This window comes from Mirounga angustirostris, unplaced genomic scaffold (genome assembly GCF_029215605.1).
Source record: "Mirounga angustirostris isolate CCGP_5_RB_7025 unplaced genomic scaffold, mMirAng1.0.hap1 SCAF_4, whole genome shotgun sequence".
Lineage (NCBI taxonomy): Eukaryota > Metazoa > Chordata > Mammalia > Carnivora > Phocidae > Mirounga > Mirounga angustirostris.
Genome location: NW_026991712.1, coordinates 188,750,902 through 188,811,849, shown reverse-complemented (window position 1 = coordinate 188,811,849; position 60,948 = coordinate 188,750,902). Strand labels below are relative to the sequence as shown.

The 60,948-nt window shown below is 65.1% G+C and overlaps 3 protein-coding genes across 6 annotated transcripts; 1 reads left to right on the top strand and 2 right to left on the bottom strand.

The window, feature by feature from the left end:
- The first annotated feature begins 5,404 nt into the window (after window positions 1–5,404).
- On the top strand, window positions 5,405–31,108 carry PLCH2 (phospholipase C eta 2). Its single transcript, XM_045898874.3, has 22 exons — window positions 5,405–5,714; window positions 7,432–7,578; window positions 9,500–9,742; window positions 9,935–10,065; window positions 13,311–13,481; window positions 15,612–15,705; window positions 15,903–16,106; window positions 16,374–16,494; window positions 18,037–18,208; window positions 18,602–18,709; window positions 19,898–20,056; window positions 22,100–22,186; window positions 22,597–22,679; window positions 23,112–23,209; window positions 23,294–23,476; window positions 23,850–23,957; window positions 24,625–24,749; window positions 24,827–24,911; window positions 25,130–25,276; window positions 25,733–25,812; window positions 27,878–28,169; window positions 29,713–31,108. The coding sequence occupies exons 1-22, from the start codon at window positions 5,591–5,593 to the stop codon at window positions 30,957–30,959; spliced, it is 4,209 nt and encodes a 1,402-aa protein (XP_045754830.2). The 5' UTR covers window positions 5,405–5,590; the 3' UTR covers window positions 30,960–31,108.
- Window positions 31,109–33,339: 2,231 nt separating this feature from the next.
- PANK4 (pantothenate kinase 4 (inactive)) lies at window positions 33,340–48,312 on the bottom strand. 4 transcript variants are annotated; one of them, XM_045898872.3, is made up of 19 exons: window positions 48,151–48,312; window positions 44,255–44,337; window positions 43,687–43,901; window positions 42,984–43,167; window positions 42,606–42,698; window positions 42,127–42,280; window positions 41,855–42,036; window positions 41,231–41,312; window positions 40,654–40,754; window positions 38,505–38,660; window positions 37,765–37,877; window positions 37,430–37,517; window positions 36,594–36,745; window positions 35,629–35,684; window positions 35,452–35,501; window positions 34,947–35,051; window positions 34,525–34,625; window positions 34,348–34,416; window positions 33,340–33,818 (listed from the first exon to the last, which is right to left on the bottom strand). In XM_045898872.3, exons 1-19 carry the CDS (start codon window positions 48,272–48,274, stop codon window positions 33,605–33,607), a joined length of 2,322 nt encoding a protein of 773 aa, XP_045754828.1. In that variant the 5' UTR covers window positions 48,275–48,312; the 3' UTR covers window positions 33,340–33,604. The 4 variants fall into 4 exon arrangements, with proteins under 4 accessions (XP_045754828.1, XP_064446148.1, XP_064446147.1 ...); XM_064590078.1 differs by having other exon boundaries at window positions 42,984–43,190; window positions 48,151–48,266; XM_064590077.1 differs by lacking the exons at window positions 37,430–37,517; window positions 37,765–37,877.
- Window positions 48,313–50,458: 2,146 nt separating this feature from the next.
- Window positions 50,459–51,707, bottom strand: HES5 (hes family bHLH transcription factor 5). The gene is made up of 3 exons (XM_045899175.3): window positions 51,654–51,707; window positions 51,408–51,573; window positions 50,459–51,297 (listed from the first exon to the last, which is right to left on the bottom strand). Exons 1-3 carry the CDS (start codon window positions 51,705–51,707, stop codon window positions 51,020–51,022), a joined length of 498 nt encoding a protein of 165 aa, XP_045755131.2. The 3' UTR covers window positions 50,459–51,019.
- Window positions 51,708–60,948: the final 9,241 nt, after the last annotated feature.

Genomic DNA, 60,948 nt, shown 5'->3' with positions numbered 1-60,948 from the left:
CCCCCTCCCACCTCTGCCGAGCCAGTGCACGGGAGCTGAGGCCTGGGGCCTGGGATAGGATCCCCCAGAACACACGACCCAGGGCAGGATGCTGCGGACAGGCTATTCATAGAGTCCTCTCCCCACATGACTGTCTCATGTGATTAATGCCACCACCGTGGCTGAGCTGGGGGCTGCCAAGACGGGTGGGGGCAGAGCCGGGAGCCACTCCGGGAGAGACCCTCAGTGAGGCTGGTATGAGCAGGCCCTGGGCTCCACCGGGCAGGCAGAGGAAAGCAGGGTGTTGGGACCCCACTGTGCTGAAGACCCCGGGTTCTCACGGTGTTCAGCAGCCTTCGAGACAGTGTGGTGGCCCAGTGCTTGGGAAGGGGCTTCTCCAGTGGGAGGGCGCCAGGCACTGGGCACCATCTGGTCCACGGTGCCCACTGCTGCAGGAGCCTGGGCCGCCTGTGGACAGCTTGTCCATCACACCCGGTCAGGTGACTCTCAGAAAGTTCCCGCGGGCCTTCCCGCAGGCCTGGTCCCGGCAGGAGCTTTCGTCACCAGCTAGGAATGCGTCCAGCTACTGCTGTCCCCTGCCCAGAAGCACGAGCTCCCAGGGGCTTCTGTGGAAAGTGCAGGCCTGGGGCTGGTCACTTACCATGGGGGCCATCGGAGCACGTCCCCCTGCAGCATGCTTGCTGCCCTGGCTCCCTGGGTCTGAGTGCACGGGCCGGGAAAGGGTGGGGTAGGCCGGAAGCAGCCCAACGGGGCAGAGCAACGTCTGGCTGGTGTCCCCCCAAGACTCCCTCTGACCCTCCTTGCTTCTGAGCTGGGTGATGCCGTGGGGCCAGGCCCCCTGCCCACAAAACTGTCAGGCTCTTGCTGGAAGGCTGAGCTGCCTGCCCCACGGGGAGGGTGTCGCGTGAGGAAGCAGACACTTCCTGGCAGGTGGGGTGTCTAGCATGGACCTCCATCCTCTGCTTCTCCCCTGCCCCCAGCCCCTAGCCCTCATCCAGGTTTGTCTGGGGCCTGCCCTGGGCCTTGCCGACCTAGCTGACCATCCCCCAGGGTCCCCCGCCCTCACGCACACCCTCGGGCTGGCACTGGCTCCGTGCCCCTAGGCACTGGGCACGGTCACCCTGGAGTCCTGCCTGGGGGGTGGGGGGGCTTGAGGGAGCCGACTCACACTCCCTGATAAAATAAAAATAGTTGGGAGGAGGCGCCCAGACGCTCAGGGGGAGGGGGGCACGAGCTGCTTCTGAGACGTTTAAATAATCTCCGCCATATGTGTGTGGGCCTGTCCCTCCCTCCGGCAGCGCTGGCCAGGGGCCGGGCCGGTCCCCCGTGGGTGCGCGCGGGAGCCCAGTGCGGCAGCCGGGGCTCGCTGACCTCTTCCTCTTCTCCCCCCAAGCGCAGTCTGAGCGCCTACTGCATGCGGAACCCAGCCCAACGGAGAGCAGAGATGTAGCTTAGGGCGACAGACGGAGGGGGCTGAGGACCCCATGGAGGGCTGCGGAGGCTCGGGCGGGGGTCCGGCCACACGTCCTGTTGCTGCCCATTCTGAGTAATGTGGACACGAGAGGGGCTCGCTTGAAGAACCTTCAAAAAGGCAAAGAAGTGTTGGAGAGGAGAGGGGCTGGCCGGGGGGCTCAGGGAGGTGGGAGGCGTGTGCCCCACGCGCCGGCCTCTGTGTGCGTTTGCTCAGGGAGGGAGCAAGTGAGCAAGGGCCTGGGTCCGTGCCTGCACCCCCTTGGGGAAGGGGGCCTGCAGCACCTCCACGTTCTGCCCGTGTGTGCGTGTGCTCACGCAGGGAAGCCTGCGGGCGTCATTTGCGGGTTTTGTTGGAAGCGTAAATTGGACGAGGTGGATCTGCTGACCGCCCCTGGCCTCTTGCGGCCTCCCGTGTGAGGACAGGGTCAGTGTCCGTGGTTAAAGCGAAAGCCGGTGCTGCCCGGCTTCTGCCGGCAAGGACGCTGCCCCCTTGAGCAGCTGCGGCCGGGGTCCTAGAGCCACTGGAGGAAGAAAGGAGTGAGGGGCTGAGGGGATACTCTGACAGACGGGGAAACCGAGGCATGGACCCCAGGGGCCGCCCTCAGACTCTGCTTCCCGGCAGCTGCCCAGGGCGGGCGTCCGGCTCAGCGGTTCAGCCATGGGCTGTGACCTGGGGCGTCACTGTGGGCTGGAGCCCCCTGGGGGGGTGCCCTGCCTTCTCCTCCCTCTGTGCTGGGTACACCCCTGCGCCAGGCTCCTCGAGGGCTGCCCGTGGTGGCCAGGCCCTGGAGGGTGGGATGGCCGTGCCAGGCGCTGGCTCCTGTCACCTCCCAGGGTGGGCTTGGGGGCACAGCCTGGGCTCGCCCACATTTGGGTGTCCGATGGGGGCCGGTCCCAGATAGCACAGGAACAGAGCAGGACAGGATGGGTGGTCCTGCCCCAGAGGGCCCTGGCGGGCTGGGAACGTGCAGATCAGCCTGTGTGGTCTTATCAGGCAGCCACAAGGCAGCCGTGAGGATCCTGAAGGGAATAGCTCAGCTCCCAGGACCGAGAAACAGCAGAGGGGTGTGCGGGGCAGACCCGAGGGAGCCCTCCTGCCCCTTCTTGGCCAGGGCTGCCCAGGCCTGCACCTGTCAGACAGGTGTACGCTGGCTCAAGGGTCTGGAGGCCACATCTGCCGGCCCTGGGGGTGCTGGCAGCTGGGACTGACTGAGGGCGTGGACCATGGTTGGGCTCGGGCGCAGCCAGGGTGTAAGTCGGGCTGGGTGGTGGGGGGTGTACCAGGTGAAGGTGCAGTGAGTCCAGCCCAGGGCCCCTCTGTGGCCCCCTCGTTGGGGCAGCTGGGCTCTTGTCCCTCTGGGTGTGGGCCTGGGTCTGCTCCCGGGCAGCACTGCGGTGGGGGATTTCTCAGGTGACCCCAAGGGAGCAGTGGGAGCTGGCTTGGGGATCACATGTGGACTTGGGGGCTGGTGTGGCCCCCTGACCTGTGCTTGGTTCTCCTGGGTGCTGGTGTCCCTTCCCTTTGAGAGCCGGGGCTCAGCCTCCGTGGGGAGGGTAGGAAGGGAGGAGCCTCACCTCCTGGTTAGGCCATCGGGGTTCTGGGCCTGTCTTGGGTTCTAGCCCAGCCTGGCAGTCACCCAGGGCCTGGCCTTTTCACGTACCCGGCATGCTTAGCTGCACTGTGGGGTAACATGGGCACCCTCAGAGCTGGGAGCTCCCCCACAGTGTCCTAAGGCCCTGGAGCACCCTGGCCCTGCACAGGGGCCACAGATCTGTGTCCACCTGCTTCATGGAGTCTCGGGGCGGGGGGCGGTTACCAGGGCCTCCAGGCAGCAGAGGACCTTCGCTCAGAGCCCTGCATCAGGCTGGGTTAACAGGACCTTCCTCCGCCCCCCGGTCAGCAGAGGACCACGACCTGGGGTGGCTGAGGAGGACTAAGGGAGTCTGGGGTGCAGGGGCTGGGCCCACTCAGTCTGTGCCCCCAAGTGTGTCCCCTACCCAGACAGATTGGGGCGCCGGAGCCCCCCTGGCTGATGGCAGGAGACCACTGATCAGCTAGTGGCTGAGAGCCTAAGGGCATGACCTGAGGATGGTGGGTGTGGCTGGCTCAGGAAGCTTTTTGGGGGGCTGGGAGGTGAGAACAGCCCCAGAGTGGGGCCAGGCATGGGGGAGGAACGAGGAGCAGGTACGATCGGGTGTAACCTGGGTTTGAGGAGCTGTAGGCTTTGAGGCAGGAGGGAATGGCCCCATGTCGGGGAGGACAGCTGATGGAATGTGGCAGTGACACAGGGGGGAGTGGGGACCACCCTTGGACCCGTGGCCTGGCCCCCACTCTGGTCCTGATGCTCCCCGGGGGCTTATGGTCCCCCTGCCCCGCTCTGATGCCCCCCACTCCGCGCAGAAGCTGTCGGGCTCCGGCAGCCCCCACCTTCCCGAGGAGGCCCAGGACCCACTCCTTTTCCTGTTCCAGAAGCCAAGAGCTTCCTAATCTAATTCCACACAACACTCCTCCTGCAAGGGACCAAGTCAGCGCCGCTTTGGGAAAGGCTTTTAATTGGGTTCTGGCATTTGGCTTTGAGTCGATTATGTTGGATCTGGTCAGGTGGGGCCCTGGCTCTCTCTGGTCAGCCCAGGATGCCCATCGCTGTCTCCTCATGGCCTGTGGCCTCCCACCCTCTCCGACCTTGGACCAGGCTGCCTGTGACCAGCTCTGTGGCGCGGGTCCTGGCTCCTCTCCTCTGCGCTGGGGACAGAAGGGTGACCGTCCCTGTCTCAGCACAGCCCAGCGAGGCCCGGGGCTGTTCTTGTGGTGCTGGAGCAGAGGGCACAAGCAGGCTAGGGGCTCATGGGCCCAGTGGTGGGACCAGGCCCCAATCCTCACCGTAGCCAGTAGTGGTGGGGTTCTACCCCTTGGGGCTCGCACCACCCGTCTGCCAGGCTGGCCTGCCCCCCTTTCTGTTCTCTTTGCCTGGCTCTCCTGCCCCAGAGCTGCCCGGAGTGTGGTCGGCCACCCTGAGGACTGTCCTTGTCTGGGCCTTGTGTCCAGTCTGCAGATGGGCGAGCGGGTCTTCCCTGGGCCTGGCTCTCCTCCCTTAGGCCAGGTCCTTTATGAGGAGGCCCAGCCCAGCCCAGCCTCTGGGCAGGACTCGATGATTAATGCACCGAGGGCCGTGGGCCGCCACCGCCCAGAGAGGTCAGGCCTTGGGGCTGGTCCTTGGGAACCGAGGCTGCACAGCCAGGGGCCTGGAGCTGGGTGAGGGACCGTGACGCTAGGCCCAGGCCCAGGGACGCACACCCTCCCTCCATGCTGGGAGGTGCAGCAGAAAGGGGCCCAGCTTGGCTCTGGGTTCCAGCCCACAGAGGGCTGCTCCTGTCCCCCCTTCCCCCTCCCCCCCCCCCGGGGATGGCGGGAACCCCCTCTGAGCCTCTGGCAAGTGCAGGAGATGTGGGGTTAGTGGTAGGGGCTTCTCTCGGGGCTCAGGCCGGGAAGGAGAAGGGGCAGCAGCCTTTGAGTCCAGCATGGGGAGGATGGTGGGGCGATGGTGGCTGGTCCCATGAGGACGGTCACCCCAGGCCTTACCGAGGTGTTTGTTGGGTCCCCAGGGTGACCACCTCTGTCTTGGCTGTCACTGCTCAGCCAGGACATGGGGGCTGGTGGCCTGGGCCCTGGTCGACACTGCCCCCTGCCCAGTGCCCTCCTGGCCTCCAGCTGGGAGTTCCCTTGGCCTAAATCCTCTGGCCAGCTGGGCTGGACCCAGGCTGGATTAGCAAAAGGGATTGGGCCGAGCATGGGCGGGGCGGGCAGAGGCGCAGCGGCTCCCCTCAGACTCGGGGACGCTGCTTCTCTGGGGACCCGTTTGCGACCCTGGTGGGTGGGCAGGTTGGCCTGGGGGCCACGGAGGCCCGCGGCGGGGGGGGTCAGGCCACTGCCTGAGACTCCTGGCAGCAGGCCTGTGGGGGCCTCGAAGGGCTCTCAGGAGGAGGAAGAGGAAGCAGAAGAGAGAAGGGGGCACGGGAAGCCTCTGTGACGCCTGCCATCAGCTGACCTGTTGCTGAGGTGGGCTGGGGGACACTGGCCCGCCCCGGCCTCTGGGAGCCATCCCTGGCCGTCGTTAGCATGTCAGTTCCCTGGCCGTCTGCCTCCAGCCGGACCGGGGCAGCGGTGGCCTGCCTGGCGGAGGCCCTTCTCTGGGTCGGAGTGAGCGTGGCCGGGTCCCCACCATGGCAGCTTGGCCCACTAGGTAAGGGGGCAGCCCTGCCAGGCCGTGAGGGGCCAGGACAGGCCTAGTGCTCCTTGGCGGGAGCTCCGCCCAGCCCCACAGCCCCTGGGGCCAGGAGGGTGGGGTCTACTTCTGGGGGCTACTTCCTCCCAAGGAAACCTGTAACCTCCTGCCCCTTCCCTCTGGGGGTCATGGGACCCCAGCGGCACCTGCAGTCCACCTCTCTGACCACCCCTCCCCTGGCCCTGGGGCCTGGAGGCTGCACACCAGGCAGGCAGTGGGGAGGAGGGGGCGGGGGGACCAGGGTCGGGGAGGAGGGGGCGGGGGGACCAGGGTCAGGGAGGGGCTGGGGGCAGGACCCTGGCTGGGCACTCAGGTGGCTCTAAAGCTTTTGCTGAGGGGTCCCTGGCACTCGGGGGGCAATGCACCTTCAGCCCCGATGGGCTGGAGGCAGTGTGTGGGTGCAGGACATGACAGCCCTCAGAGGTGGGCAGAAGGCCCCTCTCCGGTGTGAGACGCCGGTGTGGGGGGTCGAGGCCTGCCCGGCTGTGACGGGAAGGTTGCGTGTCTGTTTTGGCAGGGCTAACCCATGGAAGGCCCCATTTGGGCTGTGTGCCCCCCGGGTCTCTGCTCCAGCTGAGAGATGGGGCCTGGTCCAGGTGCCGCCTTCTAGAACCTGTTCTGGGCCTCTGGGCCGCCCCTGTCCCGTGTCCTGCCTCATCCCTCTGCTCTGCTCCCTGCACACCAGCAGCCCCACCTGTGTGCTCACCTCCTGGTCCCCTGTGGAGCCCGGCCTCCCTGTGGGCCCTCCCCCTGCAGTGCAGGGTCAGGGATTGGCTTCCTCCAGGGAGTCCTCCCTGGCTGGGTTCCTCTGGCTGGCAGGTGTCTCCAGAGCACCACTCGAGGGTCCCTCATTGGGTGGGTCTCGTGGGGGTTAATTACTTGATCTTTAGCAGATGGCACCTTCTGAGTCCTGGGCTTCCTGTGACTAGGTGTGAGGGGGCTGGGGCAGGGGGCCACGACTGACCCCACCCCTGGGCCTCTCTCCAGCCCCAGGGGACTGCTGGCCTGGCTGGGAGCCCCCCTGGCCCCGGGACCTGGGAGACACGCAGGCTGCAGACAGGAGGCCAGTGGACAGAGGAGGGGAAGGGACTCTGGGGGAGGGGTCTGCGTTCTGGAGCTGAGGTTGGGTGCTGTACCCCCCGACCCTGTATGAGCCTTGGTCTCACAGGGCCCCGCTCTGGGCCTCCAGGGGTAGACTGCGCCGAGTCACCCTTGCCACATGGAGGAGGCAGGTGGCTTTCCTGAAGGCCACAGGAAGGGGGTGCAGGCTCTCAGGAGAGCCCCCCGCCTGCTGGCTGCCCGCAGGGCACCTGCCCTGGGCCTGGCACAGAGGCCGCACTGTGCAGCAGCCCCTGAGAGGGTGTCATAGACTTTGGGGGGCAGGTCATGGTGTCCCTGGGGCTGGCGGGGGTGGGTGGCAGGTGGCCAGAGCCAAGGAAAGCAAAGCCGCGGAGGACCTGGGTCCTGCCTGGGCCCGCACCTGGCCCAGGCCCGTGGGGGAGGGAGGCAGTGGCCGGGCTGGGCAGCCTGTCTCTCAGGTGGGGCCCGTGGGCCGGGAGGCGGGTGTGTGGGTGGTTTCTGCGCTCCTGAAGCACGTGGGGAGTAGGGGTAAGGATGGCCTGGCACTCACCGCACCCCTGTCCTGTGTCGTCTGTCTGCCATGTCCACGGACCAGTGGAGAGATGTATGAGCGCCATGCAGGCGGGGACTCAGATGGTGAAGCTCCGTGGCAGCTCCAGGAGCCTCGTCCGCTTCTACTTCCTGGACGAGCATCGCTCCTGCATCCGCTGGCGGCCCTCACGCAAGAATGAGAAGGCCAAGAGTGAGCGGGGAGACCCTAGGGGGCATGGGGGCAGGGGGGCCTGAGCAGCTGTGGGGCAGCTCGGGGAGCAGCAAGATCCTGAGCCCTGGAAGTCTCCAGGGGGCTTTGGGCCTGGCATATGGGTGACCTCTGGACGCCAGGGGTGAGGGCTCGGGGCCCCATGCCCTTCAGGGCCCTGGCCTTGTTCCTGCCTGGCAGAGCCCTCGAGGACTCCGGGGCCCGAGCGCCCTTTCCTGTGCTGGATCTGGGACGGGCTGAGGGGCCAAAGGACCGTCAGTCAAGCTGGGGGACAAGACTTCCCAGAAACAGAAAGGGGCCAGGCTTCAGTGCCCGGGGTTAGCTCAGGCAGCCTGGGGCATGGAGGCTGCAGGGCTGCCTGGAGCCGGGAGGGGTCCTGAGCTGGGAGGGTTTGTGCAGGGGGTGGAAGGGCGAGGTTGATCTCTGAGCAGGGCATGGCAGGGACCAGGCTGAGGGGCAGGAAGGGACACATTAGAGTCCTCACGGGCCAGGAGAGACCCAGGGGTGCCAGGAGCGGGCCTCAGCCTAGCAGTTGCCAAGGGCGCTGTCGCTGCCATGGGGCCTGGGAGAGAGGTGGGCTGCGGAGGCCCTTGGAGGGCATCCTGGAGGAGAGGGCTGGCACTACCCTCTGGGCCTGGGGAGGTGAAGCCGCTGTGCCCACTTGGGGTTCCTCTTTGTGCGCGGAACTGTCCCCTGTACTGGGTCTGAACGTGAGGTGGGCAGTCGCCTCACAGTAGGGCAACTTCTTGTCCAGCTGAGCACCGAAGAAGACAGAGAGGATGGAGAGAGAGGGGACAGGCAGATGGGGTCCCAGAGGCCCCTCGGTGGGGGGTAGTAGGGCAGAGACAAGCAGACCAGGATCGGGGTGGGGGGAGGCCGAATGCGCTGTTTAGAGCTGACTCTGGCCTTGGAGGATCCCCAGGAGGGAGGGATGGGGGCAGCTGTTCCCTCTCAGCCCCCCGGTCTGAGACCGCCCCCACCCCTGCCAGGCACATGCACGCACCCAGGGAGCTGGAGAAGGGAGGTGGGCAGCCCCCCTCCCCGGGTAGGTGGGCTGCATGCCTGGGAGCTCAGGGGTGGGGGCAGAGGACAGAGGGGTGAGCCCACCCCTCACTGCACAGGTGGGGCAGCCGCACCGTCTTTGCCTGGATAGGATGACCCCCAGAAGGGCACATTGCCCGCGGGGCTGAGCAGCAGGGGGTGGGCTGGTGGTAACGGGAGGCGGTGAGAGCTGGGTGGAGGCTGCAGTGCTGGGGGCCCAGCCCCGGGCGCCTGGCTCCCAGAGGGGACGCTGGCTACCTGTGCCCTGCACGCCGGGAGTCCCTGCCACATGTGCGGGAACAGACCCTAAAGACACCTTCCTGAGCTCATCGACTGGGCGTAATTCAGGTTTTGAACGGAGGCTCTGTGGCATCCAGTAATGAAATCCCTGGTGGAACCTGGGCTGGTGCCCGTGGAGCAGGACCCCACGGCACTGCTGGCCCCACCACCCGCTGAGGCCAGAGCTCACTAGGGAGGCAGCCCAGGATCAGGCCCGCATCAGAGCGGGATGCGAGCTGGCCGGAGCTTGTCTGGGCTCCCTCGCTCTGCAGCCCCAGCGGGCTCGGTATGGGGCCACGTGCCTGGGATTGCTAATGAGGGGGAGCCGCCCCCTCCCTCTGGCAGAGTGTGTGAGCCTTTTCACACCCAAAGGAAGTGAGGAGCAGACCTCAGGGTCAGAGCAGAGCAGGGGGGGTGGGCTCCCCAGCCTGAGCGCATTTGTGCTTTTGAGGGTCCCTCGAAATACCCCTTCCCCCGCTCTCCCCAGCCTCGGCTCTCCTGTCCCTTTGTGCTGAGCTGCTGCAGCGGGTGGGGTCCCCTGGGGGCCCGGGGTGGGCTGTGACCGGGGCCCGGCCCCCCGCAGTCTCCATCGACTCCATCCAGGAGGTGAGCGAAGGGCGGCAGTCCGAGATCTTCCAGCGCTACCCCGATGGCATTTTCGACCCCAACTGCTGCTTCAGCATCTACCATGGCAGCCACCGAGAGTCGCTGGACCTGGTCTCGCCCAGCGGGGACGAGGCGCGCACCTGGGTCACGGGCCTGCGCTACCTCATGGCGGGCATCAGCGACGAGGACAGCCTGGCCCGCCGCCAGCGCACGAGGGACCAATATCCTTGGTCTTGCGGGGCAGACCTCAGGGGCGAACTCTCCACCTGGCGGGTCACACATTTGGGGAAGGGGAGCAGGGAAAGGGTGCTTGGGCTGGGGTCTCCACTCCTCCCTGTCCGTGGCGGGGGGGTGGGCTGGGTGGGTGCGGCTGGCCCTGCTGGACCCGTGTTGGTCCCTAACTCGGCCCTAAAGTGGCTGAAGCAGACGTTTGACGAGGCCGACAAGAACGGGGACGGGAGCCTGAGCATTGGCGAGGTCCTGCAGCTGCTGCACAAGCTGAATGTGAACCTGCCCCGGCAGAGGGTGAAGCAGATGTTCAAGGTGAGGGGGGAGCAGGTAGCACCCTGAGCACAGGCTGTGGGGCCGCAGGTACATCTGAGGGGGGCAGTCCCGCTGCGGCGGCAGGAAGTCCCGGCGGGGCCTGCAGTAGGTTGGGGGCAGCTCACCCAGCACCCTGCATCGGCACAGGGGTGGTTGCTCAAATGCAGGGCACGGCGGCAACAGCCCCTGGGGGCCCTCCCTGTGCTGGTGGGCTAGGCACTCGGGGCAGGTGTCCGGTCACTGAGGGAAGCCACCCGAAGCAGACTGCACCCCCTTTACTCATCCTCCCCCGACTGCCCGGCCCCTGGCCCGTCCTGCAGGCAGCCTCCCGGTTCCAGCCAGCCTGGTGTTAGGGGTTATGAAAATGCATCTGTCAGCGGAGAGGCAGGCTTTATTGTCCGTAATTAGTTTCCTTCCGGAACCCATGCTGGGGCGGTGGGGAGAAAAGGAGGCCCCAGTGGATCCTGCTTTGTGGGGTTGATGGGCAGGCAAACCCAGCTCCTAGGCCGTAGCCTGAAAGATGACTCTCCCTCGCTCCCTCGCTCTCGCTCTCCTGGGAGCGCACACACGCAGCCCACTGCTCCCCCAGGCACGGCCCCGGGGGCTTCACCTGAACTGCCACACAGACAGGTGCTGACACACTGGCTACAGGAGGGGAACCTGCAGCTCAGGGCACAGGGGTCTGTGCGCGAATGAAGGGGCGAGTGGGATGCTCTCGGGCTGCTGGCCAAGGACTGGGGGACTCACAGGGCCCCTGCTGGAGGCCCCCAAGGGGACAGAGCCTGCCTGGGCAGTGAGGAGCACAGACGGCTCAGGCCTGCAGATCAGACCCCGACCTGTACCCTGCCGACCCTACCTCGGGGACAGCTCTGGGGCAAGAGGCTCTTCCAGAATGGTGAAGCTGGCGGGGGCCAGGCCACGGGCTGGCTTAGAACTCGGGGTCCAGCCTGGCCTCTGAGGTGGGAAGAGAGGAGCATACCCTCAGAGAACGGGGCACGAGTGCACGCAGGCTGCCAGGGCCTGAAGGTCCAGTGCAAAGTCCTGGCATGGAGATGCACCCACGCCGGGAGCCCTGGGGAGCCAGGACACTGGGCCTCTCCTCCAGTCTTCGGGCACAGGGGCTCCCCAGAGAGCCCTGCGACCCGCCCCTGGCTTGGCTGAGTCCCGGCTCTGACCAGATCTTCTTGAGGCAGTCCAGAGCAGCGGGGAGACCGTGCAGCCTGGGGCCTGCAGGGGGTAGGCTCTGGGCTGGCTCTGGAGGGAGGTGAGCAGCAGGGGTGGGGGGTCGATGCTGGCCTAGAGCCGTGGACCCCAGACCCAAGCAGCCATGTCCACGGTAGACCCCGAGTGCCTGGGCCTCCCCAGCCATCTTCATGTCCACCCTCCCAGCGCTCTGGAGCCCAGGGAAGGAAAGCTGACTCCCCGCCAGGCAGAGCAGCTCTGAACATTAGGGTCAGTTTGGTTGCCGAGAAATCTCAAGATTGTTTCCAGCACCTGGAAGTGCCTGATCAAAGGCGAGATCTGTGGGGGAAAAGAGTGCCTTGAACATAGTTTCGTGAAGTCTGAGATAACAGCGGAGTGCCGGCTGGGCCCAGCGTGGCCCTCGGACGCTCAGCAGAGTGGCTCCAGCCTGAGGGTGCCTTCACGGGCCGCAGTCACGGTCTGCACAAAGCGCGGCCGACGGATTGCTTCGGGAGGCACTTCTGGGGCTGTGCTTTTGGGGCTCATCCTCATAAAATGTTTTCATTCGCCCCGAGGGCTGGCAGCTGGACGGAGACCAGGCAGCCACCCCAGCCTGGACTCCTGGCTGTACCACCCCACGCAGAACTGGGTGGGAGGCCAAATCACCCCGTGGGCTGGACACTCAATGCGATGGGCATCTCCGCCCAGCTCCAGCCACGCCCTGGGGAGGGCTGCCCGCCTGCCCGTCCTGCCGACTTTCAGCCCCAGGGCTGCCTTCAAACCGAGCTCCAGACACACGTGGTCTTTGTCTGGCATCTTCTGGGCCCCAGCACACGTGGCTCTGGTCCTGTCCCAGCCTTGGCACAGATGCTGGGGTCCTGGAGTGAGGCTTGGGGGCCTTGCTGGGTGCCCATCTCAGTGCCAAGCTAGGAGCAGATGGTAGAGATCAGCCTTCCCAGAGCAGTTCTCTCACTGGGTAGAGGGACATGGGGGTGTCTGTGGTCCCCTGGTTCCCTGGTGATGTTCCTGGTTCAGAGGGGGCCTCAGGGACCTGGCACCTAGCCCCCAGTCACCCCAGACTGTGTCAGCCCACGAGGAAAGACTATCCCGATGGCGCGCAGAGCAGGGCATATTGCTGTGCATGGTGCTGATCTGATTCCACTCCTGCTGTGCCGTCAACCTCCAGGCAGGTCCTGCTCACCCCCAACCCACCCCCGAGCCCAGACCACTCGGGGTCTGGAACAGCATCTCCTGTGGGGCCTTTCTGGCCCATTCCCAGGGATCGCCACAGCCCCAGGGCACCTCAGGCTCCTCTGGGCAACCCGGCCTGCAGTTGCTGGGTCCCTTGTCCTCTGGGTCTGTCCCTGGCCTTGGTGTTTGGGGTTCCCAGGGTCTGACACTTCAGTAGATGCTCCCTGAGTGGTGGGTTCATGAAGGAGTCTGTGGTCTCACTGGGGTCCCAGCGGGTTCTTGCTGATGTTGTGTGAGCTGCCCTGTCTGCAAGAGAAAGACAGTGGCCAGGTCCTCTCCCTCTCTGTTGTGGAGACTGAAGCCAGGGCACCCTGTACCCTGGGGCCTTGAGCTAACCAATGGGCAGCCAAGTGTAATTACAGGCTCACAGCCCAGGCTGGGCATTAACTCCAAAGTGGGGTGTTTTCTCCCACAGTGAGGTGTTGACCCCCAAGGTGAGGTGTTGGCTCTAATGTGGGGTGTTGACTCCAGGATGGAGTATTGGCCCCCAGATGGGGTGTTGGTTCCCAGGGTAGGGTGTTGGTTCCAAGGTTGGGGTATTGATTCAGATGGGGCATTGACCCCCAGTGTGGAGTTTTGATTCCAGTGTGGGGTGTTGGTTCTCAGTGTGGGGTGACTGTGCCAGGTTTAGGTGTAAATTGACCTTGAAAGGCTGGGACTAGGGTAGGGGAGGTTGAGATCTGTGTTAAAGGGTCACTCAGTGGCTTCTTGGTGGGAGAGTCAGAGGGGAAGCCCAGCGAATTCACTGGGGAAATCATCCCAGGGAGCTATCAGGGTGGGACACTAGGGGTCACAGAGGTTTTGGCTTGCAGGAAGCAGACACAGATGACCACCAGGGGACACTGGGCTTTGAGGAGTTCTGTGCCTTCTATAAGATGATGTCCACCCGCCGGGACCTTTACCTGCTCATGCTGACCTACAGCGACCACAAGGACCACCTGGATGCCGCTGACCTGCAGCGCTTCCTGGAGGTGGAGCAGAAGGTGAGGGCATGGGCAGTAGGAGCGGGTCCTAGCCTAGGTGAGGCCACCTCGGGCTCCCAGGGCCCTTGAACTGGTTCAGTGTGGCTGAGAACCCTTCAATGTGGAAGGATGGGCCACAGCCTGGACCTGCTTTTGTTCCCATCATGGGCCATGCCAATGTATTTTGGGGTGTGTCCCATGGAGGCCCTGAGCTGGTGGGGAAGTTCTGTGGTTTCTCCTCTGTGGGCCTCTGAGCGGCTCAGCCCTGACCACAGACACCCCACGCTTCCTGAAGAGAGCCTGCACTTGACCACAACACCTTTAGTGTGGAGCACCTCATAGAATGGGGGTGCCACGTCCCAGACTTCCCACCTGTTCCCGCCACGGGTCTGGCCAGTTCGTACCCCTGAGCTCCAGGCCCACTGCCACCGCCATTCGTCCATTTGTCCAGCAGACGCCCATATGCCCCTGGGTGCCAGAGGGGCATGCCTACCCATTTCTCTTGACTCTAGTCCCTCCTGTTTATCCTAAGAGACTGAGTGCTCCCTGGGCTTTGCCCTGCAGACTGGGGGCCCAGGGTCCAGAGGCTCAGGGATGTGGCCCCTTCAACCTCAGCCCGGGCAAGGGCTGGGTGTTGCTTTCTGTGCTGGGTAGGAGGCTGGAAATCTGTAGCCGGAGAGGGGAAGGGCCAGTGTCCCCTGAGGAAAGAGCGCTCCTGTGATGAGGCCCAGGCAGCATGTGACTCCTACCCTTAGGGCTGGGGGGAGGCAACCATGAGGACCAGCTTCCAGACTTGTAACTTCCTGGAACCCTCAGGGACCCAGGTTTGGGCAGAGAGTGGGAGGGGCGGTCAGCCTTGAGGCTGGGTGGCTGGATCAGCAGGAGCAGCTGAGAGACCCAGGTTGGGTCTACGTGGCATTTGCCCACGGGCTCCCATCACTGCTGTTCTGGGTTGGCACCCTGCCCCACTCTGCCCTACGAGGCTGCCTCAAGCCCAGGGCATGACAGAGGGCTGCCCCTGGGCTGTTCTCCCAGAACCCCTTCCCCACTCACACAGTTGGCTGGGGTTCTGTCCTCGTGGCAGTCCTGCTCGTGGGAGCACTGCGATCCAGACGGGAGAGGCTGCCTCCAGCCTGGCGGGATCCTGATGTCCAGGGCGACTCACTCCCAGCCCAGCTACTGTGGGCAGCGTTGGAGTGAGGCTGTGGGTTCTCTGTTGCGGTTGCTGGTGTACATGGGGGTGGAGGGTGGGAAAGTGGTCCTGTCTGGGATGGGCAGTACCGACTCATTATTCCCTGCCCTTTGCCCTAAGCTTTCCAGAACTCTCCCTATATCTGGGGCTAAAACTGTCCACCAGGTGGGTGGTTTGAGCCCTGACCCAGGCCCTTGGACTCTGGACCTCCTGAAGTCCACACCTGCTCTGAGCTCTGACCCCATTTGCCCCCCTTTCCCCTCTATCACTGGTTACACATACCGCCCCCCTGCCCTGCCCCGCATTCCTCAGGACTTGCTAGAAGCCCTGCTGGTGGGCCTGCATCTGGGAACTGGGGGTTCCTGGCCTGAGCTGCACCACAGGGCCCTGGGAGATCACTCAGCCTCTTGTGCTTGGGGCCACTGAAGCGCAGGGCCGCCTTGGGCTCAGCTTTATTGTGCAGCTTTCCTGTGATAGATGTGGGGAGGCAGCAGGGGAAGGCAGGGAGAGGAGGTCCCCGGGTTCCTCCAAGGTGGGACTGGGTCCTGGTTCTCCTGCACCCCTGCACACACAGGACTCCCTGCCAGGACTGCCCTGGCCCATAGCTCTTGAGACCCCTAACAGAGTGGGGATGCGGGACGGCCCAGCTGATGGAACCCAAGACCCCTCCCCTGCTTCAAGGATCCGCAGTCGGTGACAGGTCTTCCAAAGCCATGTGATCCACCAGTAGTCTTTTGGCCACCGAGCCTGAGTCTTGTGACACTGGGGGTGGCCAGAGTGTCCCCCAGTCCGGGAAGCACACTGCAGGGGTCTGAGCCTCCCCCCACCATGGTTAGTCTTGACGTGACCATCAGAGGCTGGGTGGGAGGCAGTGGTGGTGGTGGAGGAGGGCCTGCCGCCTGAGGCTAGCCCAGGCCAGTGTCGGGCTAGCCTGGGCTTAAGCCCCTGCTCTGGCCTAGATGGCGGGTGTGACCCTTGAGAGCTGCCGGGACATCATCAAGCAGTTTGAGCCCTGCCCAGAAAACAAGAGTAAGGGGGTGCTGGGCATTGATGGTGAGTGAGGGCGTCACTGCGGTGCAGCTGTCCTGGCAGGCCAGTGGGGGGTGCTGGCGGGCAACCTGTGGGCCTGGACAGGTGGCCCGAGCGGGCAGCTTCCTGCTCCACGTGGCGCGGAGATGGGTGGTGCTGAGATGAGCCTTGTGATGGGGCCGGCGTGTGGGGGCTGAGCACCCACCGCACTCCCCACACAGGTTTCACCAACTATACTCGGAGTCCTGCCGGCGACATCTTCAACCCGGAGCACCATGGCGTGCACCAGGACATGACACGGCCGCTGAGCCACTATTTTATCACCTCGTCCCACAACACCTACCTCGTGGGCGACCAGCTCATGTCCCAGTCTCGGGTGGACATGTACGCCTGGGTCCTGCAGGCCGGCTGCCGTTGCGTGGAGGGTACGTGGTGGGGGCTCTAGGACACCACATCCCAGCAGCCTTGGGGCCCCGGGCCTGAGCTGCGGACGGGCGGCTCCTCTCAGGGACACCGCTGTGGCGACTCTGAGCAGGGTGTCTGCTCTCCTCCCAGGCAGGGGCTGTGACAGGCTCCTCCTGCTGTTAGTTGCCGGGCGGGAGGACCCCTTCGGTCAGTCCACGAGCTGTGGGTGGGTCTCTGGGCACGGGCAGCCAGGCTCTTGTGGCTGACTGAGGTCTGCCTGCCCACAGTGGACTGCTGGGACGGGCCTGACGGGGAGCCCATTGTGCACCATGGCTATACTCTGACCTCCAAGATCCTCTTCAAAGATGTCATCGAAACCATCAACAAATACGCCTTTGTCAAGAATGAGTGAGTGGCTGGGACTGGGGAGGGGGGCGGGGGTGGGTGGGGGAGGGGCTCAAATGGCTCTTCCTGCCCCTCCCCCCCATCCTTTTCCGGGAGGCGCGTTTGCAGAGGCCGAGGGGCTGGTTTTGGGGTCTCTTGTCGAGGCTGAGGGTCGGGGAAGGGAGTGGAGCCACAGGCCTGGGGAGAGGGAAGGCGGTGGGTGCAGGAGCTGATGGCGGCTGAGCTGTGGCTGGTGGGGTACCTGTGCCAACCTCCCCTGCCCACACACACTCGGCAGCCCCTGGTGCCAGCCGCCTGCAACACTGGTAGCTCTGGTACTAATTACCCCCCAGAAGCTACTCGATGTCCAAACTCAATTTGCTGCCACTCAGCTGTAGCTACAGACACTGGTGAGCAAAATCCAATTTAGTTTCTGGAAATAGAAGACTGCCTCCCCACACTTACAGTCACCTTCAAGTCTTGGCGGAACATGGCTCACAGGCAAGGAAAGAACTAATTTAATGAGGGAGGGGAGGAGACGCAAGATTGATTTCGGAAATAGAGAATAGGGGGGCCCCTCCCGGAAGAGCTTGCCAGAAGGGAGTGGGAGTGAGGATTGGCAGCCTGGGGCCCAGAATTGCAGGTGAGAGAGGCATCTCAGGGCAGGGGAGCTGGGACAGACAGGTGTCTGTAGCTGCAGAAGACCCAGGGACCTGCTAATGTCTCCGCACAGGGCTTGCACCTTATGTGTGCCAGCATAATCTTTGCAGGCATAAGGCTCTTCCCTAGGGCCTTGGGCTTTAGACTTCAGTCTCTTGCCTGAGAAATGGGGAGATGAATACTTTTGCCCCAAGTCCTGTCTGCCCTTTCCACATCACGGGACTTGCCCATCTCTTGCTCTGATTCATGCCCTCTAGGTCTGGGTCACCTACGTTTTCTAAAAAGATCATGTTACCTTTGGGCAAAAATCCAAGTAAAATGTGCACTTGGTTAAAAAACAAATCAAACGACTGAAGAGCATATAATGAAAATCCCTATGTTATACTCCCCATTCTGCGCTACATAGGTAATAACAATGTTCTACCAGATGGTATGTGCCCAGCTTATGTCTCCTTTCTTATGGGGCCAATGTTGGGACCCCAGAGCCATTCACAGGACAGTGTCTCCAGTATCTAGGTCAATGAGATTATCTTTCTCAGTCTATTCATTGCTTCACGTTGCACCTCAGTTGAGTCCACATCAGTTTTAAACCATGACTTGATGACTTGCTCCAATATTTCCTCTTGTTTTCCTGGAGTTTCTAATTGCCTTTGTTTTTTCTTATTGGGATATGGACTGCATGCCTTCTTTATCTGTCCCTAAAATCTCCCAGCTCCTTTCCCACCCACTCAGTGGCTTTTCAAAGCCCTTGATGGACCCCCTCCCAGAGTGGCTGGCAGTTCCATCTATCCTGGTTATTGGTAAAGATCTCTTTTCATTCACTGGTGCAGGTGACTTGAGGTTTTACACAGGTGGGGTCTTGCCCTCCCCTGGCTTCACTCTGCTCCTTCCACCTTGGGGCCACAGGTACCCAGTGATCCTGTCCATTGAGAACCACTGCAGTGTCATCCAACAGAAAAAGATGGCCCAGTATCTGACTGATATCCTCGGGGATAAGCTGGACTTGTCATCAGTAAGCAGTGAGGATGCCACCATGCTTCCCTCTCCGCAGATGCTCAAGGGCAAGATTCTGGTGAAGGTGAGCACCTGCCTGACCCTCCTAGGGCCAGCATCCTGCTGGGCCTCTGACCTCTGATCTGTGGCCAGGTGAGGGGCAATTGCCCTGCTCTAGATAATATGGGGCTCCACACCATCTGTGGCAGATTTGAGGAGTCAGGGTAGGCCCTAGCCCTGACCTGCCCTCAGTCTCCCTCCATAGTGGCCACTCAATCTAGGGACCTCCGTGTGCACAACCCAGCATTTCCCTCCCATGCTGCTGCAGCAAGGAAGTGCTGGGCTGGCCTCTGCCCCATGGCCTGAGGTCCACAAGCAAGCTTGAGAAAGGCTCCTTCCCTTTGCTGCTTCCTGTATGGGTACTGCCCTCGCAGTACTTCCTGCAGGACCCCTCCCATGGCCCACTGCCTCCCCCCAGGGCAAGAAGCTTCCTGCCAACATCAGTGAGGATGCCGAGGAGGGCGAGGTGTCCGATGAAGACAGCGCGGACGAGATCGATGAGGACTGCAAACTTCTCAACGGAGATGTGAGTAGGGGCTGGGAGGCCCTCTTCGGGGAGGGGGGGCTGTGGCCCTGAACAGCAGGCTCATAGTCTTGCTGTGAGAAGGCAGGTGGCTGAGAGAGGGATATTGGGCAGATGCGAGGGTGCTTTGCCCAGTGGCTACACAGCTGGGCATGTGCTCAGCCAGTGGGGGCCCTTCCCTACCTGCCCCTTCACACAAGACTTGGCCCCTGAGCTCCCAGCTAGCGGGCTTCCACCTTTTCACCCAGAGGCTCTGGGTCTGGGGGGTCACACAGGGAGGCTGAGGAGTGAAAAAGGGCTCCGCATAGCAGGGCTGGGGGAGCTCTGTAATTAGCTTCTTCTCTCCTCTGGGCACTGTTCTAAGCCGCTGCTGTGAGGTAGGAAGGCATTCTTTCTCCTGGAGGGGCCCTCAGATGGGAAAATAATTGTGCAGGAGCGTTCCCAGCCACGTTAGCTAATTGTTTTAGAAAGCCCTGAAGCAGCAGAATTCTTTCTGCTTTGGATGTGCCTGCATATTCCTCTGGTCCCAGGTGACCGTAAACCCATGTTGTCTGATGTCTAACTGGCATGACTCCAACCGGGGCCTGGGGCACCGGATGCCCATGGCCCAGGCCCTGCCCCAGAGGGGTCCCCGTGTGTCAGGGCTACAAGGGGGCGCTGCTCCAGGCAGAGAGAACTGCCCAGCCCCCGGTTGCTGGCCAGCCAGGCCCTCCGTCCCCACCCCTGCCCATCTCCTTGAGGTGTCTGGTAGCCAGTGGAGGGATCCCAGATCCCCAGCTGCTTAGGGCTCCTGGGGTCCAGAGTGGCCACCGGGTACCCTGACCCCCTCCCCCAAGGCCCACTGGCTGGATGCGTGGCAAGCCGTCTGCTGAGTTTCTGTGGGCAGCATTGTGCAGCTAAAGGATGCAGATGTTAAAATCAGAGAGGCCTTGGTTCAGGGCCTGCTGGTCACTGTCTATGGCTCTGGGGCAAATCACAGGCCTGCTGTCTGGCCCTGTTGTGGGGTGGTGTGAGGATAAAGCAACGCCATGTAGGAGTGAGTGTGCAGCTGGGGCCGGGGGTGAGAAGCCAAGATGGGGTTCTGGCTCCCCAGCTCCAGCAGGCCCCTCCAGCAGGGACCTTGGGGGCCGTCACCGCTGCTGCCACAGGGCTGGGGACTGATGGCACGGGGTGGCCGTCCGGCTCTGGCAGGTCGCCACCAATCGGAAGCGTGTGGAAAACATTGCCAAGAAGAAGCTGGATTCCCTAATGAAGGAGTCGAAGATTCGGGACTGTGAGGACCCAAATGACTTCACCATGTCCACACTGCCCTCATCTGGAAAGCTTGGGCACAAGGCAGAGGGCAAAAAGGTGAGAGCCCTGCAGCCCATGAGGTCAGCCTGCGGCTGAGGGAAGGGCCTGGAACATCCGGTCTGTGCACACCTGTTCATACATACACCCCCCACCTCACCACCAAACCCGTCCCTGGATTTCTGGGTGGGGAGGACACAGAGCACATTTAGCTCTGGTATGTGAGCAGGTGGGCAACATGTCCAGTATGGTGGACACGATGTGAAGTCCCTGCTTTCCCTTGACCAAGCAATATCTGGGCATGCACCCGGGAACTTGGGGACACACAGGATGGCCGCTTGGACCTGGGAAACATGTCTGTGTAATTTTTTGTGTGAGGAGGAGCAGGTACTCAGGGAAGGCTTCCTGGAGGAGGAGGAGGAGGAAGAGTAGGAGAAGCAGTAGCAGCTCAGGCTGAGCTCAAGGCATGGAGCTTGGAGGGGGCGTCAGGGAAGGCACCTTGCAGCACTAGGCCATCCCTGCTGGGACATGGGTGGGGGGACAATGGGGGGTGCGGGGCACAGAGCTCTATGAAGGGGGGCTAGGCAGAGGGGGGAGCATCTGGGCAGTGGGGTCACGCACATGCACCCAACATGCCTCTCTGTCCCCTTGGCTGGGGGCCCGAGGCCGTGGTTCCCCACCCCCCGGGAGGTCCCTGTGTGGGAGAGGGCAGGTGGCTCAGAGTGCAGTCAGACGGGCAAGGAGGGGACCCTGGTCTGCAGTGCTGGTGCTGGCCAAGGACAGGCCTGATTCTCTGGGAGGAACCCAGCACCCCCCTCCCCGATATCCGGAGGGGCCAGGACGGGACCTGCTTGAACAGAAGGGGCCAGCGGGCCGTGCCCTGCCCCCTGTGCTCTGTCCAGGGCATGGGTGCTCCGCAGCCTGCCGTCCTGCCCGCCCCACCCCGCCCTTCAGAGCTCTCTAGGGTCACCAGGCTGTGGGGGGTGGGCAGGAGTGGCCCAGTGCAGCCCTCCGCTGCCCACAGCCTCCCTGAGGGTGGTCGGAGCTCGGGCCTGGGCTGTACCCCCTGCCAAGCTCGGGCGTGTGGGCGTTGGGGGGGGCGGCAGCGGATTCTGGCTGAGGCTGCCGCTGCTTCTTTAGGGCGCGTGCGTTTTGGGCGGTGTTTACAGAGCTGCGAAGCGTGTTGGCCCCGACTGGCTCCAGACACACCACGCACACGGCTCCCAGGGCCTCCGCCAGTGTGCCGTGGAACCATCAATAAATTAGGAGGGAGACGGGCGGTTGTTGCTGGGCTGGGGAAGAGGAAGAGAAACACTTCTGAGAGCAGCTGGACCGTAGCTGATGCTGAGCACCTCTGTTGCTGCCGACCTGGGCCTCGGGCTTCGGGCTGGCTCCTTCTGTGCTGACTAGCAGGGCGTGAGCAGAGCGGCCCCAGGGCGGACACCGGAGCTGCAGAGCTGACCATCATGTGTTCCCCCGTCGGGCACAGTGGGGCCCGGCTTGAGCTCCGGGGTCCAGGCTGCGAGGCCGGTGGTCCAGGCCGGGCCATGGTTGGCAGGGAGCTGCAGATGTGCAGGGGTGCGCCCACAGGTGTGTGCGGATGCGTGTGCAGGACGGGGCCTGGGGAGCCCCCTCGGGCGGGGCGGGGAAGGAGTCCCATAAGTAGCGGCCAGGAAGGCTCACAGTAGCCCTGACGCCAGCAAGGGCAGCTTTGGGGGCGCAGACCCGCATTTGTCTCCACAAGAAGCAGGGCCGGACCCCAAGCCACAGGGAGCTTCGCACGGGTCTTACGGAAGCGCGCACGGCCGAGCAACCTTGCAGACACATAAACGGCGTTTATCGTACACTCACCCACTGCGGGGAAAAAATTCAGAACTGGGCCTTAATGGGCTTAAAGCAACACATCTCGAGGGGCTCCCTCTTGGACCCCCGCTCCCTGCGGCCGCTGAGCCCCCAGGGCGGGCTGCGGAGTGTGTCTCCACGGGCCCCACCTGCCCCTGCTGCCTCCAGGCTCCTGGCGGGAGGGGTGCCTGGAGCCCCTGGGACTGAGGCCGGGTTCCCCCCCCCAGCCCCCACCGTCACCTCTGTCTCCCTCTCCCCCAGGCTGAGGAGGACGTGGAGTCCAGAGAGGATGCCGGGGCCAGCCGACGGAACAACCGCATCCTTATGAGCGGCTTCTCCATGCTCAAGGTCTGGCGGGGCTCCCAGGCGGGGGCACCTTGCTGGAGCCCACCATGCTCCGTCTTCCCGCTTGCCCAACTGTCCCTGGGCCGGCCAGCCGGGGCATCCCCTCCAGCTCCCAGGGCCCTGGGCCTGTCTCCTGGAATCCCCCTCTGGACTCCTAGCTACCTGGTCTGACTGGGGCTGCACGGGGTAGAGGCCTTGATGGCCCTCCCCTGGCCCACACCAGCCCATGCCCCTGGGTCACTCGGGGCCCAGGCCGACCAGCATACTGCAGAGGACCGGCGGGCCCAGCCTGGCAGCTGGGGAACCAGGACCCCCGGATGGCAGGCCTGCCTCCTTCACCCTGCCGGCCGGTGCAGGTGACTCGGCTGAGCCAGGGGCTCCACGGGGCCTGACTCTGCTCTCCTTCTGCACAGAAGAAGAGCAGCAAGCTAAAGAAAGCGGCCAGCATGGAGGAGGGGGATGAGGACCCGGACTCCCAAGGCAGCCAGAGCCGAGGGTCAGTGCCCTGCCCCAGCCTGGCCCCTGACCAGAGTGGTGGCAGGAAGTGCTCGTGTCCCTGCGACAGCTGGTGTTGGATGCGCAGGCTCCGCGGTGGCCCCGTGACCGCACAGTGGGGTGGGGGAGGGGGAGCCCAGGGTGTGGACCTCCGGGTCTCGGGGCCAGACTGGCCAGCACGGGCCCCCGTTCCTGCTCCTAGCGCCTGCCGCGGTTGGAAATGCGTTCCTGGGTGGGCTCGGCGCCGGTGCCTGCCCCTCCCCCTTGTCCTTCCTCAGTGTCCTGGCACCTACACCAGGGCGTAGTGGGCGTTAGGGAGACGTTCTGCATGAATCAGTGAGCCTGGCTCGCAAACTGTGGTGCCCAGGCTGGCCTGAGTCGGGAGGGGCGCCCACCCTGGGGTCCTGACCGCTGTTGCCCACGGTCCCCGCAGGGCGAGCCGGCAGAAGAAGACCATGAAGCTGTCCCGCGCCCTCTCGGACCTGGTGAAGTACACCAAGTCTGTGGGCATGCACGATGTGGAGGCGGAGGGTGAGGGGACGAGGGCCCTGGGGGCGTGGGGGAGGGCTGGGCCGCGGCCTGGGCGTGCCTCTGAGCCCCCGCCCCCCCCGCCAGTGGCGTCCAGCTGGCAGGTGTCGTCCTTCAGCGAGACCAGGGCCCAGCAGATCCTGCAGCAGAAGCCGGCCCAGTACCTCCGCTTCAACCAGCACCAGCTCTCCCGCATCTACCCCTCCTCCTACCGCGTGGACTCCAGCAACTACAACCCGCAGCCCTTCTGGAACGCGGGCTGCCAGATGGGTGTGTGTTGCTGGGACCGTGAACGGGGGGGCCCAGCGCTCCGAGGAGGCTGGGCTGGGCTCCCTGGCCAGTGGCTTTGGAGAGCCTCCACCACATCCCGCCGTGTCACCGGGCTGGCACTGGGGTGGGGTCCTTCGGACCCCGGGACACGGTGTGCAAGAGGCACACAGGCCCACGTGCTCCTAGGGGAGGTGGGGGGCTGGCTGTGCGGGGCTCCAGGGGCATCCCGCGGGGACGCTGGCCCTGGTTGTGCATCACGGTGAGCCTGGGGCTGGCTCACATAGGAGAGCGCAGGACTCGGGCAGCCGAGCAGGGGAGGCAGGGGGAGGTGGGCTGGGCGCTGACCAGGCCACCCCGCATCCCCGCCCCATAGTCGCCCTGAACTACCAGTCAGAGGGGCGGATGCTGCAGCTGAACCGCGCCAAGTTCAGTGCCAACGGGAACTGTGGCTACGTGCTCAAGCCGCAGTGCATGTGCCAGGGTGAGGCCCGGGGGCCCGGGACGCGGGGCAGGCAGGGGCAGCTGCCGCAGGGTCACCTGGGGGGCCACCCGGGATGTGGCCCCCAGGATGCCAGAGGTGGGGGTGCGGTGAAGGGTCCCCACTCTGCCAGGGGTCGGCAGGGGGTGAACTAGGGAGCCCCTCGCCATGCCTGGCCCACCATGCGGCCCCCCAGCAGGACATGTCTGAGGCGACTCCCCACGGGGCTCAGGCCGAGGCGTCCTGGAGCGAGGGCCCGGCCCGGGCCAGGCACCAGAGCTTCCCAGTCCCTTCCCAGACCCTTCAGTTTTCTCACCGGAAACCGCTGGAGATCATGTGTGCAGTTCTCCCCATTTTAACCTGAATCCTCCCCCCACCCCTCCTGCCAGCCTTACCACACCTCCTCGGGGGATGGGCCTGCAGAGCCCCATCGCTGGGGCGCCCAGCCCCGGCCCCCCACCCAGAGGCAGCGTGCAGAGAGGGGAGAGGACGGTGTCCTAGCTCAGGGCGGTCACAGAGGGGCCAGCACGCAGACCCCTGGTGCCCCCGAGCTGGAACCCTGCCTCCCCTCTCCCCGCCCCTGGCCTGGGGTTCCTGTCCGGTCAACAGGGTGCGGTGGGGTGCACTGTGCAGCCACTGCTCCCCTCAGCCTGGCGCCCTGACCCCCCAGGCATCTTCAACCCCAACTCCGAGGACCCTCTGCCCGGGCAGCTCAAAAAGCAGCTGGTGCTCCGGATCATCAGCGGGCAGCAGCTCCCCAAGCCAAGGGATTCAATGCTGGGGGACCGAGGCGAGGTAGGAGGGGTCCTGGCCTGGGTGGGCGGGGCTGGAGCAACACCCCAGGCCCGGTGCCACCCCTGCCCTCCCCCCAGATCATTGATCCCTTCGTGGAGGTGGAGGTCATCGGGCTCCCCGTGGACTGCAGCAAGGAGCAGACGCGAGTGGTGGACGACAACGGTGAGGCCCAGGGCCCCGCCAGGCTCCGCTGACCACAGCCTCACAGGGGAGGGGGGTGGGGCCGCTCCTGTGACCTAGGCCTCCTGGGAGAGCCTGGCTCAGAGCCTGGTTCCCGGGTGCTGCTCCTCTCGGCCCAGGCACCGGAAGAGGGCGTGGGCCCCAGCGGCCTCCAGGCTGGACCTGGGGTGGGAGGTGACCCTGCTTCCGGTGGCCGCCAGGATTCAACCCTGTGTGGGAGGAGACCCTGGTGTTCACTGTGCATATGCCTGAGATCACACTGGTGCGCTTCCTCGTCTGGGACCATGACCCCATTGGGCGGGACTTCATTGGCCAGAGGACACTGGCCTTCAGCAGCATGATGCCAGGTGGGCAGAGGGCCGGCAGGGTGGGGCGGGGTGGTGTCCCCCATAACAGAGACCAGCGTCCCCTGCTCAGACAGGCGTCCACCATGGAGGCCAGCATTCCACCCCAGACCAGCGTACCCCACAGAGACCCGCCCCCCATACATAGACCAGTGTCCCCTGTAGGTCAACTGAGGGCGCCAGGGCTGACCTTCCTCCTATGGGTCGGCTCCTGCCATGGGTGGGCCTAGGGACGCAGAGCGAGCCGAGGAGGAAGGTACAAGACCAAGGGCACTTTGTGGATGGGGAGGGAGGGGCGCTCAGGTGTTGCGCCACCCGGCCCCCAGAAAGAGGAAGAGCCTGCAATACCAGCGGGCTTCCCGGAGGAGGAGTCCCCAGAGCTGGGCTCACGGGTTGGATTCAGGGCCTCAGGACCTTTGAGCAGAGTGGGGCAGGGTGAGCCGTGACCGGCCATTTCAGGCTATCGGCATGTGTACCTGGAGGGGATGGAAGAGGCCTCCATCTTTGTCCACGTGGCCGTCAGTGACATCAGTGGTAAGGTGAGTGCCGCCTGCAGGACCACCGGCCTCGCCCCACCCCAGTCCCACCCCAGCCATGTTGCCAGGGCCGTTGGGCCTCCTGGCCACTCACTGGGCCTGTTTCTACACCTGCAGAGTGGGCGGTGGGGGCACCTGACCTCTGTGTCCCGCGGCCACTGTGCCCCGTCCCCGCTCCCCATCTTTCCCGAGCCTCCTCACGCCTTCTGTGTCTCAGGGTCCCCAGTTCTCCGTCCATCTCTGGCTGGAAGGGGTCCGCCTGGCTTTGCTCCCCGTCCCCCACATCCCTGGATGGGGGTCCTCCTCCATCCCCCCAGCTCTGAGCTCCGGGCCCGGGCGGGGCCAGCGTGTGGCGGTCTGTCGGGCATGCATGGGGGGCCCGTGTGGTCCTGGCGCCGACCGCCTCTCTCCTGCCACCTCCACGGCTCCGAGGTGCTGCCGGGCGCGGCGCCGCAGGCCGCTTGCTCCTGCCCGCCGTCAAGCCGTCTGTCTGTCCTGTCTGCCTGTCTCCGCGGGCTCCGGCCCGGCTGTCGGTGTCTCACGGCCGTCACTCTGTCTCTTTGGTCTTGCAGTGCGCTTCCCCATGTCCAAAGTCTACTTTTAGAAGGACAGTCCCGTTAGGAGCTCGAAGGTACCCCAGCACCGGGGTGGCGGAGCTGCCCGTCCCTACCCGCATGCTCAGGCCGTCCCCATTAGCATCCGTGATTCCTGGTAGCGTTTTGGAGACTGTCCGCTCATGTGACATGGATCGTGGTGTGGTTCTGGGGTCCCCCGGGCCATGTTCAGCCACAGAGCGGCATTTATGAGGCAGGTCCAGGACTCCGGCGAGGCCCCCTGTGCGTGGAGCCCTCCCGGCCTTCCGTCCCTCCTCTGTCCTCTGCCCTGTGCCCCCGCCCCTCTGTGTCCGGTCCTCTAGCTCGGAGCGCCACTGGCAGCCCTGCACCCGTCGCCCTCCCTGCCCTCGCCCTTCCTCTCTGTCCCCCGCCCCCCGTGTGCTCCCTGGCTCTGTGTGCACCTGCTGTGGGGTGGGGAGGCCCCCGGGACCAGGAGCTCTGAGCTTGAATCCTGGACCTTCTTCTAGATGACTCCGCAGCCAACTTTGACCAAATTGCTCTGGATTTGGGATCTTGAATCGGGAAGCCGATTCAAGTGCTGCCCCATGAACGCCTCTGCCCAGAGTGCCCCGTGTCCCTGGGGAGTCGTGGCTGTTGTCGGGGCCTCTGCATGTGGGGACCCTCCGGCCTCTGCACTCTGGAGACACAGCTCTCGGCCTCCCCGGCGGTGCCCCGGGCCCCTGCTGGCCAGTCTGGGGACCCCCGGCTGCTCTCCTCGGGCAGGGAGGCCGAGGCCAGCGGCAGTTCAGGGAAGGCCGAGGCAGCGCGGGCCCTGCCCTTAGGACGGCTGTGCAGAGAGCAGGGTGAGGCTGGAAGCAGCCAGGAAGGCTCCCCAGAAGAGGCAGCACCCCTGGGGCACTGGGCGGGCAGGGACATGGGAGAGCAGACCGCTGGCCTGCACCCGGCTTTGCTTGCTTCCTCGGCCTGTGGTGCCCGAGGGCAGGGTGAGCGTGAGCGGGGCGGTGCCTGCTTCCACGGGGTTCTCTCTCATCTCTCTCTCCCTGCCAGCACCACTCCGGGGGCCCTGTGCCGGCCTGCTCTGCCAGAGCCGGGGGCTTTGGGGACCTGCGAGGGGTACATGTGTGGGCGCAGGGGCCAGAGTTCAGGGTCCCTGTTTGGAGAAGCCCGGGCCTCCTCCTTGCAGCCCTCACTGGGCCCGCATGTCCTGAGACCCGCAGACCCTCCCGCTGCGCTCAGGGAAGGCGGGCGCCTTCCTGGTCTGTGCCAAGGCCATGGCAGCTGCTGTTCCCGGCAGGGGTGCCCTGGGGACCCTCTCCCCTATGTGCAGCTGTGGGCGGCACAAGCCTGACAGGCCCGCTGGTGCCTTCGCCGAGCTGGCCCTGGGGCTGCGGCGGCTCAGCCTGGTCACCGCCGGCCACAGTGTGCCTGGACGGGGCGGGCGGTCCCTGGCCCCGGTGCCTGGCTACCGGCTATGTGGGCTCCTTCTCTTGCAGGTCAAGCAGGCTCTGGGCCTAAAAGGCATGTTCCTCAGAGGCCCAAAGCCCGGCTCCCTGGACAGTCATGCTGCTGGGCGGCCCCTGCCCCGGCCTTCCGTTAGCCAGCGGCTCCTGCGGCGTACGGCCAGTGCCCCGACCAAGAGCCAGAAGCCGGGCCACAAGGCCCTCCCGGAGCTGGTTCTGGGCACGCGGGACACAGGCTCCGAGGGGGAGGCCCGTGACGTGGCGGCCCCCAGCCCTGGCCCCGCTCTGGAGGCCTCAGCCCCCGAGGAACCTGGCAGCCCCCGAGGTAAGGCGCCGGTGGGGAGGAGCCCGGCACAGGGGGGTCTGGCCCAGGAGCAGTCCCCTTGTGCCCCTGAGGGCCCCGGGCCTGCTGGGGTGGCCGCCACCTGCATGAAGTGCGTGGTGGGCTCCTGCACTGGAGAGGACGCGGAGGGCCTGCGGCGGAGGCAGCTGCCCAGCCCCGGGCCCGCAGCCGCGCACGAGGCCATCAGCCAGCAGCCCTGCGCCCGGGCGGACTCGCTGGGGCCTCCCTGCCCCGGCGTGGGGAGACGCAGAGGGGCCCAGTGGCAGGGTCCGGGCGGCGGCAGCTCCGTGTCCTCAGACTCCAGCGGCCTGGGCAGCTCTGAGGTGGTCCTGTGCTGGCCCGAGGGTGCCCGCAGGCAGGCAGGGGCCCTGCAGAGGGAGATGAATGCCTTGTTCGTTCAAAAGCTGGAGGAGATTAGGAGTAAATCCTCCATGCTGTCCACCGGTAAGACCAGACGCTCCTGGCCAGCGTCCCCTGTGCTGCCCCCTCACCGCCCCTTGGCATGGCCTGGGCCGGGCGCCCTCCCTGCGCTTCTGCGTCCAAAACCGCCGTCTCCGTGTGCTCATCCTGGCTTCCTTTCCCCTTGCCCCGCTGGCTTGCCTGGGGGTCCCTGGTAGCCCCAGCACCCCTTCCCCATCTGACAGTGCCAAGCCCTAGGCCTCCTGCCCCCAGAGGCCCCCCCACAAGCCCCCAAGTGGCCCGGAAGTGAGAGCAGGTCTGACTCCAGCTGCCGTGTGTGCTGACGTCCGTGGCCTGGTGCCCCAGTCGGGCCTTCGCGCTGGCCTGCCCCGCCGCCTCCTGACGCCTTTCCCCAGGCCTGGGGGCAGCTTCCAGCCCCCCACCCCTGCCCCAGGGCCAGGCTGCAGGTGCTCGGCTGCTGGCCCTGCACCGCAGTCCTCCGAGAAGCCCGGTGCGGGTCGGTGCAGCAGAGCAGGGCGGCCCGCGCCGCCGCCGAGGGTGCCGACGGTGCCTGGGCCCCAGCGTTTGCAGGGCTGGGGCAGATGGCACCTGCCCCCCCGCCCTGCGCGCTCCGCTGTGGCCCGCGTAGAGCCGAGCCGCGGCTGGGACAGGCAACAGCCCGAGGGCACCTTGTCAGGGAACCCCAGCCTGGGGAGGGGCTGAAAGCTGAGCGGTTCCCCTCCCCCAGACCCCCATCCCTCCCTGCGCCCCGCCCAGCCTTGCTGTTTGTCTGTCCACCTGCCAGCCCCGCCCACACGCTGACCACCCTGTTCTCCTTTCTGTCCCCACGCTGCCTCCATAGTTAGGGACTGAGAGCAGCCGAGTGCCAGGTAATGGGGCCCAGACCCCGTGTGCCCTGTGCCGTCCCTGGCCCTGGCCTGTCCGGGGGCCCTGTGGGCCCTGCCTGTGGGCACAGACTGTCTGCTCCCCCCGCCCCAGCCGCAGCAGAGCCGGAGGGCAGGGTGGGGGCAGCTGTGTGCACACGGAGGCGCCTGGCCGCTGAGGGTCCTGGGGGCACTGTCCACGGGCGACGCGTCCAGCATGGTCCTCTCCCTCTCGTCCACAGATACCCGCCCCTTCTCCGTGCAGAGGACGGGCTCCTCCCTATGTGGTCTGGAAACCATCGCCGAGGAGCCAGCCCCGGGCCCCGGCCCCCCACCTCTGGTGGCTGCCCCCGCCAGCCCCTCCCCAGGAGGGCCCCCTCGCGCCTGGGGCCCCCGCGCCAAAGTGGCGAGCCCCCCAGCGGTAGCTCTGGGAGCTTCCGCGCCCTTCCAGCCCAGGACCCAGAGCCGAGGGGACATGGAGCCGGCCCTGGAGAGCCGGCGGAGGGTGTACAATGGCGGGGGCCCCGGGGGGGCACGTGAGGGGGCCCCTAGCAGCCAGATGGTCCGAAAGGCCGAGAGTGAGGGGCAGGTGCCCTCGGAGCTCCCGGGCGGATGGCGGCCCCTGGCTGGGCCCTGCCCCACCGTGTACTCAGACGTCACGGGCGGAGACCGGCTGTGGCGGCGGCTGGAACCAGGGGGCCATCGCGACAGCGTGTCCTCGTCCTCCAGTGTGTCGTCCAGCGACACGGTCATCGACCTCTCCCTGCCGGGCCTGGGTCTGGGCCTGGGCCTGGGCCGCGAGAGTGCCCCGGGGGCTCCAGCCGGACGCCTGCCCCTGCGGCCCTGCTCGGCCACGGCCGCCCGCCTGGACCTGCCTGCCGTGACCAAGAGCAAATCCAGCCCCAACCTGCGGGCTGCCAGCCAGCTGCCTGCAGCACCGGAAGACCTTCCGCCGCTGCCCCCCGCCCCCAGGCCGCCCTGGGGCCGCCTCCCTCTGGCGGGCCTCCGGGACTGCCCTGCGGCCGCCAAGTCCAAGAGCCTGGGGGACCTGACTGCCGACGACTTCGCGCCCCGGGGGGAGCTCCCGGGCCAGAGCCTGGGCCTGGCGGGGCAGGGGCGGGCCGGGCAGGGGGCGCGGCGGGACGCGCTGACGGAGCAGCTGCGCTGGCTCACGGGCTTCCAGCAGGCTGGCGACATCACCTCGCCCACCAGCCTGACTGTGGGCCTGCCTGTGGCGGGGGAAGGGGCGCCCGGGCCCGCCGGCTTCCTGCGGCGCTCCTCCTCTCGCAGCCAGAGCCGCGTGCGCGCCATCGCCAGCCGGGCCCGGCAGGCCCAGGAGCGGCAGCAGCGGCTGCAGGCCCCACGGGCTCCCCCGGCGGAGGAGCGGGGCACCCCCGAGGGCGCCTGCTCAGGGGGCCGCGGGGGCTGGGGGGATGTGCCGGCCCCCGCCAAGGGCTCGGCCGCCACCGGCCTCCTGCTCCGACTCTGAGGGACCCCCCAGGGCGGACCCGGACCCCCCCCTCCGCCGGGAGGAAGGGGGCCTGCCCAGGGTCTGGGCAGATTTTTCACCACGTTAGCATATATATGAGAGGTATTTAAGTTTTTAGAGACAAAGCTTCTACGACATTAAAGTGGTGCCCAGTCCTTTCTCCGTCGTACCTGGTTTTCGGCGTCACGGGTGCGCAGCTCTAAGTGTGCGGTTCCCGGGATGCTCGTTACGTGCCCGTCCCCTGCCCGACGGCGACTGGCTTGTTCTGCACGAGGCCTGCTCTGTATGGGACACTTTAGACTCCAGGCTTGTGGACACAACTCCAATAAACAGGTTCCCGCTTGCTGGGGCGGGGGGGGCACCCACCCACGCACTCCCCCACGTGACCACCTGCCAGGCGTTCCTGGGCCAGGGTCTGTGTGAGGACACCCCTGACCTCTGTCCACGGAGGGCTCGGTGGACTGGCTCCCCAGGGAGGGGATCTCCAGCCTCCAAGATGCAGCCCCTGTTCCCTCTCTCCCCGCCTCCCAGTCCCACTGTGGTGTGTGGGGGCGTAAGCTCGACCCTGGGCAGGGACCCCAGGCCAGAGGACCCCCAGCTGGCTAAATGCATACACTGCCCCTCCCCTGGAGGAGGCGGGATGCCAGCCAGGCCACAAGGGCTGTGTGTCTGGGCTCATCCCGCACCCCTGCATCCGGCATCCGACCTCCACAGGAGCCACCTGGGGTGCCAAGGGCCACCAGGGACCTCTGTGACAGGCAGTGCCCTTTATGCAGCAGGCGGCGGGTTTGGCTGGGGAGGCCTCATGTCCCACCACCAGGGTAAGCCCTGCTGTCTTCCCGATAAGGCCCGTGGAAGCTGGACACCCGACCCAAGGCTGGGTGCCGGTGGGTGGACACGGTCTCCCTCGAGGTGTCCCTCTGTAGTCTCCAGGGCCACTTGGCCAATCTCAGCAAAGGGCCGGGTGGAGGGTGTCTACTGACCCCACACGCCTCCCCAGACCCACCAGGCCCCTCCTTGGGAAGCTGTGCCCCAAGGCCAGAAGGAGCGCCAAGCAGGGCATTTGGGAGGTGTGCCTGGCCTTCGGAGCCCCTAGAATCTGGGGTGCATTGCAGGGGAGCACCTGGAGGAACCTCAGCCAGGGGACTCTCGGCCAGTGCTGGGCTGGGCTGGCTGCTGGGGCTCCTGGGGGGGAGAAGTGGGGGCCAATCCTTGTCCAGCCCTGAGTGGGCACTGCCTGCCACCACACGGTTACCTTCCACGGGCCAGGCTTAGCCCCTGGGAAGCCCGGGTCTTTCCCAGAAGGGTGCCTGGCAGCAGGGCGGGTCCTCCCTGTACGGCTCTGCCCAGTTGACACAGGGCTGGGGTGCTGCAGGCCCCCTGACGGGCAGGCGGGGCAGATGGGAGGACCTGTGGGGGTGTCTGGGCGTCGGGCTGAGCCAGGCTCTGGCCGGACTTCTTGGGGCCTCCTGGGTGTCTGTCCTGGGCCACCCCTGCACCAGGCAGGCCAGCGCCACTCCCACACCAGGAAGCAGGCGGTGGAGGGTAGTCAGGCCGAGGGACCAGGGAAGCCACACAAAGGGCCGCAGCCTGCTGAGCTGTGCAGGGCTAGATTGGGGGGGGCGGGGCTGAGGCAGGGGGACCCTTGTGGGGGGTGGGGGTTAATGGGACCGCTGCTGGGCTGGCCTGGCCAAAGTGGCCACTAGCATGTGGGGCTGCGAGCGACACGTGTGTGGGTCACCGGGGGGCCCGGAATGCTGCAGGAGTGCTCACGGCCCCACACGTGAGTGTGCAGAGCTGGGGACGGGGCTGGCCGCCTTCCAAGGCTGGCTCCCAGGTGACGGCGCAAAGCCCCACCCGGCACGCACACGGGCGGCGGCCGTGGCTCGGCCCGCTCCCTGCGGGAAGGGTCAGCGCTCAGCCCGCCCAGGGCCTCGACCAGCAAGGCGCCCGCCCTGGACAGGGCACGGCCATGTGGTCGATCGGCTCCGAGCAGGAGTGCAGGCAGCCACCAAGCCCGAGAGCCCTCGAAGGCCCTCGCGGCTGCCGCCTCCACTCGGCCTGTTGGTCTTGGGTGCAGTGGGGGGCGGACACACAGGACGACCTTCCCCGACACGCCACTGGCAGTCTCCTTGCTCTGGACAGGGGCGGGGGATGCAGGAAGCCACGGGATGGCCACAGCCACGGCCACCCTAGGGGCCCCGGCAGTGAGCGAGGGCAGACCCCACTCCCGGCCGCCCCCGGGAAGGGGGGCCGGGCCCACTCTCTGTGAAACCACACGGCACGGTCTGGTGTCACTCCAGCCTCTATTCAGTGTGCCCGAGGCCCCGCTGACCTGCCGGAGACGCGAGCGCGTTATTTACATCTATACATATATATGTGTGTATGTATATAAAAGATTATTTCACAGTTAAATATATTCCAATACGAATGTCTCACTGGACAAAAGTTGCGGCTCCCACCACGAACACGGCAGCACGAAAGAGACCCCAAACGGCACAAGCAGCGTGCTCACACCTGGGCGCACCTGGCTCCGAGTCCCAGGCACGCGACACCAACGCTCTGATCTGAACGCGGCTTCCCTGTTGCGGTCGAAGTACATTCCTGACAAGCGGCGAGCAGAGCAGTCCGGCAGGGCAGGCGCCTCACTCGGCCGGGACCTCGTACTTGAAGATGACGCTGAAGAGCCGGCCGCCCAGCCGCTCGGCCAGCCAGGAGTTCTTGATGACGGCCAGCTTGAGGCTCTCGCAGCGCAGCGCCGCGTGGTAGTTGGTGTGGACGGCGCGGCCCATGCCCTCGATGACCACCAGGTCTGCGCCTCGCTCCCGAACCAGCACGGCCAGCCCCTTGTCCAGGCGGCTTCGGGGAGGAAGGGGGCGGTGAGGCAGGGGTGACGGGGCCTCACCCCTGCACAGCTGCCCCCGGGAGAGGCCACACCCTGCGTCCCCACGAGGGCAGCAACTGGAAAGAATGCCCGAGGACCCCCGGCCCCCAGCTCGCTACATCCCTGGGCTCAAAGTCCCCGCCCCCCCTGCAAACCGGGCCTGACGACGCTTCTCGATGTGGGACTGATGAAATCCCCCTTCCTGGTTAACAGCCGGCCCGGGAAAGGAGGAGGTCGGCCCAGAGAACCGTTCTGGCCCCGGGCCGGCTCCCGATGGCCGGTTCTCACGCTCTAGGGTCCCCAGGGCCCAAAACACCAATGCGGTGACCCAATCATCGGAGCCGGGGGGCCTCGGAGGCGTTTGCCTCCCTCACCAGACGAGGCACACCCAGCCCACGGTGCAGCCAACGGGTCCCGAGCCCACCGCCCAGGTCCCCACTGAAGGGCTGCAGCTCGGCATGCGCACTAGGGGCCGGGGGCAGGTGTGGAGGTGCCTCGGGGTACCTGAGATCCAGACACGGGGAGCTGGAGCCCGTCTGCATCAGCAGCAGCCTCTCCTCTCTGAGCGCCGAGCTGCCAAGCACAAGGGGTCGGTTGGCGCCCTGCGAGTCGGCACCCCGGATGCTCCCACCGTGCCCCCACCTGTCCATGCAGGCCCCCCCAGGCTCCCGGCCAGCTTACTGGACGACAGGGTCCATGGCCGCGATGCGCTCGGCCACAATGAGGGACTCGCAGTAGGTCACGTCGTTCAAGGCGGGTCCCGAGTTGCATGCCAGGATGACCTGCAGCAGGACGCCCCGAGCTTTGTAGGGACTCAGCCACCGCCCGGCACCGAGCCAGCCTTTGTGCGCCCACCCACCCGGGGTTGCCGGCTGAGAAGCACGACCCCTGATGACCTCTCACTGCTCGGTGGCCTCCAGGAGGGCCGGCTCCCAGGTCGGGATGAAGACGGCCCCAGAACACTGCGGTCAGGCTGACCCAAGGTCCGTGGTGTGACAAGCCTCACCCGAACCTACCTGCCCCGCACAGAGACCACGACAATGCCAACCCCACTGCGAGTGGAGGGCCCAGGGCAGGGGTCCCGCCGCGGCCTGGACGCTCACCTCCGTCCCTCTAGAGAGAAGCTCCCTGACAAAGGGGAAGACTCCCAAAATGACGTCTATTCCACTGTTATCTGCGAAAATTAAGGCACATTTGTGAGGGGGCCCCTGCAAGACAAAACCAGGACGTTCAGTTGGGAACAGGCGCGTCCAAGCGTTGCAGACACCTCCGTACTCCACACTTCCCGCAGGCCGAGGCCGAGGGCTGCTGGCTCCCGTGGGCGCTGGGGTGCTGGGGGGGCAGGGCGCCCGGGCCTCTTCCAGAACTGCGGCCCCAACGACCTCTGAGCCGCGGCCACCGACCTAACCAGGAGAGCCTGCAGGAGTCGGGCTGGGGCAGGGGCCAGGGGCCAGGGGCCGGGGGGAGCGGGCTATGGCGCGAGACTCCGGGGGGCCCTAGTGCGCTAGCCTGGGGCAGCTGCACGCCATCTCCCGTGGCCCTCCCCGCCTCCCGGGCCTCGAGAGCACGGCCTGGCCCTGGGGCAGAGGCGGGGACAGCGGTGTGTACCTTCAGTCTCTGAAGCCACTTGCTGTAGGAGTCCACGAGCCACGGCCGCTCTGGGGGACACGGACATGGTCAGCCACACCATCCCCTGCAGGCACGCTCCCCTCCCGCAGCCGTCCCCTCGCTACCCTCCCCACGGGCGGAGTTCCAGCGCAGGAGGGGAGCCCTGGGCATCCCTACCTTGCAGCTTCATCTTCGCCTCCTCAAAGCCAAACTGGGGGTCAGATTCGAGGACACTGTGTGGAGAAGAACACAAGTCATGAGAGCCCCCAAACCTCAGCTTCCAGCGTTCACTACAGAGCCCAGATGAAGCGTTTCCCAAACTGGCCGAGCGTGCTAGGATCCATAGCAGGTCCCCAGAGCAGCGGCCGTCTAGGTAACCCCCGCTCCGGAACGTGGGACGTGGTATGGGGCTGGGGGCGGGGTGAGGGGTGGAGGGTCCCGAGTGCGTGGCGGCCTCCGGGAAGGCCCTGGGTCAGTGCCAGCCTCGCCCAGCACACGCCCCAACGTGCCACCCAAAGGGAGAGCCAGTGACAGCGGGGGGGGGGGTGGCTCTTCCCAATGTGGACCCAGCGAGGGCCAAGTACAAGACCCCAGGTGGGAGACAGAGTGTCCGCAAAGGGAGAGGCCCTGTTCCGTGGGGGGCGGGCCAGCTGGCGAGGCCCAGGGCTGGGCCGGGGAAACCACTCCCTCAGGGCCCCCCGGGGAAATCCTACAGCACCCCCAGACCGAGAGCCCAGGCCAGGCACTCAGGGAGCCTGGGGCGCGTGCTCCCACCCGAGTCTGCAGGCTCCTTCCTAAAGCACCTCCTTCTCCCAATTTCAAACGTTCAGTGTGGTTTGAGTCCCACTCTTAACGTGCGAACCCCAGATTTGGATTTTGACGTCTGAAAACATCAGCCCCCAAATCCACACCCCAGCCGTCTGTGTGCCTGCTCTGAACAGGCTTGGGGCAGCACGGCCAGAGAGCCGCCGGTCATTCCCAGGGCTGCTCACGCCCCAAGCGATGCCCAGGGCTCTGGAACCCCATCCCCCCACAGCTGCCCCCTTGGGGGCCGGGCTGGGGCGCTGCCTGAGCCCGAGCTGGAGTGAGCAGGCGGGGCAGGGCTGAAGTGTGGAGGGGCTGTGAAGGCAGCGGGCACCTACTCAGAGACGGCTTTCGCTCCCCAGTCGAAGACGTTCCCGGCCAGCAAGCCCTTCACCAGGGCCAGCTGCCTGTCCTCCCAGCCCAGGGCGTCCAGACCGCGGATCACCCTCGGGAAGCACTTTAGCGCGACCCCGTTTTCCTTCTGCTTGACCTGTGGGGAGAGGCCAGCGCTGGTCAGAGTGAAGGCGTGGCCCTGCCTTCCTCAGGCCCTCGGCAGATGAGGCAGAGGACGCCGCAGAGAAGGTCACCCCAAAGCCGCCCTAAGGGGACAGAAGACCCAGCACACTGTCACAGGGGCTCACGCAAACCAAGGTGTTAACATGTACCAATTCGGAGTGGCACGGGCAGCAGTCGGGCGGCGTCCGGGCCCACGCACACTTACAGCCCGCGGTGTGGTCATGCTGTGGCCCCGGGCAGGGCAGAGAAGGGCCGTGGTGGAGGATTCGGACCCTCGCAGGCGCCCCGCGCCCCATCCCCAGACACTCCGTCCGAGGCCAGGGGAGGCGGGAAGCGGCGTGCGGTGCTGGCTCTGAGCCCTGGCCGCCAACCCCAGGCACACAGCCTCCCGGGCAGAGTGGCCCGAGGAGGGTGGCACCTCCCGGCCGCTGGCCGGGCTCCGGCTGGCTTGTCGCCCATGAGGGCAGGACTGGCGTCCACCAACGGCAACTTTCAGACTGTAAGCCGACCCCGCCAGGCCAGGGACAGGCGACGCCTCCAGCCCTCGGCTCCTTAGCAGGCGCTGCCAACCGAGGGGCCACCCCAGGCTGTACCCCTGCTCCTTGCTGCTTGTGCACCCCTCGCAGGCGCCAGCCCAGCACAGGAAGGCGGCACTCACTTTGGAGTAGGGGTCCGGGAAGTTGAACTCATTCAAGCAGTGCTCCCTCGTGTCCAAAAGGCTGCGCACGGTCAGGGTCCCGTAAGCACTGGGGAAGAGGTGGGAGCAGGGCAGCTCAGGGGGTCGATGGCCAAGCACGCTGCCCACCGCCTCTGCCCCCGAGGGCGTCTTCGTGGTGCCCGGCTGCCGCAGGAGCGTCCAGCAAAGCAGCAGAGGGGGGAGCCCGCCTGGCCCTGCCGAGCGGTCCCAGAGCGCGTGCGGGCGGCAGCAGGTGCAGGGGGCAGGTGGGCCAGGGGCGGCCACTCTGGCGCCGGGCTGGGGGCAGCGGGACTCACAAGGGCTGGTGTCGCAGCGTCTGCAGCTTGCTCCAGTATTTCTGCCGGAACTTCTCCGCCCTCTCGGCGGCGTCCACCGAGCCTGGCTGGCTGGCCACAGCACGCTTCACCACCTGCCGAGCACGGGGCGCTCAGCCCGGCCGGGGCCGTGGTCCGAGCGCATCCCCATGCACAGGCCCCAGCTGCTGGAGATCCGTGTCCCCGGGGGCTTTCCCCCGCGGGGTGGGAATGGGGTCACCGCTAGCCCCCGGCCGAGGCTCGGAGCCGCATCGCCCGGGGGGACAGGTGGCTTGGGACCACGCTCCAAGGCTGCGCGGGGTCCGGGGCTGGGGCCCTCACTCTGAGGACAGAGCCCTGGGCAGGCCTGCGAGGCTTGAGGAGAGACGCACGTTCCCGGGGTCGGGGGAATGAAGGCCTGAGACGCCAGCCACCGGAGCCTGGAGCCCAACTGCTGCCGGCCCCAGCCCCGCGCAAACCGCGCGCCCCTGAAGACACGCAGTCACCGGCACGGGGATTTGGGATGCTCGTGAGACCCGTGCCTCGCCAGAGCACGCCCCAACGTGCGGACCCAATGCACCCCCAAGGGTCACGCTTACACCTGAGGAATAGGGGTCACCCCTCAAACTCCGACACTGAGCCCACGGCCACCGGAGCGCAGCCCTCCTCCTCCACCACACCTGTCGCTCGTTCCTCGGGAGCCCTGGGTTTCCAGGGGCGCCCGGCCCGCCCCGAGCCCTCACCCCGTCCAGGGCCTCCTCGAAGCAGGTGAGCCAGTACTTGCGGGCCAGGGAGTCGTCCGTCAGGTCGACCGTGTCGGGCACGTAGGAGGACGGGTCCAGGAGGAGGGGCAGGTTGACCAGCGGCCGCTCCAGCCGGTCCATCTCCAGCAAGTCAAACTGGGAGGGCAAGAGGCGGCGTGCGCGTCAGCTGGGTGGTTCCGGAAGTTCGAGACCCTCGTGCGGGTCCTAGAGCCAGCTTCTCTGTGGGACCAGCCGAGGCGGCGGCGGCGCAGACAAGCCCGTTCTTCCCGGGCCCCGCCCACCCACCGTGCGGTCCTTCGCGGCCTCGGCGCCCAGAGCCAGGCTCCCAGGTGCTGAGTCTGCCCAGCCCCACGGAGGCCACCTCCCTCCCAGCGTCTCTGCTGCTCTTCCTGCCACCGGGGGGCCCCGGGGCTGGGGGCTCCCGTACCAGCGTGTGCCCCTCTCCCCACACACATGGGCTGCCCTCCGGACCCCGTTTCTGCTGCTCCAGCCTCCACAGGTGAGGGCCCCACTCTCTGCCCAGCAGGCCCTTGTCCTGTGACTCCTGTGGCACCGTGCCCACGGCAAGGCTGCAGGGACCCTGCGGGGCAGTCAGGCTCCCACACTGGCTACACTGAGGGGGTGGGGCCCCTCTGGCCCGCGGTCACCAGCGACAGGCACGCGCTCTGGTTGTTTCCGAAGGAGTGGTCGCTCGGCCACCTGGCGTTTTAAGTTTCACATTGTGAAGACGAAGCTGGTGTGTCACCAGCCCTGGTCCTCGGCGACCTGCTCACACTTCACTCGGCACGTGCCTGGCGGCCCTCGCCCCGCTCCCGAGGGAAGGACTGGCCAGGCTGCCGCGCCCCTGACTCGGCTCGTCTGCGGGCAGCCTTCTGACCGGCAAGCTGGGGGGTGAGGAGCGGGTGTGCTCCTCACTGCGGCCACCTGGGGACACACTGGCTTTCGGACGCCCCGAGTGACAGGAAGCTCAGCCAGGAAACGGCCGGTACCTTTCCAGGCGATGAAAGGAAGTGGACAGTCACCATCTCTGGGGCCTCGGCAGGGTTTCAGGGGCTCCCCCGCTACCCGACGCGCACTTCAAACCTCAGCTTTGCCGCATGCAGCCTCCACACACCCCTGTGTGAAGTGGGGGGGTCACACGGAGACCCAGCATGACAGGTGCACGAGGCACGGAGTGTGGGGGGATCGAGCCGGCATGCACCAGCTCTGATACACGCGTTCCTCACTCACATATCCATTTGGCTTTGCGATCCCTAAAGCAGGAATCCACATCGCCCTCCACAAATCAGAAGCCGGGGATCAGAGATGCAGAGACCCCTTGTGTGCCAGTCCCGGGGCGTGGGGCCCTGGGGGGCAGTTCTCTCCCGGGAAGTCATGATTAGATCACGCACATTCTCGCAGTGCTTACGCCAACTAGTAAGAGAATCTGCGTGTCTACAACCAAAAATCAGCTTTGCATCCGAAAAGCCAGCAGGCTGGTTCTGAAGGAGGCATTCTGACTCACATGCCCAGACTGGCCGCCTGGACTTGTCCAGCTGGTTCTCTAGCCCGGTGCCCGAGTTCTGCTAAGTGTTCAGAGACTTATAAGAGTAACGTGCCATTTTGGGGGATGTCCTCAGTAAGCCTGTGATTTCTCCAGGACAGGCCACAGTGGCAGCGTCCTGTGTCTGGCTGACACTGGTCCTGGTGGGAGACCCTCTACGCCCGCTCAGCAGGCCGGAGGAGCCCCTGCCCAGTCACGCGAGCGTCTGCCCAGCTAAGGGTTGAGGAACGGGCAGGAAACTTCCCAGGACAAGAGACTCTGTCCTTTCAACGGTTTGAAACCATCAGGCAGAGAACGCGGTCTAAGGGAAGGGGCCTGGGGTTGGTGCCAACCCCGATTCTGCTGTCAGTGGCGCCACAATCCTGGGGAAGCACATTCCATATCCTCCCTGCAAACACGGGCACAGGACTGCATGGCTTGGGGCTCCCGTGGAACGTCTAGGAAACACAGAAATGCTAGGGCCTGAGGAGGGAAGCAGGCACCTGGTGCCTCTCTATTGCCCCAATGTCCACAGTTGGTCAGTGGCCAGTCTGCACCAGGACAGAGGCTCTTGGGACCTGACCCCACCAAGGACCCCGCACTTACGGTGCCGCTCCTCGCCCGCTGCGTCGGGCAGAGCTCCGGGGATGAGCTCATCAGCCCGGAGCTGCCTGCGTAGTTCTCTCCCCAGCTGTACTGGTTAGGGTCTGGACGGGGGAAAACCAGGGGTCACCCCCGGGGGGACCACGCTGTGCCCACACCCCAGGACAGCCCGACCGCCACGCAAGGTCCCTGCCACACCGAGGAAGCCTGGGGTGTGGCACTGTGGTCTCTTGCTGGTACTGAAACCTCGTACGATTACTGGGACCTTTCCAAGCTTCTTAAAGCAGCCTGCCCCCACTTCCCAAGCACACCCTCCAAGTGGCCTTCAAGAGGGCAGGCCACCGAGGCACATTCCCTCGCCCTTGTCACCCAGGAGGCCCCCCTGGGGTTGGTCATGTGGCACACAAATGACCCCTTGGAAGAACTGCTGCAGAGGGCTAGCGCCACCCCACCCCCGGCCCGCAGGGACCACGTGCCACTCAGGCCATGGATTCCAGAGGGAGAGTGAAAGCGGTGGGTCAGCGCCTCCCCGGGAAGGTTAGAGACCCACGCCCATGGCCCCCGTGGCCGCTGGACTCACTGTCTTGCTCTGCTCCTTTAAGAAACGCCCCGATGGCTCCCAGGTAGCCTTCGTGTCTCAGGAACAGCGCCTGGACTTCCCCCTGCCACGGCAAAACCACGCCTGAGCTGGCCCCGCCGGCACATGAGGGGAAGTCTGGGCGGTTCTAAACCAACCCGATGCAGGCGGCCTCTCTATGCGGCAAAGGCTTCCTGAGAAGTCCGCAACATGCTTGTCAACGAAACCGCATTCAGCGCAGAAGTTAAAAGCTTGGCATTTGGAGAAATTGGAGGGTGAGTAACTTTTTCCACAAAATTCACGCCCACCCAATCACCTCATCTGCAGGCCCAGCCCAGAGTGTCCCGCGGAACGACAGCCGTCTCAGAGCTCAGCTCGTCTACAGGGGGAGACGGCCCCCAGCATGCTCACTGCTGCCATCGTGCCCAACTCTGAGATAGCCACGGTGCGCGGGCGAGGGCACTGGAACCCGCCACAGGAAAGAGGCAGGGGCCCGGGAGAAGTTGGCAGGGGGCACCCCGCATCTCGGCGGCCTGCCCTGAGCCCCCCTCGCCCCCAGGTCGGCCGGTCATCTGGGAAGAGCGCAGCTCGTGGTGCTGGTGGAGGGAGGAAGCGGAGCCCGGTTACCTTGGAGAAGAAGTTAATGCTGTAGGTGATGGTGCGCATGGTGACGGGGTGGCCCCGGATGAAGAAGCCGCCGAAATACACCCTGTCCAGGCAGTGGAGCTTCGCGTAGAGGCAGGCGAGCTGCCCGATGTCGTTGCTGATCATGTGCAGCAGACTCTTGGCCATGTCCTCCTTGGAGAAGTCTGGGAGGGGGGCACAGGCGGGGCGCTGCTGGGCGAGGCCGAGCCCGCGGGGGGCTGCCGGCGTGGAAGGGCGTCAGAGGGGGCAGGTACCTCTGTCGGCCATGGCCGACTTCCCAAAGCTGCTGGCGATGAGGTTGCCGCTCAGCCCCAGGGTCTGGTGGGCCCCACCGTAGATGTCCTGCACCAGCATGTCCACGTTCGTGTGCTGGCCCTTGGAGGCCAAGTGCAGCAGCTCGTCGAACTTCTGCAGGGACAGGGCAGACGGAATCGTGTGTGCTGCAGGACCGGCCGGCGTCCCTGCAGCCATGGAGCAGCACGCGGAAGGCCCTCCTGCATAGGCAGGGCTCCACGGGCGCCCCCCGCCCGCCCCGGGCGGCACTGGGAGCCCAGACGGCCGTCCTGCAGAGGCCAACAAACACTGCCAGGACGAGGCCGGGAAGGAGCCGCTTCCCCAGCCACCCCACCAGCCGCCAGCCTCGGGCCGCACGGCCCCCAACCTCTCCTGAGAAGGTCTGGGACACAGGACCTTGAGCGGAGCCAGAAGCATCTTTCTGCAGCCGCTGGAATACCTTTGTTTTGGTGAGCAGAGCCCCAAGTCCCCAGAAGGTGCCACCTCCGATGGAGCTGCCACCGATCCACTCGAACCTGTCCTCGGTCTCCACCTGGGAGCACAGCAAGCACAGGTGAGTTAGCGAGGGGGCCCCGGCCACCACCCGGCAGGTCCCGGGATGTGGTGGCTTAGGGCATCCCCAGACACGGGTCACATCATTCCCGAGGGCCGAGTCTGGGCCGCCCGCCTTCCCCCAGACGGCTGTGTGCGTGTGGCGCGGGAGCCGACGGGCGTCACCCTGGTCTGCGCCCCCGTGCCCGGCCTGCTCCAACAGACGGCAGGTGCCCCAGCGATCCCCGCCCGGCCGCCATGCAGGGCCCCGCGAGGCACGCCTCACCTTCACAATAGAGACTCCAGAACCGATGTTGACCAACAGATACGGGAAGATGTTGGGGTGATTGGTCTGGAATCGAAACTCGGGGTCGGAATCTTTCTGATAAACGAAGGCCTCGTGTGGGATGTTCTTCAGCACAAAGTTGCAGCCTTTTATCAAGCACGTCATCACGTCCTCCTTGTCCACTCTGCAAGGGACGGAGCCTGGCCACTGAGAACAGCGTGGGCCCCAGAAGGCAGCTCGGCTGCAGCGCGGCGGTCGGGCCGCCCCGGCCCCGGGGCCCTCCTGGATGCTCTGCTCCCGGCCCGGAGGGTACGCATGGCTCTCAAACACGCAACTGACACAACTCATACGGTTCCCGTCCCCTCTACCCTGCAAACGGCTTCGGACGGGCCAGCCACACACACCTGAAGACCCAGCACACTGCTGCGGTGCGCGGCCCCGGCCTCAGTTCCCACGCGGGCGAAGCCGTCAGAGACCTCTGCCCCTGCAGGACAGGGAGCGCTGCCGCAGGGGCAGGGCCCCCTTCCCTCCTCGGGCCCCCAGCCTTCCGACGCTTCGGCCACCAGAAGCCTCCTGACGCTTCGGCCACCAGAAGCCTCCTGCCAGCCCAGCCCAGAGTCTAGCCCCAGAGCAGGCCGACTGCGGCCACTTCAGAGCCTGAGCCCGAGACCCAAGGCCAGCGGCCCCTGCGGCCCCCACTAACCTCAGCCGCAGCTTCTCTTCGATGAGGTCCTTGAACTTGTAGGCCCCGCCCCCGGTCGCCTGGATGACCTTTGTGTCTGTGTTGACGAGGTGGTCTTTGATGAAGTCCAGGCAGGCTTCTATGTAAGTGTTCTCGAACTTGACAAAGTGCAGCCTGGCAGTAACTTCCTCCTGGACAGAGATCTCGTAGGGCGGCTCGTGGTCCTGCTCGGCGTCCTGGGGGTACAGGGTAGGGGTCTGTGTGTGCGTGCTGCCCTCGGGGAGGGAAAGATGTAGAGATGAGGGCCCTGAACATGCACAACTCTCCATGCCGAGTTCAGGTGGGAGGCAGAGCCAGGGGAGGGGCGGGGAGAGACCGTGCTTCCCAAGGAGCAGGTGCAGGTGCTCCTGCCAGGGTCCCGGATGGAAGGGGGACTGACTGAACGAGGGAGCAGGGAGGGATCTGAGTACTCGGAGTGTCCAGGAAGCTAAGCCGGTGTGGGTGAGCTGCAGGAGGGGGGGGCGGGTACGCAAAGAGAAAATGATGGCCCCGTGCGGCCTGGGGCGCCCCTGCCTGCCAGGTGGCTCACCTTGCCCGAATAGTCGAAGGAGCGCACTCTGGCAACTTTGTGCTGCACGGTGGAGTAGTAGGCCAGCTTGGTCAGCGAGCCCCCTGCAGGGGAGACGCAGATGCAGCAAAGTCAGGGGCCAGACGGGAGGGGCTGAGGCTCTTCTGCCACATCAGGTCCTGTGCATAAGGCACTTGGTGCAACTTGAACCTAAAACTCTGAGGGGCACCAACCAGAGGAAGGGAATCAACTGTGAGACCCAAACACTCTGCTGTCTTTGAGAAAGTCTGCTCCATCCATCACAGGCCCCAGACCACACCGGGCTTGAGCCTGTCCATTTCCCCTCCGCATCAAGTCCTAGAGGAGAAAGGAAAGCGTCCTGTTTCCAGGAGGCCTCAGCGATCATTAGTGGTTCAGAAAAATTTCGTTTCAACCTCTGATCTTGAAAATGACCTGAAGAAAAAAGCCAACAAGTGCACTGTTTTCACTGACAAGCACCCCTGACCGGCCGTGGTTAACAAGGGGGAAGCAAGAGAAGGAGTATTTTCCCGGAGTGGATAGGCAGACGAGGGGGCTACTTCACCAGGAATGTTCTAGCTGCCCACCCTCTCACAGCTCGGGGCTGGGAGGCCACACAGGGGGCAGCAGGGTCCCCTCCCCCTCGCCAGCCTTGTGAACACACCGGGAAGCCCAGCATCAGGAAGCAGAAGAGGGCTTTATTTGCCTGAAACATGTTTCAGGACCGCTTAAAAAGACGTCCCGAGCAGTCACTTTCAAGTCTCAGAGTGAGGCGGCAGGCGTATCTGCGCACGGCCCGCGATGACGGGAAGGAGCCTGAGGCTTGGCGCCCAGAATGGCTTTGAAACCCACCCGGGTCTCGTGGGCTGGCCCAGGGGAGACAGAGCCCTTTGTGGGGGGGAGGCTGAAGCTAGTCTCTGACGGTTACTTTGTGACACGATCCCAAGGGAACACACGAGACACGCAAGGCAGGAAACACGTGAGAGCTGAAGCTCGTCCAGCTAAGAGAAACCCGCTGCCCAGCACAAGCACGGGGAGCCCGCCCGCCAGAGCTGCCTGCCCGCAGTGTGGACAGGACTCCCAGGACGGCCGCGACCTGCCCTTAGCGGGCCCTGCTCAGTCTGCCCGGGCACAGGCTTACTCCCTTCCCTAGACCATGGGCTTTAGAGGCAGAACTTGATCTTAAGCCTCCTTATCCATCCTCCCTGCCCCCAATCCAGGCCTGGCCCAGAGCGTCCTTCACTGTGAATTAACCGTTTCCTAAAAAGACAAGCGATGATGCAAAGGGATGAAGATATATTTTGAGACTTTCCAAAAAGTTACCAAAACAAACCCCCACATCACAGAAATCCAGTTTCAGATTGTGTGTTCTTTACATGAGCTTTAAATCACAAGCAAATATGAGGTGTTGGGGTTTGGGGGCTGTGTCTGCGTGCCCCACACCATGTACCCCACATGGGGCAATGCCCAGCAGCCCAGACACGTCTCCCTGTACCCCCCAGGGAAGGAACAGTCAGGGGTCTGGGAGGTAAGCGGGGACGTGCAGAGCAGGGCGGTCAGCCTGAACTGGAGTGAGCTCACAGAGCAGAATGGTGGCGGCCACGGGGAGAGCAGGAGAGCTCATCTGTTCTCAGGATCCCTTGGATTTAGTGAATGCCAACCCAGCCCCCAGCCACAGGCCCTGGCATGTCACACCTAAGAGGTGCAGTGACCAGGCTGGCAAATGCACACAGCCCTGTGCTCACTGGTGGACACTGAAGTGTCCCCGGTCCAGGGCCAGGAGCACCTGGACTGAGAGCAGCCTGCCCGTGTCCCTCCTCCAGCCCCTGAGCCAAGACCTCCCCACTCATCCAGACCTACGGGCGCCTGGCACAGGGCCATCCTCTCCTCCACCTTCTTGACCTGTCCTTCCACTTTGGGCACCAAGGGGGACAGGACACCCCAGTTTGTGCTGACAGACAAAATGTCCCTGGTGCTTTCAAAGTGGGGAATCCACTCAGCTGACATGAGTGTCCGAGAGAGGAAAAGGCCAGCCAAGAACACAGAGCAGCTGAGCTTTCCTGGATTAAGAGGCTTGGGTGAGGGAAGAGGAAATGGGAGAAGCCTGTTTTTAAAGCAGACTGTTGACACGCACAGTGACTGGTGGATACAGGGTTGAGGACCCACGCCCAAGCGGTGACCTCCCACCAGCCCCGGGAATGAACACAAGGTCTGTCCTTCGTAACAATGAACACGTCCTTTGGAGAAACACGGACACGGGACCCAGACCCAGGGGAACCTTCCAAGAGGGGAAATGAATACTGACACTAAAAATATCCCTTCGTGTGTCCCCTGACCAGAACCCCGCCTGGGCTTGGCACCGGAGGACAGGCGGCCCCAGGACCCCCTGGAGGCCACACAGAACATCGAAGGTAAACCTTGCGCCCGCAAGCCAATTTCAGTTGCACCTCAGAGACGCTAAGTGCCAACTCATTCCCGAGGAGCAGCACCCTGAGCGTAAGTGCAGCAAAACCAAGTCTGGGCCCTGGGAGCCCACACCCGACCCGGCTGCGGTCACGTGGGGGCCTGGGCGGGACTCAGAAGATGCGCAGAGCAGGGCCCTGAGGGGCCTCTCAGCTTCCCCCCCCAGCCCAGCATGCACCCGGGCACGACGTTTTGTCAGGACCCACGCTCATTCTGAGTCCTGCTCCACACGGGGTCGTTCTCACACCTGCCCCAGGTCAGTGCCCCACAGCACTACCACGGGGGGCCACTCACAACCCCAGCGGTCTGCCGGGTGAGAAGGCGAGCTCCAGCCCACCTTCCCCGGCTCCCACCTCCCTGGAGGCCGCCCCCCGCCCAAGCCCCAGAGAGCGAAGTGGCTCTCAGGAACAGGGCAGGGGCGAAGGCATCACACGCACGCAGCTCCACGCCTACGCCCGGTTCTGCCAGCACGGCCCAACTTGTTCCCGGAGAGGGGCGCACTCGTCCAGCTTCACAAGTCGCGTCTTACAAGTGCCCGGGCTGCCCTGCTGGGACCGCCCGCAAGCGCCTCCATTCGGCTGTTGGCGGGCACCAGCAAACTGAGGCCCCGGCAGAGATCCGATGCGGTGCGGACCCCCTGGCCTGCTCCCGTAGCCTCACGCCGCAGGACACAGCGCTCCATCCCCTGTGTGGACACGGGCAGCCAGCCGAGTGCCGACGCCGACCGGACTCCAGGCCCACCTGGCCGCTTACGGCCGGTGACCTTAAACAACTCAGCTCACCCCTCTGCCCTAGCGCCCTCATCTGTGAAAGCCGGGCGCCAGGCGGCCCGGGACAAGGGTCCGGGGCGGGTCTGGGGCAGGAAGGTCGGGCGGAGGCTGGGCGGGGCCCTGGGGCACCCCTGCGGGCCGCGCGGCACAGTAGGCTTTTGAAGGCGGCCAGCACGGGCCCCAAGGCCCGCGTCCAGGTCCTCCACACTCCCGCCGAATGTCAGCCGTCCAGGAGCAGACGCTGCAGCGGGAGGGCTTCGGGCTGGGCCCGGGCCGGCAGCCCGCCAAGGATTCCCGCGGCCCGAGGCCTGGCCGCCTTCCGCCCTCGGCGCGGCCCACACAGCGGCCCGCACAGGCCCCGCCCGGCGGCCGACTCGACCCGGGTGGACCACCGAGGGGCCGCCGGGCCGCCCGCCTCTCCGCGCGGGACTACGAGGCCCGGCGTGCCCCGCTCCGGCCGCGCGGCGCCTGCCGGGAGCGGTAGTCCGCCCGCCGGGCCGAGCGCGGGCGCCGGCGGGCCGCGGACTACAAGGTCCGACAGGCTGTGCGCGCCGGCGGCCCGCGCCCCGCCCTTCGTCCTTGCCACCGCCCCCGGCCCGCCGGCTCCGCCGCCGGCGCCCACGCCCGCCGCGCGCCGCCCCGCTCCCGGCGCCAGCCCGCGGCTACCTATGTCAATGGCGAAGCGCTTGGCGTTCTCCAGGTTGCGGAAGATCTCGTCGGGGGGCAGCGTGATGCTCTTGTCCAGGCTGTCCCCGCTGCTCCCGCTGCCGCTCGCTCCACACTCCGCCATTTTGAATGTGCCCGGCTAGCCTAATCATCTATGGAGATATATGCGCATATATTTGACTGCTAAACGCCTTCCGCGCATACATTATGCTAATGAGCACCCGGGCCCGCCCCTCCCCGCCCGCCCGTGTGGTCCCGGCAGCTGGAGGGCCGCTGGGCTTGCCCGCGCGGGGGTCTCCGAGGCCGTTGGCCCAACACAAAACGTCCGGACTGTTGTCTTTGTTGCTCTTTCAGCGAGCTGGCCGGATGCTGACGTCCAGTGCTCTGAGATAGTGCAGAGGAGGCACCTGGGGCTCCGAAGACCTGCCTCGGTCGATGAGTGCCGCTGTAATCACGGCGCGTGTGACCCACCAGCCCGGTTTTCTAGGAACGAAGGACTGTGGGTTGCAAAAGCCCCGTGCAAAATGGGGGTGTAGGGGGCCCTGCTCTCCGGCGCCCCCAGTGCACGGTGCGCGATGCACCTGCATGCAGCTGGGGAAGACACTCACTCTGATGGTGAGGTCTGCAGAGAGTGCGGCAGAAAGCTGGCAGCCTGCCTGGAGGAGGCTGCCTTTTGGCAAAACAGGGAGTCTGTGGGAGTTTGCAGAGAAACAATTTCTGAAGCTGGAGTGTGGACACAGATGGTGGTGGGGATGGGTTTCAGGGCCAGTCGCTGGGAAGCCTCTGATGGCCAGGAGACCCTTGAGGGATGTGTCTCCCTCAGGGGCACTGGGCGCTTTAGGAAAGAGCCCAGACAGTGTTGACGGCAGACAGAGGGCCCCTAAGGTGGCTTTGGCAGCTGATTCCCAGGTGACCCTGGGCGGGTTACTTTGTGTCTCTGGACCTCAGCCTCTGTTGAGCATGTCACCGGCTGCCTGGCAAGGTCTCCAGAGCACAGGCCTGTGGCGCAGCAGAAACTGAAAGGTCCAGGGGTGATCAGGGGAGGGGGCCATGTGCATCAGCCTTGGAGAGGCAGCCTTGCGAACATCTTGTAAGGGGTGGGTGCGCTGGGGGGGGGGCGGGGGGGCGGCGGGGAAGAGGGCAGAGGGTCTGCTCCCAGAGGATGCAGGGACCCTCATGAGGGGCCGTGGGCCTGGCCAGGAGGCACACCCCACTCCCGGTTCACTGGCACTCCTGCTCCACATGCAGTCAGCGTGTGGGATGAAGGGGGAACCGTGTGGCAGGTGCTGGGCTGGCCTGGAGAGGGTGCCTCGGATTCCCCTCAGAGTGGGCAGAAAGGGATTCCGGAGGGCTGCGGGGAGTGGCGCGATAAAGAGGAAGGACGGCCGGGCTGGCCCCATGTCTCTGAAGATGTGTGGAAGGCTTTTGGTTCCACGTCCAGCTCCTTCCACTCCCCGTGGGTGGATTTGTCCCTTGGGAAGCCTGGGCCCTTTTAGGCTCTCGCAGACTCGACCAACATCCAGTAGCCTGCCTAAAAATAGGTGCCCTTTCCGAGGCAAGGGACAGGTTCACCACCAGCGCTGCTTTTTCCAGCCCTGGCGAGCGGTCGGCCCGCAGGGAGGGCGGGGTAGCCACCTATGGACTAGCCAAGCAGCTGCTCCCAGGAGCTCACCCAGGGACAGGGGCTGCTGGCCAGGCAGGAAGGCCAGGGCGGAGGCAAACACCTTCTCCCGTGGGTGTGGCCCAGCTAAAGCCCTTTTGTTGCAGCAAGAGCTCCACTGTAACCTGTGGTCTTCGCATCCCCCTCAACTGGGCAGAGGTGGAAGGGCCTGTAGCTGTCGCTCTCCCGCTCCCCCTGGCCCCCACCTGCAGGGAGCTAGTGAGAGGCCCGAGACAGAAACCCCAGTCTCCCACTGCATCCCCTCCTGCTGCACATGGAGTGTTCTATGGGGCCTGTTCTTCCAGTCTGCCTCTCCCCTGCTTGCCTGCCTCCTGTCCTCATTCCCTCCTTCTGCCTTGTCCAGAGGGTCACCGGCAGAGACACGTCCCCCCACAGTTGGGTATCATGATAGCGTGGCCCCCCTCCGCCTGCGCAGACCCCCACCCCCCGGCGGCTGCTAAGAACACATGTACAGCACAAAAGACAGACCCGAGGGCTGCTTGGTCAGGTTTTATTGGAAGTCTGCAGAGCCAGCCCGTGGGCGCCCACGGGACGGACGGTTCAAATTCCGAGTACAAAGTCATGCCCACGTGCGCCCACCCACGCACAGGGATCCTTTGAGGATCATGGTGGAGACCCCCACCCTCCCCACAAAGCCCACTATGAGCCCCAACTAGACAACCAAGTGCACGCAGGGGCCTTTCGGCCACGGCTCTGCATGGTGCTTCTGTGCCCATCCAGGCTGACACTCTTTCCTATGAGGATACACCTTGAGTTCCGCCTTCACAAAAGGCAAGTGTGCCCACGGCACGGCCCGCCCGCCAGGCCCCCTGGCCCGGCAGCAGCAGGCCCTGAAGAAAGTCCTCTACACGTGGAGGCACCGGCTGACCGAGCCCCTGACACCTACAAATATCATAGAACCCCGGGCGGCGGGGACTTCCCAGAAGTCACTTGCTGAAATGCAAACACAGAACAACCCCATGGAGTCAGACACTTGGCAGAAGGTGGGCCCTGATTGTCCTAAGTGACAAGGACTCTGCAAAAGCACATTCTCTTGAGAATGACCCTCCTGCTGGCCTGCCAGCCTGGAGAGAGAGCCTTCCGGAGAAGGGGGCCTGTCCAAGCCCCAGGAGGGACAGATGGATGGCCAGAGGAATAGGCTGGCTGGCCCTCCGGTCCTTGGGGTGGCCACCCGCAAGTCCTGCGGGGTCACCAGGGCCGCCAGAGGCCGCAGGTGGGCTGGCGTGCTGCGACTGCGGTAGCCTTGGCGGGGGTGAGCACGGGCGGGGGCGCAGGGCCGGCGGCCTTGGGTTCCTTGGCCGGCGCAGTGGGCGCAGCGGGGGGACGCTGGAAGTGGCAGAGCAGCTTCATCTGCGTGTCGCTGGCCGCGTGCAGCGTCAGGAACTGCACGGCCTCCTGTAGGCACCAGGAGTAGCCCTCGCTGTAGTCCTGGTGCAGGCTCTTGGGGCCGGCCGCGGCGGCGAACGCTGCAGGGAGACGGGGCAGCCGGTGACCGGGGGGCCCGGCCGCGGTGGGGGCGGGGCGCGGCGGGGGCGCGCGCGGGGGCGGGGGTGGGTGGGCGCGGGCGGCGGCTCACCTTTGCTGTGCTTCAGGTAGCTGACCGCCATCTCCAGGATGTCGGCCTTCTCCAGCTTGGAGTTGGGCTGGTGCCGCGCGAACTCCTGCTCCAGCAGCAGCTTCAGCTGCTCAATGCTGCTGTTGATGCGGTCGCGGCGCATCTTCTCCACCACGGGCTTGCGGAGCTGCGGGGGGACACGGGCGTCAGCCGGCTGCCCGGGCGCGGGGGGCGCGGGGGCGCGGGGCGGGCGGACGGCGCACTTACTCGGTTTTTCTCTTTGGGGCTGAGCAGCTCCACGGCCACGGTGCTGGGGGCCATGCCTGGCGCAGGGAGGCGGCTGGCGAGCGGGGAGTGGCGGGCGGCGGGCCGGCGGGCCCTATATAGGCGCGGCGGCGGGCAGACGCCTGGGGCCCGGGCGCCGCGGCCGTTCCCACACTCGGCGGCCAATGGCCTGGCGGGCCGCACAAAGGCGCCGGCCCATTAGCGCACGCTAAATTGCCTGTGAATTGGCGCGGGCACAATGGGTGCTCCCCGAGGAGCAGGTGGGCCGCTCCGCACAATGTCCGGGCTGTGGGAACGCGCTCGCCCTCATTAGCATCCCGGGGCCTGACGCTGGGAGCCCCGCGCCTCAATATGCTGCCTTTTCCCAGGCCTCTGGGATGGGGGGCGGGGAGCAGGAAAGAGGGCTGCCCCTCCCCGGCGGTTCTGTCCCCTCTCCTCCCCCTCCCCTGGCGACTCCTCGCTGCTGGCTGGCAGAGGCTCCGCGGGGAAAAGCTTTCCAGTGAATTAGTGCAGTGGCTTCCAGTGGTTTGGGCGCCCTCCCTGACAGGGACCTGACGCCTCCCCAGGGCGGGTAGAATGCAGGAGGCTACGCTCTTCCGTGCACGGGCTGAAGGGTAAAGAAGGACCCAAGCTCTTGGGATCAGACCTGCTGGCCGAGGTGATAAGTCCCAGGCTGTCACCTGCGACACGCGACTTCTCCGGAGCTAGAAAGTGGGCCGCCATGCTTCCCGGGCTCAGCCTAGGGAAGCTGCAGGGAAGCAGAGCACCCGAAATGCACAGCATGGACCTGGCACCTAGGCACTCCCCCGGGATCTGCTGCACCCCATCCTCTGGGGAGCAGCTTCTCAGGCAGTCGCGTCTGGGGTGCTCTGCACAGCAGGTGCCCCTCGGGGCCCCACCCTACCCCATCTGGCAGGAAGGCCATGGCCGTCTGCAGAGCACAGGAGAGCACATGGCCCAGGGGTATGCTTGACACACACGTGTGGGCATCACATGCGAGACTCGGGGAATAGCCTCTGCTGCACGCTGCCCTCCGCCCAGCCTGGTGGGCGCTCGTAGGGTTTGCTTTCCTTGGGCATTTTGCCAGTGGGTGGGGAGGAAGGGTGCCAGGTGGTAGGCATGAAGGTCAGAGCAGGACAAGCCTGCTGGAGCCCACACGGTTGCTGCAGGAGCCCAGACAGCCCCCTAGGGCCTCACTGGGAGAACTGATAATCCTGGTGCTGGCCAGCTAAGCCGAGGTCCGACTGCTGCTTGGGGGCCACCAGCTCTACCCTGGTCTCTGGGAGCCCTCCCTCTGCCCAGAGCAGTCATCTTCATCTGACTCTCTGGAGTCGGGAATCCAGTTGACAGAGAGGGAGGGGCTGGGGGCTTCCTCCTGGGGCAGGGCAGGACCGGCCAGGTTAAGGGGCAGGCAGGGCCTCTGTCCCGGGAGCCGGCAAGTGGCATCAGGGCACGTTAGCCAGAGTTTAAATCCAGGAGCATGTCCAGGGGTGGCTGGAAATTGCAGGGCTTTAACAAGGGTCTAGTCAGATCTTTCCCCCTCCCAGGGTCTTGGCAGTGACCCACAGCTATGACTGGCTTGTTTGGTGGACCTGCTCCAGAAACCCCCCTCCCCCAGCCCCACCCCCCACCGTATACAAGGAGCCTTTGGTTTCCCAGCAATGGGCCCAGCCGGAAGCGTGCAGGATGGTGTCATGATGAGCGTGGCTCGGAGCCAGCTCAGGACTGCCCCATGGGCCAGCTGGTCACCCACTGGGGTGGGTTAGGCTGGGGAGTTCCCAGAGTGGAACCTTCAGGTGACTTTGGACGGGGAGGGTAGGGAGCCCCTATTCACCCCTCTGGTACCTTCTCCTCCTCCTCCTCCTCCTCCTCCTCCTCCTCCTCCTCCTCCTCCTCCTCCCTCCTAACAGCACTTCTCTTGAAGGGGACACAGGCCCTGGGTTGGCTGTGGGAGGTGGGTGACCCTGAGGGCTGGGGCAGCCTCACCCTGAGCTGGGGCTCCTCTCTGAGCAGATGGGACCCTACTCCAGATATGTGGCTCTAGTTTGATGCAAAAGGGCAGGGGACACCTGAGCAAGCTGGGGATGGGCATGCCAACGGCATGCGCTCACCCCGCTGCTCCCCGGCCCCGGACACTGACTGTGACTAGCAGCTTTGATGTGGGCCGGCAGGTCCTGTATGCTGCGAGGGGGACTCAGTGATGCTTCGTGGGGCCGTTTTTGCAGCCCCAATGGGGCTCATGCTGGGCAGTTGTCATATTTTGGTGTGTCCCTTGCGTGCTTATGGGCTCCCTGGGGGTGGGCTGGGGTGGGGAGGGACAGGATGACTTTGTCACCTGTGTCTCCATTGCCCACACTCTACCAGCCAGGGACTCAGCACCAAGGAAGTGCTTGGCTAAGGGCTGTGGGAATGCAGGGGCAGGGAGCAAGCCCCAAGCCCACCCTGGCCCTGACCATGGCCTCCGCTGGCTAGACACGGGCCCAAGCCCACGTGTGCCTTAAGTGCCTGGCTGCTAGCCGTGGGGGTCCCCGGGCCCTGACCACAAGTGAGGGCAGTCCTCAGGCCAGGCCCTCCCACTCCCCGCCTCACCCCCTCCCCTGCTTGGGAGGGGCAGTTGGCTAGGGCTTGTGTCCTGCCCTCACCCCCTCCCCCAAGCTGGCTCTTGGTCCAAGTGAGACACGTGTAGGAGACATGGTCCAGCTCCCACCCCCCGCCAGCTGCCCACCCACCCACAGTGGGCCCGGGGGGCCTGCCCGAGGTGAGGGTGGCGACTGGGCTGTGGCGGGGAGGTGGCACTGCCTCCTTGTTCCCTCCTCCCCTGAACTGGAGAAGCTTTGGTCCATTTTTCAGTTGTGGGAGATATGAAATGAGCGGTGTTACAGCCCAGCTAGGCCGGATGAGAACCTTTGCCCCCCTCTGCGTGCGGGCCAGATGGCCGCTCTGCGGCTTCCAGGGCACACGCCTGGCCTTTGTGGGCCGTTTAACACTATGAATGGGCCAAAGTGTGGGAAACTCCTTGGGCTCCTGGCTCACACCACCCGAGGGGGCTGGCCCACCAGGCCTGGGGGAGGGGGCTGCGGATGGGCGGTTTGGGGGAGGGCTGAGGCCCGCTCCAGGCTGGTGGGCTTTGCACAGAAGCACCCGGGGATGCGAGGGATGGTGGGATCCTCCGCTTTGGCTGCCCCCAGCAGCTGGGGAGGGGCGTCCTTCCTCCAGCTGGGGTTTTGAGGAGGAGGGAGAGTTTGTCCTGCCCCCCACCCTGGAGAGCTCAGTAAATCTGGGGTGAGGTGAGGTAGAAACAGCCTCTGAGGGAAGATGCCTTGCTGTGGATGTGGGGGGCTCCCCTAGTTGGGCTGATTATGCTAGAATTCAGGAATCTGGGACCATAATTCTTTCTAAATGACCCCTACCCTCCACACCCCTTCCCAGGATGACTGCAAAGCAGGTGGCACCATGGGGGTGGGTAGGGCTGCAGGGGCATTTGCTCCTGAGGTCAGAGGAGGAGGACCTCTTGTGGGGAAAGTGACACGCGGCAGCCACTGTGGGAGCCGTGTGGGGTTCCGCAGAAGTAAGTGGGAGCCACCACGGGGTCCAGAAGCTCCTCTTCTGGGTGTACACCCCGAGGACCTGGACGCAGGGGCTGAGAGAGCTGTGTGCTCCCCCACGTTCACGGCAGCATCGCTCACAGAGCCAAGCGGTGGAGGCAGCCCAGGGGTCCATCGGTGGATGGACGGACGCGCAGAATGGGGTCCCTCCACGCGATGGACTATTATCCAGCCTTAGAAAGGAAGGAGCGTGGACGGAGCTCGAGGACTTCGTGCTCAGTGAAATAAGCCAGTCCCCAAAGGACAGGTCCCGTAGGACTCCCCGTACACACGGTACCTGCGGGAGTTAGATCTGCGGGGACAGAAAGTGGCGGGGTGGGCACCAGGGGCGGGAGGGCTAGTGTTTCCTGGGGGCAGAGCGTCAGTGTGGGAAGACGGAAGGTTCCGGAGACGGACGGCGGGGACGGGAGCCCCACAGTGTGAATGTGCTTCCCGCCCCTGAGCCGTACACTTAGCGGTTACAACCAGGCATTTTACGTTAGGCGTATTTTACGATATGTAGGGACGTGTTTTAAAAGAAGTCCGACTGTTTGCCCGGTGAGAGCCCAGGGAACGGCCGCGCCCTCACGGGAGACGCGCCTTGGGGTAGCGCCCAGCTCCGTCCCACCGCGTCCCGTCCCCGGGTGACTCTTGAGAACCGGAGGTCGGAGGTCAGGCGTGAGGTGTCCCTGCAACACGGAGAGGCCTGAGCCTTCCCCATCAGCCAGGCCTGGCGACAGAGCGCGAGCCAAGTCTCCCTGGCGGCTCCGGAAGGCGTGCTGGCGGCGGCGAGCGCGTGGGCCGTGTCCGAGGCCACCGTGTGGCTGCAGCCGGACCCCACTGCCCTCCTGGGCGCAGCCCTTCTCCACACGCCCCGTCTGCACGGCCACCTGGGAGCTGCGGGTGAGATACGCACACCACTCTGCCACGGTGAAGGCGCGGTGTGGGACTGGCGGCGGTGTGGCCCCACCACTCAGGGGTGCCCTGGGGCAGTGGCCATCCCCCCTGCCAGGAGGAACCCCAGCCCCCCTTGGCCTTAGCCACCTGCACTCCCGTCCTATACCAAAGAATTGGATACGGAGGTGGGAGCTCTTGCTCCCCGCTCCCCACTGGGGGCCTCGCAGGGACTCTGACACCTGGGCTCACGGGGCTGAGAGGGTACTGAGGCCGGGCCCTACCCCAGGATGGAGGGGGGCTGGGGAAACCCTCACAGGTAGGGGGTAACGTTGAGGGGTGTACATCCAAGATAGGCCAACACTCTGGCCGGGATACCCACTTGACGTTGGCAGAGGGCTAGAGGGAAACTCCCCCAATATCAACAGTTTGGGGCATAAATTTGGTTGCTTTTCATTATGTCTGTATTTTCCAGATCCTCTTGAGTGAACATCTACTCCTGGGATTTCTAAAAGGGCGTATGCACACTTGGGCTTGGCATCTTGGGGAGGGCTGAGGCACTGATGTGTTTCAGAAGAGCAGTGGATTTGGGGAATGGAGGGGAAGACAGGGTGCCCAGGAAGGGCTTCCTGGAGGAGGAGATGCCTGAGGAGTCCTTGAAGTGATAGTGGGTGTGTTCCAGATAAGGAATTGCAGACACTTTGCCAGGCAAAGAGAATGGTGGGGTCCGGGCTTGGGGAGGGGGGCGTTGAAGTGGGGACCAGCGTCTCCAAGCCTGGCTGGAAGAGGTTCCCCTGCCTGCCTGCCTGTGTGTGCACCTGGGTGTGTGTGCCCCGGGCTCTGGGAATGAAGGGCCTGGCCCTGGCTCCCTGGCCCCTCAGCATGGCCCCTCTCCTTGGCGGGTCCGTGTGTGGACACAGCTCAGGTGTCCCGCTTCCCAGCTGTCAGAGGCCCCTGAGTGCTCACATCGGGCTGAGCACTGCTCTGTGTCCCCTCGTCAGGAACAGGTGAGCCTTGGCCCTGGGGGGAATGTAGGGGGAGACCCTATGAGCAGCTCGTCTCCTGCACCGTGTGGGGAGGGGCAGTCCCCTGCTTACTGTGACGTTCCCATGGCCCGTCCAGTTCTGCACCCAGCTCCCACAGTGTCTGGGTCTGTACCGTCCCCCCTGCACAGACACACGTGCTCCCCGCAGATGGTCTCCCTGTGCATTTCAGTAGCGCCCTGCGGGGGGCTGGGGCGCGGGACTGGGGTGCAGCTGGAGCCCTGGAGGTTGCTCTCTGAGCATGTTCACCATGGGCACTGGGTGCAGGGGGCAAGTCTAAGCTGAGGCTGGGCTCTGCCTTTGGCTTTCTGTTGAACACATGCTGGTCCTTTCTGTGCCTCAGTTCACCTCTGTACAGTGGGCTTTCCCTGCCGAGACCACCTGAGAGAGGCACTGGTTCTAGGTTGCTGGAGACGACCAAGGGTGGCCAAAGGTGAGTGAGTGGGGTGCTGCTGAGAGGAGAGTAGTGCCCACCCTACCTGGCCCCCTTGGCCCCTGGCCAGGAAGGAGACCCCATTGCTGGGGCTGACTGCTCGGGTTGCCTGTGATTCTCACCCGAACAGAGCCCAGTACACTGAATCAGGGTCACTGAGTCAGGGGTTCAGGGCTCCCCACACACCCCTTGTCTACACACCAATCTCTCCTTCCATGATGGGGAGCCCCGGGGGAGCGGGGGGCTCTGAGCAGGGAGGGACTGTGTGTGAGTACCCACGAGGGGGCCTGGGCTGGGGCCTCATACATGGAACACTGGGGTTCAGGTCACACACATGCTGGCTCCATCAGATTCTGTGATTCAGGGGGCTGAGCCCCTTCCCCAGAAGCTGGCCCTGGACAGCGGTCCAGCTGTGAATTCAGCCTCACCTCTTACCCCCGGGAGCCTGGGGCAAGCTGGTTCCTCTCCTGGACAGCAGGGGTGGTGAGTCCAGCTTCTGCACCCACCCCTTCTCTCAGCTGATCAAGACCAGGCTCTACCCTGCCCTGACCGTGCGGAGGGGCAGACTGCCCCTTGATCTTAGGGGCTTCTGCCCTTCATGGGGGGGAAATCACACGTGAACTGCAGTCCCACCAAGTTCCCAGGCCAGACTTGGAGACCCCAGCTTTTGCGGGCCAGAGCAGGCCTCACGTTCCCAAAAGGAGGGTGCTCTAGTCCTTGAGCAAGAAGGGCGCAGACCCCAGGCTTGACCAGCCCCAGCCTCTGGGGCCTCAGTTTCCCCAGTGTAAACAGCGGCTAGGGTGAACGTGCAGAGGCGGGTGGTGTGGGAAAGCGCAGAGCCCTTGAGTCTCATGGGCCCCCTCCGGATTAGGGGCCTCTCTGGCCCACGTGGCCCCCACCCCTTCAGTGGCTGGGGGCAGGCCCAGGTCGCAGTCCCAAGCTGGTTAAAACCCTGCCGTGTCAGAGAGCAGCTCGCTCCCAACCTCTGAAAGGCAGACAAGCCCTTTATTGCTCTATTATAACGCAGAGCCAGATGGTCTTTTGGGAGTTGCCCCCCCCCCTCGCCCCCCGTGGCCGCCCCCATTCATTCAGAGGCAGAGCCCGGCAATAATGCCATTGCGGGGGGCAGGGGGGCCCAGGCACGCTTCCATGGCCCGGCCGCAGTGTGGGAACTGCAGGCCAGCATACACCCACAGCCCAGCGTGGGCAGGAGGGGCGCGTGGGGACCCCAACCATGGTTCTTGGAGGCCAGACTCCCGTGGACCCTCCCGGGGTGTCTCCCCACCGGGAGCTGGGGTAGGGCTCTTACACCCCGACCCTTGGCTTTCTCGTCTGTAAAACGGGGATTACGGTAGTGCCGCCGAGGTTTGGGGAGATCCAGCTCTGCACGGGGGCGAGCATCAGGCCCTCCTGTGTCTATGTCTCCCCAAGAACGCGTTGACACTTTTAAACCAGTGAAAAAACTCCCAAAGAAGGCAAATATTTTGTGACACATGAAAATGAGTTGAAACTCAAATCGAGCGTCCATGAATAAAATGCTGTGGGAGCACGCCAGGTACACCCCTTCGCTGTGGGGTGGGGTGGGGGGCTGCCCTCCTGACACGAGGCAGCGATGAGCAGGTGGGCACCCCAGAGCCGGTACTGACGGTGAGGGATGGCACCTGCTCAGTGTAGACGCTCCGCACTGTGCGGATCTCCGTCCTCACTCCCTGGCCCCCCGCCCTGGGGGCTTGCCCTCCCGCCCTGCTCCTCTGGGGGCTGCTGTGGGACCCCACTGAGGAGTGGCCTCTGCCAGGGCCGAGTGTCATCATGCCCATTTGCACAGGCGAGCACCCCGAGGGCCAGTTTGTACCCGAGGCTGATGTGAGCTGAGGCCAGACTGGAGCCTGGGTGAGGGCAGATGGGGCGCCTGCTCCTTCCACGGAAAGGGCCAGAGTGGGTTCCTGGATCTGTTCCTACTTTGGTCACTCAGCCCCTGCATCAACCACTGTGCTTCTTCCAGGGTCTGGCTGGGGGGGAGCGGTGGGGGGGGACCTTCCCCTCACACACACTGGACGGTTCCAGGCCCTCAGAGCATTCTGCACGGGAGGAAGACTTATTTTGTTCTAAAATCACCCCAGCTCCCTCTCCCTAGCTAAGTTCACTTCCTGCACAGTCTGACCCCATTTGCCCCTTGGGTACTGGACTGGCGGGTCCCACCCCCTTGCTCCACCTGGCTCCAGCTTGTGGGCCTGCTGGACACCGGACGGCCCTCCCTGGGCCTTGTGTTCCCCATCTGATGGTTGAAGGGTTGGTCTGGCCGATCTTTAAAGAGCTCCCCTGCAGCCTGGTCAAGTCACTGGGGGCTCCTGAAATAAGCAGCAAGCCAGAGGCAGAGGGCTTTGGGGGTGGGCAACTAATTTGCACACGAATGATGGAGCAAGAAAGGACAAAGTGACCCATGGGGGTGGGGGCCTCCCACTGGTGGCTTAGTTACCTGGGAAGCTGGGGTGGAGGCAGAGGGGACCTGGGCAGCTCTGGGCGTGGGATTTGGAAGACCCTTCTCTTTGTCTCACAAAGTGACACACTGACGCAGACCCCCCCACACCCTAGGATGGCTGAAAGAGCCAAGAACCCCAGTTTGACAAGCTCCATCCCAGCCAGGACCCTCTGCTTCCCAGGCATTGTGGGGACCTGAAGGGTCACTGACTAGAGCTCAGGCTCCATGCCCCCCATGGTCACGCCACCTCGCTGATCCTTGGACCCCCCAGCTCCTCCCCAACCCCCCACAGGACCCCTGTTCCTGACTCCAAACAACTTCATCAACATTCCTTTTGGGTACCTGCTGGGGCTTCCACATACCACAGACTCCCTCCCCCCCATTATAACTGGTAGTCTGGGCCAGCTGTTAGGGGTACAGGGGTCCAGCCTAGGCGGGGACCCATCAGTGAGGCTCAGGACTGGCTTGTAGGGCACACCTGATGCTCCCTCCAGCCACTGGGCTGGGTGTCTCCTCAGACCCACCAGGACACAGCACCCCAGTTCACAGATGAAAGCTAGAGAGGCCAAGCCAGTCCCAGGATCCCGGCCGGCCTCAAGCTTATGGGAGGAAGCAAGACCAAGGTTGCCCACCCCCTGCTGGGCAATAATTACCCTCTTTAAGTGGCTGCCAGGTGCCAGGCAGAGTGCCCAGAGGGTGTGGGGGAGATGGGCGAGAGCTTCAGAGTCTGGCCCTTCCTGCTCTGCTTGTCCCCCATGTCTGGCGGTGACCTCATGTTCAGTCTCCTGCCCCATCCCCCAGGACTGAGATGGCTCCTGGCCTTAGCGGGGAGGGTCTAGTGAGC

Bases quoted from the DNA above. Each gene is read 5' to 3' on its own strand.
- PANK4 (XM_045898872.3), bottom strand. From the start codon at position 48,274: ATGGCGGAGTGTGGAGCGAGCGGCAGCGGGAGCAGCGGGGACAGCCTG. The intron at 43,168-43,686 runs GTTAGTGGGGGC...CGTCCCTTGCAG, and splicing joins GAAGAGAAGCTGCGGCTGAG to AGTGGACAAGGAGGACGTGA. The intron at 42,699-42,983 runs GTGAGGCGTGCC...CTGTGCTCCCAG, and splicing joins CTGGAGTCTCTATTGTGAAG to GTGGAGACCGAGGACAGGTT.
- HES5 (XM_045899175.3), bottom strand. From the start codon at position 51,707: ATGGCCCCCAGCACCGTGGCCGTGGAGCTGCTCAGCCCCAAAGAGAAA. The intron at 51,574-51,653 runs GTAAGTGCGCCG...GTCCCCCCGCAG, and splicing joins GCCCCAAAGAGAAAAACCGA to CTCCGCAAGCCCGTGGTGGA. The intron at 51,298-51,407 runs GTGAGCCGCCGC...GTCTCCCTGCAG, and splicing joins CTACCTGAAGCACAGCAAAG to CGTTCGCCGCCGCGGCCGGC.
- PLCH2 (XM_045898874.3), top strand. From the start codon at position 5,591: ATGTCAGTTCCCTGGCCGTCTGCCTCCAGCCGGACCGGGGCAGCGGTG. The intron at 13,482-15,611 runs GTGAGGGCATGG...GCTCTGGCCTAG, and splicing joins TCCTGGAGGTGGAGCAGAAG to ATGGCGGGTGTGACCCTTGA. The intron at 22,680-23,111 runs GTCAGTGCCCTG...CGGTCCCCGCAG, and splicing joins CAAGGCAGCCAGAGCCGAGG to GGCGAGCCGGCAGAAGAAGA.